The 56519-nt window shown below is 49.7% G+C and overlaps 1 protein-coding gene across 2 annotated transcripts; it reads left to right on the top strand.

Moving 5' to 3' along the window:
- The first annotated feature begins 5290 nt into the window (after positions 1-5290).
- On the top strand, positions 5291-44457 carry RGS9 (regulator of G protein signaling 9). 2 transcript variants are annotated; one of them, XM_063352012.1, is made up of 19 exons: positions 5291-5453; positions 11939-12035; positions 14737-14787; positions 14959-15065; positions 15774-15825; positions 16970-17028; positions 17423-17499; positions 19282-19363; positions 19754-19816; positions 25528-25557; positions 26232-26293; positions 28585-28698; positions 29698-29813; positions 30288-30375; positions 30902-31040; positions 32090-32175; positions 33578-33695; positions 37000-37412; positions 38886-44457. In XM_063352012.1, the coding sequence occupies exons 1-19, from the start codon at positions 5391-5393 to the stop codon at positions 39040-39042; spliced, it is 1974 nt and encodes a 657-aa protein (XP_063208082.1). In that variant the 5' UTR covers positions 5291-5390; the 3' UTR covers positions 39043-44457. The 2 variants fall into 2 exon arrangements, with proteins under 2 accessions (XP_063208082.1, XP_063208081.1); XM_063352011.1 differs by having other exon boundaries at positions 19754-19825.
- The last annotated feature ends 12062 nt before the right edge of the window (positions 44458-56519 follow it).

Raw genomic sequence — 56519 nt, 5'->3', positions numbered from 1 at the left:
GAAACAATATTGGTTGCTTACTTTTTGAGCAGATAATTAACACCTGCCAGTGAAGTATAAGAAAAAAAAAATGCCATAAGCAGTAGAAGCAGATTAAGAAAATCATAGTCGTGCAGCAGAGGAGCGAACCAACAGCCAAGCTTGTGAACGGGTGGCAAAATGAGTCCTTGCCTTCCAGGCCAGCAGCAAGATGCACCTAAAACCTGGGCTGCAACAATAAAGGATGAATGAATGAAGGAAGAGGAAAAGCTGTTTTCTGATGTCTGCCAACAGCAGTATCACCTTCCTAATCCAAGGCATCCCTCACCAGCGGCCAGAACTGCTTCAGGACAGGCAGGTGTCTCCTGGTGCTACCTGGGCTTCCTTTCAAGGCAGCTTCCATCTCTCATTGGTCCTCCCTGGTAGTCTCAGTTTTGCCCTTTTCCTTCCTCTTTTTCCTCCTTTCATTTCGCTTTCTCCCATGAACTCGCCTACCCGGTGACTTTGCTAAAGCCTCCCTTTGCTCTGGCCTCTCCCTCCAGCTGCCGCGCGCCACCATCATGCTCCAGGTGTCTGCTGCCTGCTGTCCCTCCTGGCACAGGTCCCTGCCACTCCTGCCTGCTGCCATCCTGCTCTCTCAATTTTGTCACTTCATTCTCAGTTACTGTCATTCCACATTTCCAGCTGCCCAAATCAAGTAAGGGTTGGGTAGTCCGTGGCCTCCTCTTTCCCCTCCCCTTCACACTCCCAGCAGCTGGGGAGCCCTCCAAAACCTCTTAGGGACACCATTCCAAATCTCTGGGCACAGGAGCATGGCTTTCAGCGTGCTGCAGAGCGGGAAGGGCTATTTCTGCGCTGAGGATGACGGTGTTCCCTGGAGAGGACACTGGAGTGGGCTCAGCATCATCCAGCTCAGCCGGGGAAGCCAAATAGCTCAGTCCTGGGTCAGGTGTTAACCCAGCTGCATCCTCTTGCCCCAGCAGCCAGGCTTCATCTCTAAGGCAGGGTGCGTAAGGTCTTTCTCTGTTTTGCTTTTTTCCTTCCTCTTTGCCACTTCTTTCCTTAGCTTTCCTGTCCCTGGAAAGTCCAGGAGTGATGGGAAGCAAATACTGCCCATTCGTGCTCACAGCTTTTCCCATGTGGCTGCTAAGGAAGCTTCTCATTTTGAGTGCTCGTGCCCTACCAGACAGGACAATGGACTCTGGAGATATTGCTTTAACTATTGCCTTGCTGGGAGACCTAAGATTAAGTCATGTGTCTCTCTACTGCTTTGAAATCTTCTTGGAAGGAACTGCGTACTGAAATTCAGCCTCCGCTTGCCACGCTTGCAGTACCATTCTTGTTGCTTCACTTACGTTACCCCTTCCTTCCCTTCAGGGCCGTCCCCAGTTTCCTTAGATAGAAAGGTAGTTTACTCACCACATGCCTTTTGTGTTGCATGATTCAACTTCTGATGTGTGAAAAAGGGGCAACCACGTAGGAAATGTGATCTTTAAAAAAAGGGGGGATTCCCTCTGCAGTGCTTTCCACCAGAGAAAGTGTCAAGAGTTGTGAGCGGGTCTGTTGAGAATGATCACAGTTTACGGGGTCTTTACAAGGAGAACAGAGGGACAAAATTCAGCTCTCACCAGACCTTTCCCCCGCCAGGACACACTCTGTGGCCTCGGGTGCAGGCTGAGAGGGATCTGCAGGCTCTGGAGAGCACATGGGCGTGCACCATTGCCCTGTGATGCATTGACCACGAGTGTATTTTCACTATAGCATCATGTTCCTCCTATGTGGGGTATGAACGTCCACGTAAACTTGCAGTTACATAAATAGCACTGCATTCATTGTAGAAAGCAGGCACTGAGAAGTAAAGTGGACTTCCCAGGAAATGTCTGTCTTCATTATCTGCCATGCAGAAAGGCCAGGACTAACTTGTGGAGCCAGAAATCAGCAGGGAGGCTGCATAGCTGCTGCTGGTGCTTTCTGCTACTCCTCCCCACTATTCAAGTCCCTTGATTTCTTGACCGACACATTCACACATAGAAGAGCCAGACTGAGTCAGGGAACGTAGAACTGTTTGCTTTCCACAAGTGAGGCTTTCGTGATTAGAGGCCCAGGAGTGTCTGCCCTTTCCAAGCTTGTATAATCTGATTTAAATGCCTCGTGCTTCACGTGGCAGACCTGCCATAGCACATTAGCTGCTGGGGTAGTTCACCTGGGCAGCAGGTGAAATGCAGTTCATTTCTGATTTTGTGTTTGGTGGTTTGGGTCATTACAGATGTTAACAGAGCTGATTTTACATTGGACATCTTCTATAGCAAAGTAGCTTTGTAGTGGAGAGAGAGATACCCATAGGCTTTATTTCAGCTTGTCAGAGAAGACTAGAAACAGAAAAAAATCCACACCTGATCTATGAGGGGGTGTCTGTGGTAGATCAGCAGGATTTAAAATTTCCTGGAGCTTTGGAGCTCAGCGAGGTTGAACAGCTCATACCTCAGCTTGAGCTCTTCAGAGCTATTTCTACTGGATCTCTTACAAGGAAATTTTGTTATTTCTGAATTCATTTGTAGACCCAGTTTTCAAATGTTTCTAATTAATAAGACACCAATATCCCTCTGTGGAACTGTTAAAGTCAGTATTTTGGGGTGAAATGACAATTTTTGCTCCTCTAATATGTGGGGCACATACAGTTGTTGGTGATTGATCCTTTACTTAGGCCAGTGTACTTCTGAGCCCTTCCACCACCCAGGAGGGGGAAGGAAAATAGCTGTTCAGAGTTAGCCTACCAAACCAAGAAACTGAGGTACATCTTTTTGTGTGCTGTTTACCCTGATATTATGTCCAAAAGAATCACTTACACGTGTAGAGATCCCATTCTCCTGCCCGTATCTGTCTCTCTCAGAGATGGTATCACTGCTGTTAGCTAGCATCATCAAAATGCCTGCCCGCCTTTACTGTCCTTTCGCTTGCTTCCTCTGACTCCACTCTGAATTCCCTCTCTCCTGCTGTTTGCCTCCAGGACTGGCCGTGCTACTGGAGTTTCTGTCACATTTGCAGTTTCAGAGGGCCACCATGATCTGAGCTGATTTCAAAGAATCAAGCAGCACCTCAACACTTGAAGATGAGACACTGCAAATGTGTGAAGAACTCTCCTCCTTCTCCTTTCGGCCATCAGGTGATGCCTCGAAGCATGAGGTATGATAACTTTTATACTAGCGTGTGGAATGACAGAGGTTACTCATAATCATTAAATCACATAGCAGCACAGAGCCGGGAATGGTGGAAAAGCCATCTGGAAAGTAAGGAGTGTCTGATCCAGCGGTTGCTGTGACTCACGGGGGGATTTCACATGGGAATGACTCTGAGCAGACACAGGAGAAAGGCCTTCCAAAGCACAGGCTTGCACAGATACTATGAAAGAGCAGAAATAAAGATAAAACACTTCCATGAGGGCAGCAAAGCAACTGGGAAAGCAGCCTGTGCCTTCAGGGTATTCCTATGAATGGAAAAAGCGCTCTGCTCTGAGCTCAGAGCCAACATGCTTTCCTCAAGTGTTTGAGCCACAGACCGTAATGTCAGAACAGTCACAAACACTGTGGCGGGGAAGGCACTGCCCCGAGAAACAGTAATACATGTGTGTGGGAAGCATGGGTGCTCCCTGTGTGACTTGGGAACATGGATGGGTGGTGTGCAATGTGCACACGGATGGGGGGGTATAAATGTGCCTGTATGACCCATGCCGGTATGACCGTGGGACACGTGGGAGCATTCCGGCAGCATGGTGAGTGTGGTGTGAGTGTCTGCTCAGCCGTGCACAGCGAGGTGTGAGCGCACACTCCTGTGGATGCTTATTCTGTGTGTGGTGCGCAGGGAGGCAGGCACACAGCATGTGTAGGTGCGCGACATGCAAAAGGCAACATGCCCACACGGCTGGCAGGAATTCCTGGGAATGCCTCATACGAGCCTTGGCACAGCCAGTTTCCGCATGAGTGAGGACCCAGCCCTCTCCTCCTGCCTGGCTGCGCTGGCAGGCCAAGCCCTCAGCAGCAGGGGGGAATCCCACTGTTTTCTGAAGACACCAGAAAAATGGAGCTCTTGGTTTCCAGTGCTGCAAGTCAGGTACTGTTCCCCCACCCACTGGCATGAGACAATCCATCGTGAGGAAGCACTTTGTAGCCCAGTGGTCTTCCTCTGGTCACTGTTGGTCACAATTTCCCCACACGGCAAAGCCACTGACTCCCAAAAAGCCACCCGTCTGGCTCCTGCATCCGCAGCTGAGGCAAGCTGAGCTGACCAAGGCTGGTGGCACCCAAGGAGCAGATGCCTGAAGCACTGCATACCTCTTGCACATGGGTGATGCTTAGTCACAATGGCTTGGTCTTAGGTGCTCTTGTTTTAGAATCATAGACTGGTTTGGGCTGGAAGGGACCTTTAAAGGTCATCTAGTCCAACTCCCCTGCAGTGAGCAGGGACATCTTCAACTCGATCAGGTTGCTCAGAGCTCCGTTCAGCCTGGCCTGGGATGTTTTCAGGGATGGGGCATCCACCACCTCCCTGGGCAACCTGGGCCAGTGTCTCACCACCCTTATAACTTCCTTGTATCTACTCTAAATCTACCCTCTTTCAGTTTAAAACCATTACCCCTTGTCCTATCGCACCAGGCACTGTTCCAGAGTCCCTCCCCAGCTTTCCTGGAGCCTTTAGGGACTGGAAGGGGCTCTAAGGTCTCCCCGGAGCCTTCTCTTCTCCAGGCTGAACCCCCCCCAGCTCTCTCAGCCTGTCCCCACAGCAGAGTGGCTCCAGCCCTTGGATCATCTCTGTGGCCTCCTCTGGCCCCGGTCCAGCAGGTCCATGTCCTTCTGCTTTTGCTGCCCCCGGAACTGGAGGCAGCAGTGCAGGGGCATCTCCCCAGAGCGGAACAATGGGGCAGTTTTACCTTCACTCCACACTGCCAGAGTTTTGGGGAAGGAGTCTCTTCTCACCAGAGCAACCAGCAATGCCTGGGGACTTTGTCTGCTCCTGTCTCCTCCAACCTCTGCACGACCCCGACCCCGACCCCGACCCCGACCCCGACCACGACCCCGACCACGACCCCGACCCCGACCCCGACCACGACCACGACCACGACCACGACCACGACCACGACCACGACCACGACCACGACCACGACCACGACCACGACCACGACGCGAGCCGAGCGCGTTCCCACTAGCGCCCCGAGGCGGCGGCCGCGCTGCCCCACGCCTTCATGTAAATAAGCGTGTGGCGGCGGCTGCTGATTGGCTGCGGCGCGCCGCGCTGGCGCCGCCCTCGGCAGGGAGAGGAGGCGGTGGCGGGCGGCGGGTGGCCGCAGCCAGGTGCGCCCGGCCGGGGCCGCCGCTCCGCCACCCCGCTCCGCCCGCCGCCCTGCCCTGCCCGCCACCATGACCGTCACACGGCTCGACCAGGGCCAGCGCCACCGGCCGCGGATGGCCTTCCTGAAAAAGGTGAGGGCTGAGCGGGGGTCAGCCGCACCCCTCTGGGCACCAGCACCAGCGGGCGGTGCGGTGCCTGGGGCAGCGCTGACCCGTGCTCCGGGCGGGGGGACCCGTGTTCGCAGCATCCTGCCCGGCCACGGCTCTGCGGGGTCCCTCTGGGGTTGCGGGGTCCGAGGGGTGACAGCCCCATCTCTGGGGGCTTGGGGCTGAGACCTGTTGCAGCGCCCTGTGGGTCCCAGCTGGCTCTGGGGTTCAGGCTGTGGGGCAACGTGTGCTGGAGTCATGGAGAAAATAAAACTGTAATTTTGGGGTTTTTTTATAGCTTAGCCTCAGCTGAATTATTCTCCTGATGTGTTTTCTCTGTCTCCCATCTTTTTCCCCAAAGACCCTCAAAACTGTGTCATTTCCCAGGGGAAAAACCATCATCTGCAGCACCAGGCCACTCAGTTCAGCTCTGGGCCGTGGTTGGTCCAGCACACGCGTTCCCAGTACTTCCACCTTATGTCTGCTTTGGGAGGATGTATCAATGTATCATGGCCAACTATCTGCTCTCTGCCTCTTTCTACTTTTTCAGAAGCAAGCGTATTTGTGACCAGAAACAGTTGAAAGAGTGGGAAGATGTATGCCTACGCTTTTGGATGTGATGCGTAATTTTGTAAAACATTAGGTGGTTTTTTTTTCCTGTAGCATTCATTCAAAAGTGTAGCCAGTTTCCGTTTAATTTGTATCTGCAGATTTTAAAAAGCAGAGTGTTAAGCTAGCTTTTCTCCCACCCACCTTTCCTGCTTGTGGCTTATCCTGTTGAGTGGAATTAGCTGAATTTCCAGTGACAAGTACAGCCAGCCAGTTGCTGTTCAAGTCGCAGTTAGCTCTCCTGCAACACCCACGACCTGAGGAGGGTTCCAGGGGGAGAAGGGAGGAAATTTGGGGCTGTTCAGTGCTAAGGCATGAGCCTGGCAATACAAGCACTGTACTTTTTAGGCTAGAGGAAGTAAAGATGGTATTTTCTTTGGTGCTGTCTTTCAAGGTAAATTTAGCTGGGGAGCCCTGCCAAAGGAAATACTCTCGGACAAATTCTGCACTGAGTAATATTCTGTGGAGTTGCATGTAGGGTGCAAAGGACAAGCTGTGTGCTTTGAGAAAACAACCTCCAGCAGCTGTGCTTTAGCTGCTCTGTAGGAGCATAGCAGTCTTTGCAAAGTGCTCTGAGTTCCTCAGGTGGGAAGACTTGTTAAAATGTAGTCAACTGCTGTTACGGACTGTGCGCCACTCACACTGTGAGCAATGAGAGGATTTGGGTAGTTCTAGTGCTTTGCAAGTCTAAGACCTGTTAGCATGAGGAAAGGAAGCTCCCAGATGGTCAGCAGAAAGGTTTTGGCTCTCATCTCTGCTTTCGTTCCTCCTCTGTTTTTTTTCAGACCTCAGGGAAGTCACGGATGGAGCCTTGGCTGTTACATGGCAGTATGGCCTGTATGCTGAGGGCCGTGTCCTCAGAGCTCCCCTGAAATACCAAGCACCTTTACTGCTTGCCTGTGGTGGGAGCTGAGGATGCTTAGCAGGCATCCAGTGAGTGCCTTGCAGGCTTAGATCCTCAAGGAGCTAAAATCCTAGAGAGAAGCTTTGTTAATTGCTTAAATCTGTGCTCAAGCTTTGCCACCAGCTGGCACATAGGCTGTAACTGTGGGTTTGCGCCAGCCGCACGGAGGGATTCCTGCCATGTTGTCAGGCTGCTGCCCCTGTTGCACCTTTGCAGCTGCGATGTGTCTCTGTGTGCTGGTTCTCCTCAGCTTGTGACCACAGCAATCCTGCCACCGGACAGGGGAGAGGAAAGGGGGTTACTTTGGGGGTGATGGGCAGTGCCATGTAGTTGCTGTGAGGTTGCTCTGCACGACTTGGGCTGGGCGTAGAGCTTGGTCTTCATGGCCAAACCATGGGGGAATTGGGGAGCCCCTTCTAAGGCTTTGCAATGCCTGCTAGTCCATGAAATACCCATGACTAATGCTTAGGTTTTATTCTATTATTTTCCCCTCCTAAACTGTCTTGGTAGGAAGAATATTGGCACAAAAGTCTGTCGGGGCAAGGAGGAAGCCTGTGAAATGCATTTTGGCTGTATGCACTTGGCCAGATGCTGGGAGAGCTTGAATCAGCCCAAGCTTTTGGTGCCTGTGCCCGCCCCAGCAGCCAGGATCTGGCCTCTGTTGGGCATCAGCTGGCAAAGCAGGAGGCAGTGCCAGGCAGGGTTGTGCTCTCCAGCGGCTGCTGGGCTGTGTATTTTTTCTTGCTGTGCTACATGAGCTGCATTGTGACTCATACCTTGTGGGTAGGGCTGATGGATGCTGCTCGCCTTTTTCCTCTGCCCCCTCCATATTCTAGTCCCTGGTGGCTCCTCCCAAGGTAGCACTGCAACTGGGGAGGGACTGGCCTGGGGTCCGCAGCGTGGCCAGGGGCTTCTCCGGCCTAGCTTCAATTCTCTGGGCTTAGACTCTCCAGCAGCTGCTGTCCCTCCTCTGCCTCGTTTTTCAAGATGTGTGAGCATCTGAATTGTGGTTTTGCTGGAAGGAGCTATCCATTGGACTCCTGCTCTCTAAGTGAGTCTTTAGGCCAAGCTCAGCCTCATCCCATCCTCCCTTTCCCTATTCCAGATGGGGAGGTGCTGCCACTATGCATTTCTGCGGAGCATTGCACCGAGCGTGATGTGCTCCGAGCAGCCCTGGTGAGAGGCGGTGTGCTCGGCCAGGTGGGACTGTGCTTAGGTTTGGTTTTGCTGCTGTGTAGGTTTAAGTAGGAGGCTCGGCTGGAGAGGTGACGGTGGGTCAGTGTGGGAAGAGGGAGCACGTGGAAAGAGCCATCTAAAGCCCTGCCCGCCCCAGTCACGGATTTACTTCCTTTGGGTGTGGGATCACTGTGCACTGGGTGGGAACAGGCCTCCTCCTCTCAGCTTTAATTAAGAAAAAGCAGGAAGTTTTAGGTGGTTAGCAATTTATTTTCTTTCATTTCTTCTTTTTTTCTGATCATCCATGAATGTGCAAAGCAGGATTGTTAGTTGTAGATCTAGAGAACAATTGAATTACTCTTCTGAGGCTGGAGTTAACGATGGAGGACAGTATTGCTATCTTGGAGATCAGAGCAGGGAGGGATGATCTTTGCAAACAGTACTGGGCAGTGAGGGGGGCTAGAACTGGGCAAATACTCACGATAGAGAAAGAATCAGATGTTTAATTATAGTACCAGGAGTGGGCACTCAGCTGCGAGCTGGAGCGTGCTGGGACAATTTGTCTGTCTTACATCTGAAGCAAAGATGCCTCTGTCTGGGCTGACACTGAGAGGGGCTGAACGCCTCACCTCGGAAGTGTTCTGCTGTTGCGTGTCAGAGTCTCGGCACCTGGAGCCTGACACTTCTGTGGTGCAGATGTCTGGACCATGGGGAGCTGGCGGGTGCCCAAAGGGTAAAGCTCAGAGAAACAAGGATGGGAAACCCACCCAGGGTAACTCACCCAAGCAATCCATCAGTGATCATCTGCCCCGAGTGCTCTCTCCTGTGGGAGAGCATCCATGCTGGACCCATCCTCCTCCAGAACTATGGGCACCTCATCAATCACTGATCATTTGTGGAGAGGACCCTCACCCTCCCCAGGGCTTCCCATGTGCTCCTGAAATGTAGTGATGCTTTTTCTTATCATTTGCGAGTTTGAGTTTTGCTTTGCACTCAGTGAACCCGGTGACATCTTGCAATCAGATGGGGGACAGACAGTTTTCCTGTTGTCTCCTCTGTGGCTTTCAGGATGAGGTCACTCTGTGCAGACATTCTGGTTGATCTGAAGGGAGACCATGGTGGGGCTCATGCCCAGCGGTGGTTCTATGCTTGCTGTAAGTTCACCATGGAGCCTGGCTAGTTCAGCAATCCTCCTACTGATATTTACCTCAGTGCACATCTCCACCCATCAACGAGCATCAGGAAGTGGCTTCTGGCTCTACAAAATTCAAACCAGGCAGCACTTCCCTGACTGAAAGCGTGAAAAATGTGCTAGGGCCCTTAGCAGTGCAAGCAAACATTCCCACTGTATTTTAGCAAGCGCTCCTGGCCTCCCGCTGGCATGCTGGTGCTGATAGCAACTCCTGATCACCAGCAACCCATAATCAGCAGTGATCCCTTAGGAGCAGAGGAAGAGAGGGCGAGTTTTGATCAGCAAAGTGCATGGTTTGCAGCCACAGCAGCAGGCACCCCCCCAACAGCAGCTCCTTGGCTCATCTCACTTGTTTCTTTTTAATGTATATTATTTCTCCAGCAGCAAGAGGGAGCCCAGCGGGGTATGAACACGACAAGAGTCTGGAGCTCTTTGCTCGTTGAAGAAAGGGAACATGCTGTGCTGAGAGGCTGTGTGCGTTTCTGAGCCAATTCCTCGCTCTCGGATGGTAAAGACCCATCTCTCGAGCCCACTGGGGAGCAAACAGCAGCTCCATGCTGGGGCAGGGTGTGCTGTGCTAGCAAGGAACAAGTCCTCCTCAAGCCTGGTGGGACCTGCCTGCTGGTCACGGCACTGGGGTATGGTGGTGATAAGCCGTGCTGCGTTTGCCCCCAGTATCCCTGAGTGCTGACGAGGTGCTGTCCGCAGAGCGGACACGTGGTTATGGAGAGAGTAAGCGACTTCCCCAAGATCACCCACGTTTGCTGAGAGGGAACTGAATCTGAGTTTCCTAAATTAGTGCCCTGCCTGCTGGACTGTCTGGCCTTGCCTCGTCTTGCACAGCTACATGAGCTTCTCTCCACGCCCAATCTTGAACTTGCTGAGGCCGAAATTGGGGGTTCAGTTAAAAGGACTAAAAAAGCCTTCACGTTCCTTTGCTTTGGAACTGGTTTTGCTATTTTAAAATATTTTATATAAGTATTTATACGAATATTTGCATGAAATTTTACCAGGCTTCTCCATTTTAGTATTAATTTGACACCGGCTTTAAAAACAGTTGAAAATCCATTTTTACTGTCAAGCCTGGAGTGCATCCTGTCACTACAGGCTTAAATCCTCACTGAACTTGGCAAGACGTAGGACCAAAGTCACTGTGGTGCCTGTGAAGACAATACCCTTCATTATGCATGGGTGTCATCAAGTGACATTCATTAAATCCTCTAATCCTAGTTAAAAAGCTACAGCCTCGCCTGAAATGAATGTGCAGAGAGACCAAATTGGTCCTGTTGGACCAGTTTTGATTTAATATCTCTGGAAGCAGAAGACAAAAAGAAGAGCATCTTCCACAAAGCCAATGTTCTCACAGCACTTGGGTAATATAAAACGAGGAGATGAAGAGCATGCCCAACCCCACATGTGTGAGCAGAGGATCCTGAGTGCAAGCAGGGGGCTCTTGCACGTTTAGGATGGTGCTAGCAAGAAGTCAAATATAAGAGGAGGAAAATACCTTTGAAAATCTTCATCTTTAAAAAAAAAAAAAAACGATAATTGGGAACCAGAAATAAAAGAAGTCTGACCCTGAGGGTGGCACTCATCCTCCGTAACATGATCTGTTAAAAACTCAGGCAGTGAGTCTATAAACGAGTCATCAGCATCCCTCAGGAATCAAAAGCGGGAGATGCTGCCAGATGGGAGGGTGCATTGCTCTGGATGGTGGGTCTCTGTCCCATCCCCAGAGGGACTGAGCTTTGCTGCCCACAGGCAGGGCTAAGACCCCAGGTGGGTGAGTGCAGTCATCCCCAGGAACAGCTGGAGAGTCCCTTGGACACCTCCTTCTTACAAGCTGGGCTCTATTTCTGTGTTTGCAGTCTGCTTTCCCACATGTAAATTCTGGTCCCTGCTGTAATCGGTCCTTGGCCAGGTTTTCAAAGCCTTGGCTTGGGTGGTGGCTGTGCTTTCTCAAAGGACGGGCCGTTCTCATCTCCCCCGGGCTTGAGCTTCTTGCTCGGCCCTGGAGCAAAGTGGTGTGCATTTGCTGTTGCTCTTCTAAAGTCTTGTCTGGTTATTATCTGCAGACCAGAAACAGAACCTTTGCTGTTTGGTCTTCAGCCAAAATATTGCTTATTTGCTTGGTGCATGGTGCAATATCTACAAGTCTATGCACAGCTGGGGTATTTGTGCAATAGAAGCACAGATTTTATTTCCTCACCCTTTTTTCTTTCTTATTGCCCCAGCAAACAGCGCACTGAGCCAGAAAAGAACATTCATGGGTAGCAGAGGGGTTTTTTTTTATTTTTTTGGTTTTTTAGCCCAGCTCTCACGGAGTGGTTACATCCTGTCCCTGGTCTGCTAACCCCAGCTGTGCGTGTGTCTTCTGTAGGAGGGAGTGACACTGTGAGTCAGTGTGAGAGCTGACATGGCTCGGAGGTGGCATCTCTGATGGAAAAGAGGAGGTTTGCAGAGGACTGTGGTCATTGCATCCGTTCCTGTGGCACATACCCATCTGGGATGCTGCCCAGAGCTGCAGTGATCCTGGGGCACCCTCCTGTCCACTCCTGTAACGTGTCCCGTCCCTGCCCTGCTTTGCAGATTGAAGCGCTTATGATGGAGATGCAGAATCCAGATACAGGCATCAAGACGCAGACGCAGAGGGTGATGATCACAAACATCCCACATGCTGTGGCAGGTAAGAGCTGCACCAGGGGAAGGGACTGGGACAAGGAAGTTCATCAAAGAAAAGCGATGTGTTGACCCCGTGGCCACCCCAGGGTTACCACTGCCTGGCTGCATACTGGAGCCCATGTTCCCAATAAATACTTGCTGTGCATCCTTTGAGGCATACCTGCTCCCTCTGTCTCATTTTCACTCTTGTCTCATTTCACTCCTGGTTCTTTGAATCAGAGACACAAAGATTGATAATCGTGTGCTTTTAGCTGTCTCATGTGAGTTTAACTCAAGTGACCTTGCTTTCTCTTAGCGTCGAGGTGAGTAGGTGCTTCAGCCTCCTGACCTGTCATATTCCCCATGAGGCTGGGTCACAAATAAAGATACATATTAAAATATGATTAAAATAGGCATCCTGGAGTCAGACTGAAAGATGGTACTTCAGAAATGAGCAATAAACAATTAGTCTCCCTTTTAAGGTTTTCTGCTAGTAATAATTTTTCTTCAGTACGCAGGAAAAGAACAAAATATTCAACCCACTTCTCTGCCTCTAAATGACAGCTTTTCCTCCTTCAAGCGGGCTGAAGAAGAAACAGATGGGGAGCTGTGCTGTGCTGTGTCACGGATGGTATTACAGGCAGCTCTTATCGCAGTCTCCTTTGTGCCTGCTAGCTCCTTTCACAGGGCACTATCAGTACCTCTGCTTCCCTGTTCTCCAAGCCTCCACAAAAGCTCTTGTGAGGCATCTGCCACTATAAATATTCACACATACTGTACCAAAGTTTCCTTCTCCTGCTTTAGTCTTTCTGCAGCACTTTGAAATCCAGAACAAAAACTCCCACTGAAACCAGTGAGCTTGCTCCAGGCAACTCAGGAGACAACTTGGCTAAATAGATTAATTTTACCCCACTGTATTTGCAAAGCCCAGTAGACCCTGTGTGTTGTTTGCTCCAATTTTTTTTTCAAATGAGGAAGCAGAGGCATTGAGATGAAGTCACTTGCCCATGGGTACAGTCAGTCCGTGAAAGCGTAAGGAGAACTTGGATGACATCTGAAGCTTGTTTTCAGCAGCACCCTCCATGCATTACAGTACAAACCATATCCTGGCTTACACAGCTATTATGCAGCTGAATTTGGTGGAGTGCTTTGCATCTGCAAAGAAGCTGGCCTTGCCTCCCCTAGCTGTTAGTGGATAGTTAAGGCAGCACTGCAGAAAAGATTCCCCTGTACTGGAGATGACGTGCCCCCTAGATTAAGTGCAGGGGGAACAAGTACTTCTCTTGATGTCTGGCCAATGTAAAATATCACTTCCTAAAAGTCCACAGCTAAATAATGTGGAGGGAAGATGCCTGTTGATGCTCATCCTCTTTGCGTGCTGTCTGCTTTATTCTGGTTCCTTTACCAGAATTGCTACAAGTTCCCTCTTGCATAAGTCATAAATTCTAGTCAACTTCTGATAGGCAAGTGAGTTCCAGTCTCCTTGTGTGGCGGTCATCACTCTCTAAACTATGATATTTTTATTGCTGCACAAGTTGCATATATACCGATTGGCTTCTGGGTGTTGCAAAAGAGACTGATTCATGTTTAGTAAGGGAATGGTGAAGACATTAGAGCAGTGGGCACAGATCCACTGAAGACAGCTTAGTTCTCCACGTGCAGGAAGATAACTAGTTAAATTCAGTGTCAGTAAAATAGCTTACAACAGAAAAAGCAAATAAACCTTCATGTTAAATGCACACCTTTGGGGGAAAATGCTTTCAGAGAGAGCTGTCTAGAAATGAGTGATGAGATAATCCTTTAATTTCATCTATTTCAGGAAGCAGGCAGTAGGATAAGAGCTCTGAGCCCCTATTAGAAAGTTAAGTCATCACTGCAATGTCAAGAAAGGTCAACACCTCAATCTGCAGTCCTAGGGGACGTTTGGAGGAAAAGACCAACAATTGGTCAGGGAGTGAGTGCATTTTTGCACTGTTTAAATTGAAGGAGGTTCATGAAATATGCCCCCAGAACATAAACCTAAAACTGCTGAAGGCTTATGCTGACCATGGGTATGACTGGTCACACTCCAACAAAAGAACTGGGAGGGATTAAGTGTTTGTGAACACAGAAATCTTGTTTCCCTTTGATATGTCCTGTGACCACTACAAGCTGGGTCTGAGACTCAGACATCCCTTCTGTACTGAAAATTGTGTCTCTTAAAGGACTCAAGAGGACTGGTCACTGGCCTTTTACTAAAACTGAGGCAGGACTCTGCTCTGTGAATCTGGAGATACTTTGCAGTGAATCTTTCAAGATGAGATGGTGCAAAACACGCGGCACTTCACCTTCCCTGGGCGTGGAAGCTGTTGCATTGCTTAAGTCCTTTCTAAGCCAATGATGAGTGTTTAAGTGTGGCTCAGGCCACGTGTGCTTTCACACGCTCACGCTGTGCCATCCTGAGGTCACTGCCTGCCTCGGGCTCCCTCTCCCAGGGGCTGCTGCTTGCTTGGTCAGGAGAAAGCCTGAAGGACGGCATGGCCAGTGAGAGAGCGGCAGCGCATTTTATCTCCGCTTGGAGATCTCTCTTGCACGGAGCATTTGAAAGCATGTTTGCAAGAAGGGGTCTGTGCACTTGGTGAGATCCAGAGCACAGTGAGGGGTGAGGACTGGAGAAGGCTCGGTTTTGCCCATGGCTTTTGGCACACTCCCCATCTCAAGCACCTGACATTTTCTTTGCTTTACAGGTAATGATATATTGCAGTGGATTCACCAACGCTTGCAGATCACCGAGGAAGGTGGGTATTTGTATGTAAAAATTGAGGCTTTTCAGCTTTGAGTTGTAAAACTTTAAGGTCTCCATAGACAAAACCTCTTAGATGAATTCTTCTCTGCTGAGCAGCAGCTCACTTTTAAATTCCAGTGCGCTGTTTCTGTGCAATCAAAACATCTGTCTTCTCCATTTTCAGAGGCGCTCCACCTGGGTGACCTGTTTGTCAAATACGGGTACATCTACCCTCTTCAGGAGCCAAAGAATCTCACCCTTAAGACAGACGGCAGCCTGTACAGGTTTCAAGTGAGTTGCATCTTCTTTAAAGCCATTGAGAGGGAGTTCAGCACCAGTTTTAAAAACAGGCAGCTGGGGCAATTCCCCAGGAGCTGTAGTCGTGAGGCCATGCTGTGTAGCTGTGCTTATCATTCACTGTGCAGGAGGAAGGGATCCACACAGAAGCCTCAGGCCAGTTCCCTCAGTTCTGTGTGTCAGGTTACAATTTACAGGCAAACTGTGATACTTCCTTCAACTAAATTAGCATACTTGTTCAACTTCAAACTAGCTGTGCTTTCTTCCAAATGTGTGTTCCCTTCCAGGTCTTAAAGTAGCAAATGGAATCACTGGTTGAAAATAGAATGATCTGGGAACACTGAATAATGAATACACAAAAAGCACAGTAATAACAGGATGTTATCAAGGTTATTCCAGGAAAGTGGGGAATGGGAAATTAAGGTACCCTCATTCGTACTTTGAATGAGGAGTCTGGTTCCTACACGGTGCCAAATCAGGCTCCAGCATCCCAGTCTGAATGCTCAGGCAGCAGTGAGAGGCTGGCTATGACTGTGGATTTGATATTGGCAGTCTGCTGACCTCGAGTCTCCTGCTGTAGGATCTGAGGCTCTGAGTCTAGCAGAGGAGAACTTTCCTCTCCCTCCACTGTGAGTGGTGCTGTGCACCTCTTGGCATGAGTTCAAGGCTACTGTGCACTAAGAAAGGCTTGTTTTTCTGCAGACTCCCTATTTCTGGCCTGCACAGAGCTGGCCTGCTGATGACACAGACTATGGTAAGTGATAGCATTATACATGCTTAGGAGCTGTAGCGCAAGCCCTTGTGTTTGTGCACGCAGTCCTGCGCCGAGTTTGCTGTTCATCTTTTTGTGCTGTGTGTCCACATGCAATGACCAGCCCTTGCATTCTCTTTCATGCTATTTCGTGAATAATTCTCAGTAACGCTGAACTGAGGGAACGCTCTGGATGTGACCGCCTTGTGGTGGTCTTGATGAGAGAAAGTGCTTATGCTTCTCTTAGGTTCCACTAAGACCCATCTACTGGAACACATCTGAAATACTGTGATGGGCAGGGAGGCATTCAACACAAGGTTATATTTCCCTGAGTAGTTAAGTGTATTCCTGGATCTGAGCCCAAGACTGTCTTCCTGTCAATTTGGATCAAGCCCTGCATTCAGAGATAGTTCTTTCCTTATATAGTGCACAGTGGCTGCAAATATCTCTTGATGGCTCTTTCTGTATCAATCTTTTGTTGCCTTTATAATGCTTTTTATTATAGGGCTGGTTGTGAAAGTTGGGCGGATCAGCTTGGTTTGCTCCTGCTGGCTGTGCAGTTCAAAGACTGATTTGTTTATACCAAGATTGTCCTCTGTGGCTTTTATCTACATTACGCTGTAGACCTTCTGGAGAAATAAAAAAAAGCCCATTTTAGATTGGAATGTCTTTAATAGAACTTTGAACAAAACATTGGCCTGTGTTTGGAAAACTTGGAGGTCAAACTCTGAATCATAGGTTGGAAGGGGCCTTAAATATCATCTAGTTCCAACCTCCCTGTCCTGGGCAGGGACGCCTCTGAAGGCACTTCTGCAGAACCTCAACATCTTAAAGATTTGGTCCAGTATCGTTTGACCTGTGGAACCCTGCCTGAGTTCCCAAAGGAGTGACTGCTGGCAGGAGGCACACACTGCCCGTTCTGCGTGGCTGCTCCCAGCCTGGGCACTGGCTCCTGAAGCATCAGTGACAAAGTGAAAGCACCAAGTTCATTTTTTTTCAGTGATCTTTTGTGAGCTTGGAGCTCATGCCTGGGAAGATACTGTAGCAGACAAAGATTCCTGTGTTTGTCCTGTGGGTAAATTTTTAATTATTCTTGGATTTGTTGGTCTAAGTATAACTGACTGTTTAATTGCTTCTTCTTCCACAGCAATCTACCTAGCAAAGAAGAACATTAAGAGGAAAGGGATTTTAGAAGAATATGAAAAGGTAAGGAGATGTTGTACTTGTTCCATGGCAAGCCCTGTGTTTGCTGTAGCTTTAGCCCTTTGTTGCTAATGAACGTAGCGTGGCAAAAAATCACCTCTTCAATTGCATGAGGTGTTACTCCAGCAGCGTCAAAAGCCAAAATTCTGGCAGTGAAAAAGCGGCTAGTACAGGAAAATACTCTGAAGTCAATGATAACTTTAGAGGGGATAATTGCTCTCCTTGCAGTGGTATTTTTGAACTGTTGCAATTCATGTAATTACGTTCAGAACAATCCAGATTTCTTGGCTTGGTTGCCAGCCTGGCCTAGTTGAGCTATGGAGAGTCAAGAAAACCCTACCATGGGAGCGCCTTGTCCAGAATTTTCACACTAACTGCTTTTCTTTTTTTATTCCAGGAACATTACAACATGCTCAATCAAAAGATAAACTACAAGTGGGATTTTGTTATTATGCAGGCCAAAGAGCAGTATAAGTGAGTTGACTTGCATTCCCTTATTTGCATCACTGGGGAGGGTGTGAGGAGGCAGAGCTTCACTGTCTTGGTACACAGTTAAATTACAATTTAAAAACATAAACTGCAGCTTTAAAATAACTTGTAAGTGCCCCTTAAGATTGTGAAACAAACCTGCCTTTCATATCAGCTTGGGGTTCCTCCATTTAACAAGGAAACATTGTTCACTTTGCACTCACAAGTGAAGGATTTCAGTCGTTTTCAAATGACTGGATGCCCGCTTGTGAAGCTTCGCCCTTGCCCGCTGCACCTGCGTTTCTCTCCCCGCCTGGCATTTCTCTGCCGAAGACATGAATCGGTGTGGTTTGTGAGAGCGAGAGCAGAGGCGGGGGTGGGTGCCTTTCCTGCCGACACATGCACATGCCTCTTTGCAAATGGTTTTTGCACATGTGTAAGTGTGCAAGGGGAGGTTTAGATTTTGCACCTGATGTGACTCCCTGAAGAAGCCGAGGTCTGATGTTGCAGCGTGCAAGCCCTCGGTAGAGACAGCTTCTTTTAGCTCAGGGATGTCCATGAGCATTTGTGGATCAGACCACTGGACTTAGGACATGTTCTTGGTCTGGTTCAATTCTTGCTTGCACGTGTCTCACAGCTGAACTGAATGCCCTGAATCAAGAAGCAGTAAATGTTCCCAGCAGGGATTTCTGGAGAAAACTCTGAAATGCATACTTACGCACCCAGCCAAAATGTCTTAACTTTAGGAGCTGAATCCTTCAGATTCCCAGGAAAGTGAATGTGAGATGGGATTACTCCTTTAGAGATAGGATCTTTCCTACTTCTGTGTATTATTCCTTTTACCTTTTTTCACCTTCCAGCATGGCAGGCACTGCCTCCACTGTTCAGCAGTGTTTCTGTCTTCACTGGGATGGTAGCCAAGTCGTCAGAATACAGCTCATCAGATAACTGTCTCATTAAACACGAGACTGTTGTTCTTGTAAATTGAGGTCAGACTTGGGCTAAGAGATGCCAAATGCACTTTTAAAGTTAGATACCGAGACTGTGTCTGAACTAGTAGATTAAACACGTCTGAGGCTGTTTGATGGTGATGCTGGGGCAGACTGGTGCAGAACAGCCCGCATCCACCCTGCTAACCACAGCAGGGTGGCCACATGCAAACAGCCTTCTGGGAATGCTCTGTTGCCCATGCTAAGTCCCAAATTGTGCCCAGGAGTTGTCTGGGAAAGAATTAGTTGGTCCAAGACCAAACCATGCTGGTGCTTCTTCTATTTAATAGTAGAGGTGATTTGGTTTTTAGTGCCTGGGAACACTGCTTCGTACCATTTCCAAATAACTTTTGTGAGAAATGCCCCCCTTTACTGTGAGACGGGGATGAGACGTGGCAGGATATATCTCTGTGTGGCAGTCCTCAGATAGCACCCGGGGACATCAGAGATGGATAAACATGAGGCAGCAGGACTGACCACAAGTAGCGGGTTGTTAGCATAAAACTCTACCAAAGGGCTGTCTGTCTAATCAAAAGAGGATGTGTCTGCTCCCAGCTGAGCTCAGGAAGACGATGATTTCTCAAAAGCTACAGTCATGTGTGGCCGTGTGAACAGCGTGATCTGCAGACCAGAATTAGCTGGGGTGAGATGTGGTCAGGAGGCTGCATCAGAGCGTCACGCACTCAGACTGGGGCAGGGAGGGACTGGAGGTGTGCTCCCTTTCTCATCCCACTGGTTTTAGGAGAGCAAAATTCATGAATTCCCCTGGTAGAGTTAAATCCTATTCTTGGCTTTGCAGGGCGGGAAAGGAGCGGAAGAAAGCAGACAGGTATGCCCTGGACTGCCAGGAGAGAGCCTACTGGCTTGTGAACCGAACTCCCGTAAGTAGAGGATGATGGTGTGTGGCTTTAGTGCTTTGGTGGTGCCGTCCCGGCACCCACCTGGGACAAACTCCCGCATGCTATGGGCACAGCCGTGGGCATAGCCTCTGGGCTGTGCACCGTGTTGCTTCTCCTCAAGGAACGGGTCAGCCCAAGCCTGCCCCAAGTCTGCACCTTTCTCCTTGGTTGCTCTCCAAGGCACAAGGGATGGAGGTTCGGCAGTGGCACCCATGCTTGAAGGGAAGTGATCCCAGATTTGGGGGCAAAGCTCCCCCAGGGCACTGCTGGCCAGGAGCTGCTGGCACTGAAGCCCTTCGGGGCTCCGGGGTCTTCTCAAACTTCCTCAAACAAATGAGTTATAAAGCTATTGATGTTTCTTGTTCATAACAGCCCGGCATGCTAGATGTCCTAGAGTATGGAATAGACCGCGTAACGGATCCCAATGAAAATAAGGTAAACCAGGTGAGACAGGTTTTTGTTTCATACCTACTGAATTTGTTTGGGAGGACCCAGACAACATCCCTGGGACTGTGGGTTTTTGGGCACTGCAGACTGAGCGAGTCAGCTCAGGGTGACAGCCAAACAGGCCAGAAGTTGAAGCCGTCTCATTGTCCAGGGGGTGGAGCCCTCAAAATAGGCTTTGGCAGCATCTTTTGGCTTGAAAATGCTTTGTCAGCTTTCTTGCCACACCAGTAAGTGTGAGTGTTTAGCTACAGGACGTGTTTTCTCTGTTGGGGAAGCTGAATTAAGGAATCCTCTACCTCCAGATGCTTGTTGCTGCCTTTTTATTAGCGGTGAATGAGCTCTGCGTGGGGTTGGGCATCAGAAGAAAGATCCAGGTTTAAAATAAAATGACAGAATACCTCCAAAATGGTAATGTGTGGTAAGAAAGTGGAGAAGTTGGTGTGGTGGGTAGGAGACACAATCTGTTACCTAAGAATGCATGTTGTATAGCTGGACTGTAAAGAAACAGAATTAATGAACAGAGACCGTGGAGGCTGTAACTGGGTGGGACTGGTTCAGAGTCCACAATAAGACACATGCAGTCAATGGATGAGGAGCTGGAGCTGCGCTTCTTTCTCCATCAGTCCTTTTAAGCGGTTTTGGATTTGTGCACTTAATGGTGTTCATTTGGAAGTGAAGTCAAAATGTCTCTCAGCAATTAAATGCAAATGTTACTGTGATCACACTCACTGTATTCCCACAACTTCTCATTTTTGTAACAGCCTTTAAACATCTCAACAGCCAGAGGCAGGATAATTGCTTTGGCCAACTGTGTTCTGTTGCTATAGAGACTGAAAATGAGCAAAATGTAGGGTTCGGGTGCATTTTATTTTTTCTTGCTGTAAGTAGCAGCTGCTGAAAGCCTTTTTCTTTTTCTCTTTTTTTTAAGAGGAAAAAAGTGGAGGAAAGGCAGAGGGATAGAAAAGAGGAGTAAGCCAACTTCCCACCCACAGTTTTACAGCTGACATGGGAGGAGATTTTAAGTTTGCAAACGGTCTGAAAGCCCATAGCCATCTGCCAGCTGCTTGGTAGCACAGAGGAAGTGAGCTGAGGGATCTCCGTTCAGTTCCAGCCTGGACATAAGAGAGATGGTTGATTCCTCCCATCAGCAGAGACTCCAAGGAGGGCATGAGCCTAAAGACACCAGCTTTGGGGTGACCTCACTGCTTTTCTCCTTTAAGCTGATCTCTGAGCTATGCCTCCTCTCTGGAGCCTGAGCTGAAGGGGGAAGTGGTTCTTGCTCCTCTTTTTGCTTTGGAAAGACCAATTGACAACACAGGAGACAGCCAAAAGCTTGTCTCTCGTAGAGCCATCTTTGGACTAGCAGCTTTTTTTTCCTACTTCTGCAGGCTGCTGTCACAAACACCCGTGGCTCAACAGCCTTTGGTGAGCAGAAAGGATGTCCCAAGCTCTGCTGGTAAATGCTGAGCTGGACTGTGCTTTGTTGGCCATATCTTACCCCTGCTGAAGGTGGTGCAGAGTTTTATCGATGTTTTCTGTGGGCTCAGCCTCTGGCTCTGACATAGGTGAAACGATGAGAGCAGAAAATGAGTGCATGAATCCAGCACCCATTTAATTGATTTGTGTCTCTGTTCCTGCTCAGTCTAGCTTCACTTTGTTGGCCAATTAGTTTTCTTTTATCTTGGCAGCTGAGAAAGAAAATTTTCCCGGTGATAATTAATTTCTGACATCAGAATGATTTCTTTGAAGCTGATATTGGCATGAACATCTCTCTTTCACTTGCCTCAGACCCTTTGGTGGGCTGCTGCCTCCCTAATTGATAGAGTCCTCCGGGGATAAACAGGTGCTCAGCCAAACATCGCACTCCTTTGAAAGGGATTTTTATTACTGACCCATGGGCATCCCTCTCGGTTATAATGAGTTAGGAGTTGTAGTTGGGCAGGAGGAGTAAGGCAGAAGCAGCCGTCCATTGAACAGCTAATTAAGGGATGCTTTAGCCTTTTGTTACTCGGGTCTCGGGCTCCTGATCGAGCCTCGCTACTCAGTGAGTTACCAGGCAACTGCCAGAGCCCGCTGACTCCCTGCAGGTACACACTCAGCTTTTGCCTTCTGTAACCAGAGAATCTTTCTGAAAGGTGCTTTAGCTCAGCCAAAAATCACTGTGCTAGATTCAGGGGCTACTGACCGAAATGCCCTGGCTTGTTGTATGCAGCGAATCAGCCACGGATTATCATAGTCATTGCTGGCCTTTAGTTTCATAAGCCTCTGTCCGTTTGGCTGCCTGATAAACACATAACTTCTGCTCCATCCATCACATTTTTTGAAATAACAGGGTCAGAAGCAGATAAACAAGATAGGGGAAAACCGGCAATTTGAACAAAACTGGGCATGTGGACTGTTACAGATCTGATTTCCCGTTGTTGAGCTGGAAGCACGAGGACAGTGGAGATGCATGTTGAGATGATCTTACGCTAGACTCAGAATCTGCCTCTGTGCTTGTTCTTCACTCCAAGCTCCATCTGGGCATACACACAGAAGCTGTTGTCCAGCTGTTTATGGCCCCTGTAAACACTGAATGGTGGCCAGACAGACAAAAACATAATGACCATTATCTCCACAATGTGGTCAGAAAGACCCACACTGAGAGCAGAGGAGGTCCATGCGAATGGTTAGCTGGAAATTAGCAGATGGCCCAGCTGCTCTTGTAGGAGCTCGTGGCTTCAGCCGTGTGGATCGGCTCCAACACAGGGCTCTTGAGTAGGTCCTGGCTGGCTCCCAGCTGAGCTTTGCAGTTCGCGGGGAGCACTCGGCTGGTGGCAGCGGGGTGTGACGAGGCCGTGCAGGGTGTCCAAGTGCTGCTGTGTGTCCTGGGGAGGAGGATGTTTAGCAGCACGCGGCACTCGCCTGAGACAGACCAAGGTCTTTCACTAATTGCCATTTTGATTTGAAGCCTGCAGGGCTGGGGAGCTTATCCGCGGTAATTGCGATAAGTCACTCATTAAGGGCATTGCAAAATTAATCTCATTATAAGAAATTACTCTTTTGTTCCAAATATTATTTCCTTCCAAATGAGGGTGGCACAGGCACTTCAGCAATGGTGCTCTCAGGGGTAAGGATAGGTAGGATGGTGGGGATAACTAGCAGCGCTCAATGGGACACGGAGAGTATTCAGGGTCCCTTGTACCAGCAGCTAAGCTGGAAACTGGGGATGGGAACACTGTGGGAGAAAGGGAAATGAAATGATGTGCAGCTCTGGGGTGAAACAGCTGAGATCCTTCCCAGTTACTGTGGATTTGAGAACTGGAAAAGGCTGGGCACAGCCAGCACCTGCAGCCCTCAATAGGGTGTTCAGTGCTGGGCACCTCTTTGATTCCGCTCCAGTTCAGTGTGTGCCACTGGGCGGTGATGCTCAGCCCCCTTTTCTGTGCGAGCCTTGGCAAATCCCCTCCCCACCCTGGGGCACCCCATCAAAGGCCCTTGGCTTTCCCAGGACCAGCTGTCCAGAGCACTGACCTGCATGTGACAGGAGGGGGGATCCTTCGAGTAGGATGCACTTAAAAAAGTCTTTCCTTATTTGCAGACATGGCATTATCTTTGATTTTATTTGCCCACATATAATTTTTCTGTTGTGATGGCATTTTAATTCATGCCTTTCTTGCTCTATATAACATTTAGCTTACTGTTTTCTTTTACTCTTTTCCCCCAGCTGTTTGTCTCGTGTGTGTCGTGTGCTGCCTGCCTCTAAGACCCCTGTAGAAGATAACACAATCTTACTGCCACATGAGCTGCCTTCAAGCGATTATGCCAGCATCCACCTCTCCTCGCCCCACTGCACCAGGCCTGTCTGAGACACCCACTTGACAAAAGAGAGGAAGAAACGAGGGGCCTTTTAAAACCATCTAATGATTTTAACGTGTTGATTTTAAAGTCACACTAAAGTTCCATCAAATGGAGCAGTTCAGGTGGCATTTGTAAGTCTGATGGGGCCAGGTTTGTATCTCTGGTTCCCCAGGGAAATAATGATCTCCTATAGTGCAGGAAATACCTGGCCTGAAACAGAAACAAAGTTCTCTAAAGAGGACACTTCTAGGACAGTAGATGCAGCGAGTTTCTCTGCACAAGCAGGTGGGGTTTTTTTGCCCCACGTTTCTACAGTCTTTCTGAAACAATGATGACACTGTAGAAACAGAGGAAGAAATGGTGCCTACATGGAAGCTGGCCTGGCATCAGGGGTACAGCTACATGGTGAAAAGCTGTTCTTTAGTCCATGTGTCCTCCATCATTTATGTGATGTCCCAGGAGGCTTTGAATCAGCAAGGGAGGCTGTACAGCCCTGTGGGCACCGATCCTGTTGGCCAAGAGTTTTTTCCTCCCCTTGATGTGTCAGCCCTTACCCCTCGCACGCAGTTCCTTGTGTGTGGCCAGCAGAGCATCGCTGCTGGTGCAGCTACTGTTTGCGTTCCTTTTTGTCCCTGCTGAGGTTGTGCACTGCAGTCATTCAGAGCTGGTTGTGATATTTCCGGCAGAAAAAGCTTCATCCCTTTGCAATGCCACAGTGAGGATTTCTATTAGTACTGCGCTGGCCAGTCTGGGTTTGTGTTAGGATCAGATGGGCTGGCTTCATGGTAGTGCTGTACAGATTGGCTGATCTGCTGCATATCTGGCTCCTGCTGCTGAAATGGTGAGTGTGCCCTCTCAAAACCAACCAAGTTTCAGCAAAATGTGCGTATTTTTCTTCCATATAAAGAATAGTTTCTCCCTCCTGAGCAGGGCTAGTGTCAATGGTTAAAATGCAAAAGTAGATCTGCACCAGTGTCCTCATGATGGTCCCCTCACAAAGCAGCCCTGGGAGATCATCTTGCCTTTCCTAAGCTAGGGGCAGCTCAGGTTCTCTGGGGAGAAGATGGGAGAAGCAGGCTGCCTGTGCCATTCAATACTACGTGCTTCATCCCTCATGGTTCACAAACTGCACTTCACCAAGGCACTCTGCATGCCCGTGTCTGCCACAGGATTAGTTTGATAGAACAATTCTGGAATGCAGATTTTGTTGGCTAAAATGGGAGAGGAAGAACCAAAACACTGTATAAGCCTTTAAAGGCTTGCTGTGAGCATCCCTGACTTAGCCTGTCTTTCCTTCTCCCTCCTCAAGTTTATTTCACACGAAGTAACTGTGCTTCAAAGGAAGCTGTGTGAATAAACACCCTGCAGTTAATTTCTTGCCTTCAATTGCTTGCTCATTTGTGGATGACATGTAACATAGTTTGAGTTATTCAAATCACAACATAAGCACCCTTTGCACAGCAGATACTGCTTCTGAGGCTTTTAATTGTGGTGTTTATATTTTGCAATGTGTTGGTTCCTGTCTCCTTTAGCTAATATTGAATGATCTAATCTGTGTCTCGTAAACGAATCTATTTTAGCTCCATTAGAATAACCCCTTAATTGAAGGCATACAGGCAGACTGTGATGGAAGAAGCAAGGCTAAACAGTAAATACAGCTAATGGAACGATTTACCGTGTGTGGATGCTCTTAGCTTTGATGATACCCTGATTAGCTGAGCTGCTGTGTTTGATTTTAATTGTAATGAGAATTAATTGGAGAGCGCTGCACAGCGGCAGCCCTGCAACGGTGTTTTCGTGTCTCAGAAAAGTGAAAGCACCCATCCTAATTTAATGATTTTTGTTTCTTTGTTTTACAGAAAAAAACTATGGATGTTTATAGGAGAGAGGTAAGTGGCCCCCCCCTCACTTCTAGGTGTTCATCCCCTATGTATTGCTTATGTTGGTGTTGCATGGGGGCTTAAAGCCCCTTTTGCAGGGGACAAGCTGTTCTAAAAACACCTGGGTTTGGCTGGCAGAATCTCTGCCCCATGGAGCTTTTGGTCAATGTGCTTTTGGGACGTTTCCTGCCCCTGCACCTCCCACTGCAGGCAGCCAGCAGCTCTCCCAGTGACGGGAAGGCTCAAGCAAGGACAGACACCAGGGATAAAATCCAATAGATCAAAATTAGTGGTGGGGAAATCGTAGGAGATACATCCAGTGGCGCCAGTGTAGAGACAGCCAAGGATCAATGACAATTACATGCTAAATCATCCAGAGCATTTGTAGGTGCCTAGAATGGTAGCTATTATCCAATTTTTATATACCATGGGGAGCGCTTTTTAATTACTTGCACATTGCAAAATGCTCTTCTGACACTTGCAATAAGCTCAGTGAGAACAGCCATTTTACTAAGACAGTTTAGAGATTCTCTGATTCCTTGGACATCCAATAATCAGGGAAGAAGCGGTCCCTGTTGTAGTTAGCCTCACTACCTGGGAGAGGGCACGTTTGAGGTTCAGATAGACGGCCTTGTCTTCACATCTCCATGCTTCTAACCATGGACATGTCTGATCCCTCTCAGATCATGTACTATCAGCAGGCCATCATGAAGTCCAGAGTGAAATCTTCTGTCTCTCTCGGAGGGTAAGTCCTCATTTCCTTCTGTTCACACATTAATTAGTCTTCAGCACTCATCTCCTAATGAGATGATTAAGCTATCTGCTGTAGCAGCTGGTGACTCAGTCGGGGGAATCGATGTGGTGGTCACATGCAGTGTTGTTTGTGCTGTTTGGGCTGTGTGTTGCCTGGGCCAGGAGGCATAAGGCAGAGGAGGGTCAGGGTCCCATTCATGACAAAGTCTCCCTTGGAGCTACGGGGACTTTTGCTGTGAATGTCTGTAGAGGAGCACCAGCCTCTCAGTTGAGATTCCCTCGGAAATCAAGAGATGTTCAGACTGGTCAGGACTGGGCCGTGGCAACTGGGACCCAGCACAGCTCTGCAGTCTGGAAAAGCAGCTGCATGGATGCTGCCTTGCGAGGATGCTGCAGTGTGTCCATCCTGTGCCTGTTCCTTCACGGGACGAGTAAGCAGCAGAGACAGACTGACCCTCCTGTCCCTGGTCCCCAGCCTGCTGGGCTGAACTCAGCCCCAGTGAGTGTTCTTGCTTGTATGGTGATGCTCACCAGAAGACAGCAGAGCTGGGGAAGTCTCTGGTTATTCTGTATTATGAAGGAACACACTCCATGAGCGTCCAAGCAATTAGTTAGCAATTCCTCTTCTCAGTGGGAGTGTTTCCTGATCAGGTTCTTGATGAAGCCAATTAAGTGCAAAGTCCTAGCACTAGCCATTAGTGCATTTGCCACAGGCATTTCTTACCTGGAATTTTATGTGCTGGCCAGTTGCCTAGAGGTGCAGTCCACACCACCAGTCTGTTTTAGTCATTGCCACCCAGAGATTCATATCGAATCTAAGATAAACAAGGTGCTCAGGCCTGTTCCCTGGGAGAAGACAGTCATGGATGAATGAAGTGGGAGGAAGAGTCTGGGAAGCAGTGCTGTCTTCAGAGAGCCACAACTTCTACTCATTTCACCCATCACTGACTCCCAGGTCGCTTAAAACTCTCCTGCCTCAATTTTCAAAACTGTGAGCTGGAGCTGGGGACACCTGACTGCCTTCCAGGACTTTTGTGGTCCTTAACTGTTTGGCAATGGAGCTTTTCACACATTGGTCCTAGTCTTCTGATGGATAACGCCCATCGCCTAGAAGAAAAAATTTGGATTTCCATCTCAGATTGGGTCCAAATCAAATGATTATTGATGAGGATAAGAGCAGAAACTAGATAGTGTGCATGCATCAGAGCATTGCATTGATTTAGGAGGAGCTGCAAAGCACTAATCAGTAAAAGGACAGAGCAATGTTACCTGAGTTGACAGGTTTAGATTTGTAGCTTGATTAGAATATATGGATTGAAGTGAATAATGCAGGTGATGAATGCCTTGGCATTTCCAGTGAGAAGATAGGATCGAGCACTTCTGTGCCAAACCTGTGGTATGCTTTGTGCAGGCACATTGTATAATTGCAGGATCTGTGCCAAGGTGCCTGTTAGCAACGGGTCCTTGGACAGTGCACTCCCAGCTTTGAGCACATGAAAGCAGTTTGGCCTGGAAGGAATTTTAAACGCAGAAACCAGATGATTTTTTCAAGAATGAAAAAGGGAGGAGAAAGCTGAAATTCCAGGACATTATTAGCGAAATCGGTTGTAATTACAAGTCTGGCTGACTTAGAAGGTAGGAGAAGTGTTTGTCTGGTTCCTGCTAGGATAGAGACATTTTTGCTTTGTGCCAAGCCCTCTGAGTCATTTGCAGAGGAATGAGCCATGCGGTAGGTGAGCGGAGGAAAGGAGAAGCTGGGATGTGCCCTCAGCACTCTCCCACCTCTCCCGGGGCTCCCTGGGCTCTCCCACGCCCCATGGGAAGGCTGCAGACAACCCACCCTGAGCAAATACAGCACTTGCTTTCCTCCTCTCTGGCACTTTCCTCTCTGTAATGTGTGGCAAAACCAGCGCAGCATCAGGCCTTTTCCAGTTGGCTGGAGAAGGAGCCAGAAGCTGTTTGAGGGCTTAGTCCCATTTCCTTGAAATGAAGAGGCAAAAGGAGGCGATGGAAGAGAGTCTTGTATCTCCCTGCGCTTGAACTGACAAAATCACTGCTTTGAAAGACAACCAGAAGATTACTGTTTGGGAAAAGGAAAAGATTAACTGAGCTGATGAATCAATTTTTCTAGCAAGGCAGGGGCCACATTCCAGATCCTCGTGCTGATAGGGCTGCACCTCTGAAGACATCTATAGTCTGTGCAGCCATTTCTTTGGTTGTAATGGAGGTGGCTGCAATTCTTCCTGCAAATTACTGTTTTGATTTTGTTGGATTTGCCCGCAGGCTTGTGAAGTACTCAGAGCAGTTCCTCTCCAATGACCCTATCCTGTCTGGATGTCTCCCCAGCAACCCCTGGATAACAGATGACCCTGAGTTCTGGGATCTCAATGCAAAGCTGTATGTATTGTATTTGTGTTCTTTTGCCAGCTTGTGGTTTACACTGACCTTTATGCTGATAGAAATCAGAAAAGGGAACCGCTGATTTCGTCATGGTATCTGGTCTCTGATCATGAGCAGGGAAGCATTCCCTTTCTGACATAGTCTGGCCATGCTAAAGAAACTGCCTCTTGGGTATACTCCATGCTGAACTTCCAGTATTATCTTCTTCAAGTGGAGCCTTCCTTAACATTACAGAAATTCCTAAACTGATGATGGGAGCATGCACTCAGCCCCTGCTGAGTGGGTCTAATCCTCCCCTTGGATGAGTGAAGTCCACTTTTACTAGCACAGGAATGGAATATGTCCAGTTACGCTCAGGTATAGCACTTGGTTTAGCGTTAACCTTGCTAAATTAGGTGCTGCCAATGGTGTAGCAATTCAGGGTTCAACCCCTGGCCCTTGGTGTGCACACCTCAGGCTGCTTTCTTAGGAGAAAATTTGGGTTGGAGGCACATACTGGCTGTCCATCCCTTCTCTGAGGTCTCCCTTGCTTTTCCATTTGGATAGTATTTGCTAATTATACAGTGGCATCTCTGTGCTTGAGGCACACAGCATATTACTGGTTCTCATTTGAGACCAGAAATCCTGTTAGAATGATAACATCCCATTAGACAGCCCCAAAGGATACCTTCACAGAATGCCTTTATGAGAAGAAAGGTTTGGGCCACAAGCAGTGCCTCCGCCAGAATGGGACTGAGTAAAACCTCTGGCAAAGCTGGGCCGTCATTGTGAGAGCAGCATAAATCCAAGATAAATCCTCATCCCACTGTGTACCAAGTTGTTTAATTACAGCTTACTTAGTGGGCTGACTTCAGGAGCTCATTACAGCATTCTGGAAAACAGAGAGTGCTGAGAAGTCTCTTGGCATTCCAGCAAAGGGCATTTTGGTTTTAATTAATCTGCCAATTAGATGGGCCACATGAAACTGGCAGTGCTGTTTGTTTTCAACGTGTGCAGAGTGGAAGTCCCCACCAGAATGCGCGTGGAGCGATGGGCCTTCAATTTCAGTGAGCTGATACGAGACCCGAAAGGTCGGCAGAACTTCCAGCTCTTCCTGAAGAAGGAGTTCAGCGGTGGGTCTGTTGCGTCTCTTTCTTTGCCCTTGCCTAGGCCACCCAGCAGGACAGAGCAGTGGTGGAAATCCATGCCTTCGCAGTAGGTGCTGTGAGCTGAGGCAATGACGAAGTCGCAAAGTAAAGGCAGTAGAAGTGACTTCGGAGGCGATGGCTGTGCAGCCAGTGCATGCAATACCATCTAGTGGCACAGGACACAAAATACAGCCCAGGGCACTCCCTGTGCCGGGGGACTGCTCCCAGGCAAGCTGGAACTGGCTGGATTCACAAGCTCTTCCAGGTGACGTTTGTCCCTGAGCAGAGAACAGGGGAAAGTTGTTTTCCTCCTTCAGTCCCAGGGGGATTTTCAAGGTGGCAGTAAGAATTGGGGAGACTGAATTGGGCCAAGACATACTAAGTCAAGTTTAGGAGTTAATAAATGGCATTGCATTTTCCTCAGTCTTGCTCTCTGCTGACTGCATCCTTGTTATGCAGGAGAGAACCTGAGTTTCTGGGAAGCCTGTGAGGATCTCAAGTATGGAGACCAATCCAAGGTCAAAGAAAAAGCAGAAGAAATTTACAAGTGAGTGTGGTAATTCTGTATTCTTAATCTCTTTGTACATGAGTCCTATCACTGCCTTCTACGCATTATCATTCTCCAAATGATTTATTCCTGAGACTTTTCTTTGTAAGCTGTCATCAAATGTGGCAGTCCGATGTCCCAGGTAGGAAAGGAGCTTTTGAAGATGAAAGCATAAATATTGTTTTGTTATATAGTTACTTTTCCTCTCTGTTCTCCACTATTACATTTAGGTCTTAGCATGTAATGTAAATAGAGGTGTGGAATAGCAAAGACCTTGGGGCTGCCACAAGGAGAGTGGAGAGACCCTTTTTGCTTCCAGTGGGATAAAATTTGGTTTATATTGTGTGTTAACAGTGCAAGAGGAAGTGACTGCATGTCAAACTGTTGAAGAGGAGATTGACCGCCCAAGATCAGGACAGCAAATTGTAGTGGGGAGCTGAAGGGACTTTTCCTTTCATGCATAGACAGAGGAATCTCTGGGAATTCTCCAGCTGATAACTGCACTGTTGATTCCTCCTCCTTGCAGGCTCTTCCTGGCTCCAGGAGCAAGGCGCTGGATTAACATTGATGGCACAACAATGGGCATCACAGTCAAAGGCCTCAAGCACCCTCATCGTTATGTTTTAGATGCTGCTCAGACCCACATTTATATGCTGATGAAAAAGGTTTGTTATTTGTTTCCAAAGCCTCAGGGGGATTCCAGTTCTCTGGGCCTTTCCATGCCTTTGTGTGCTATCAGCTGTCACTTTCAAGTGGCCTTTGTTTGAAAATCCCTCAGATTTGCTGACTTAAGCAAGCACTGGTTCAGGCTTTTGTATTTTGCTGCTTCTTCTTCCCTCTAAGGCAGCATGTCCCCAGGGTGATGGAGGTTAGGTGTCTGCTGGAAGCCCCACTTTCTAATACCAGCTTGGTCACTAACTCATTCAAAGCTTGAACAAATCTTTTAACTTTATTCCGTTAGTACCACTGTGTGTGTCACATGAGGTATCCCTATGGTGGGATGCTTGTATCCAACTGGATTTCAGCAGTGGATGGGAAAGGTAGTAGCAATTGTGATATAAATGCGTGAGTTTTGTACCAAGAGCATAAGCAGACATGGCCCATTTCAAGTTTTACTGAGTTTTTTCACACGTTTTTCTGCGGTTATGTTGATAGACACCCTTCTAGGTCTGACTGATGCAGCAGACTACGGGCTAATGTCAGTGTACTGACACAGTGATGTCATGGCTTTCATTAGATCATGGTGACCACAAGTAACCCGTAATTCCTCCTTATGAGCAATACAAAATACGCTTAGCAGGAAGGAGCATTATGGGCCGGAGTAGCAGCTAATGCACATTGACACTGAAAGCAGCAGAACTATGCAGATTTTCACCAGTTGCTGGAAAGTTTGGCTCCTGAAACATGATCACCTCACCTTTCAATGACTGTGAGACACCACTGGCCTGGGCTAAGCTCAGTTCAGACCTTTTGGTCTGGATCTTACCTGGGAAGCTTTATTGTGAGGTGGAAAATCCTGGGAATTTTACACCAAGATGAAAGGGTATTGGGTTAAATAGCTACATTTGCCTGAAAGATGCAAAGTCCCTTGGGCTGCTGGGGGAGATTATCTAGTTCCCAGCCTCCCTGGCTCCTGAGCAGCTGTATTTGGTGGTGATTTTAATAAGGGTGTTTGCAGCCCATAACTACCAGTTTCTCTTTTTTCTCCTAGTAGGACTCCTATGGCCGCTATTTAAAGTCTCCAATATACAAGGAAATGCTGGCCAAGGCTGTTGTGCCACAAGAGACTGTCAAAAAAAGGCAAGTGAAACTGGATGTAATTGTGGGGTTTGTTTTTCTTGTTGTAGCAAGGGTAGAAAAAGCCTGAGTTGCAGCAAAATTACTATGATTTAGATGTTCGCTTAATTAAATAAAATTTTTTTGCTAAAAAGATGCTTTGCTTTGAGACTGATTATGCCGTTTATTGGTGAGCCCTTTGGAAGTGGCTTGTGTGCAGTCAGAATCAAACTGACGATTGCTCGGCTGCCTTGTCTGTTGGGTCTGTTTAGAAAGGCTGTGATTGTTGAATTAACCATGGCTCCTTTCCTGGAAGGAGAGAGCATTGTACAGGGCATGGGAAAACTCCCACCCACGAACCATTGGCTGCCAGAGGAGACACAGAGCCACCACAGGGTCCTCCATGGGTTCTGCTCAGCTCTGCCTGGGCAGAGCCGCTTACGCCTGCGAAGTGAAGGTGACAGGCAGCCACATGGGAGCAAACAGCGTCTTACCTGAGAGTGACTGCTGGCACAAGGTAGACAGACTTAGAAGGGGCAGGCTTGAAATGGCTTTTTCCTGACCAAGATGAAGGTTGTATAGCAAATTTAGGCCATTTGAACTGCAGCTGCTTCTTAAAGCTGAGCACGCAATGTCAGAGCCAGACTGGGTGGTGTGCTTTCTCTGTTCCTCTTCCACTCACCAACCTAGCAAGCAAGAAAGAGGAATCACGGACTGTCACACTATTGTTTCATCTGAAGCCTATTTCAAGTCAGTGGAAACAAAACCTCCTGCTGTCTTGCCTGGGATTTGGTTAGTTTTTCCCTGAGCCACACATCACAAGGTCGCTGGCAGGTGCTGGTTGACCCGTGGTGATTACATTTGTGTTTGTCAGTACTCATTCTGGACACACGACACTCAGCATCCTGGGTGAGCTAAAAAGCTAATAGCTTATCCAGAGGTGTTTTAACACTTGTTTCCACTGCTGCTGGTAATGGCTTTGCTGAAGCAGGTAGCAGGTGTTTTTTTGGGGTATCACAGACACCACAAACACCCATGCTGGTCCCTATCTTGATCTTACTGAGGGCACTAGGAAAAATTCCACTGATGACAGTTGTTTTGGCTTCACACTGAGTGTTAGTGATGTGCAAACACTTATAAGAAAAGGAGTAATGTACTGGCCATCTGCTGGCCCTGGAGTCCCTCGACCAGGAGCAGGACTGCCTTTACGCTTTCAGCAGTTCTGATGTAGCTGATGTGTGGCACTGAGTCCTGCTTTAAACCACCTCGTCCGCGTTTGCACTACTTTGTTGTTGTGGGGGTGAGAGTGACACCTCCATCCGTGTCTGAGCTTGCCCTCCTGGTAAGTTTTCTTACCAGGGGTGAGTTTTTGGTGCCCTTCTACTTCTCAGTAACGCCCTGCATCTTTCTCTCACTCTCTGCCCAGCTCCACTTTCTCATTCGGACGCCGCCACCTCCGCTCCAGCCCCAGCCCCGTCATCCTGAGGCAGCAGGAGGAAGAGGCCAAAGCCAAAGAAGCGGCCACAACCGTGGACATCACGCAGGTCATGAGCAAGCTGGATCGCAGGAGCCAGCTCAAGAAGGAACCTCCCAAGTAGGCTCTGAGCCCCGCAGGGCACAGAGCAGGGAAAAGACAAGCCGAGGCCGGTGTTGTGCTTCGTCTCCCCTTCCTGAAGGTGTCAGTACTGCCTTAGGTTTCCCAGAGCGGCTCTGCCAGCAGCCTGCTTCCTGCACGTTGCCATGGCTTCTGGAGCAGCAGATGTCACTTCCCAGGCACGTCAGGCATGGGAGTGCTGCCGGAGCCAGGCCGCTGGCTCTGCCGGACTTGGGGTGCAGGAGCCCGGCTCCCTCCCCGCACACCTCGGAGGGGGGTTGCCTTCTGGCTGCCCTGAGCTCCCCCAGGAGGCTGGGCAGCTGGGATGTCTCTGCCAGCCTCCTGCTCCTCCAGGAGCCGGGATGGCACAAGGCAGATTAAAGCTTTGCTGTCCGTCCCCGTCCTTTGGGTTCACTGGGAGCAGAGGTGGTACATGTCGTAGTGCATCTGCGCTGGCATCCATCCTCTTGGGGGATGTGCACCCTTCCGAGGGGTGCACCCCAGGCACCCCCTGAGAGGAGCACACCCCTCACTTCAAGTATCCTGCACCTCCTAACCAGTGCAAAGGAGCCACAGGCAGTAGAGCAGGGTGGACTTCTTGTGAGAACAGTAGGATGACTGTTTCTGAAGGTTTCGGTGACACTTTGAATTTTAATGACATTCCCAAGTGCCCCCTGGCATGTTGGGGATGATCAGTGGAAAGCTCTGCTCCCCCCCGTGACTCCCCCGCACAATGAGCTAGATGTGCAGGCACAGAGAGCCTTCTCGCAAGAGCCTGCAGGAGGGCTTGAGAGATGCAGCCGCAGCTTTGTGTTTCTTTTATCAAATCCTTCCTGCCTCTTGTCTTGTCTTTTTCCTGCTCTTCTATTTTCTGTTGTTAAAAAAACCTAACAGGAGGTAGTTCTAGTTGTCACTGGCTTGTAGTCCAGGGGCAAGGAAGAAGCAGGGCAGAGGTGTTAGGAGCTGACTTCAACTTTAAGTAGTGTTTTTTTCATTTGCTCTGTCTCTTTTGCTCTTTAGAATGAGGCAACCTAAAACAACTGTGTTAGTGTTAAAGAGCTCAGGGAGATTCCAGGCTTTGCTGGGAAACCCCAGAGCGTCTGGACCAGGCCAATGATTATCAGAAGTGGGAAGATTCCTGCAAAGCCCAGTAAAGGGAATTGGGGGGAACAGAAAAGCTTCCTTGTTTCTTAGAATTTAGAGGAAGCAGAGGGAGTGGGTGGGAAGGACTGAGGTCCGGGAAGCTTCTTCACTCCTGTTTTATTGTTCACCCATTTTTACTACTGGTGTGATTTTACAGGAAATGGGAGATGGAGGAAGCTGGATGTGAGTGGGAGCCCTCAGGTACTGGGGTGCATGCAGACCAACCTCGCGCAAACAGGGAGATAGTCAGAGCTGTGTCTGAACAGCTTTGAACAGCGACTCTTGCCCTCCCTGTGCCTGTTATCAGAGGCAGAATCAGGGCTACACGGTCTGGTCTGGTACCACTGCAGAACTAGCCTCCTTCCCTGTGCAGCTGAGATAGGGAGATTTTCATGACGTCTGTTAGCCTAACGGTGATAAACCTTGGAGGAATTGAAACCAAGTTGCGTGAGTCTTGTGCTCTGATGTCAAGGTCTGCTTGCGAAGCCTCTGCTCTTATTCCCAGTGGAAGCAATGGCAAATTTTCCAATATTGTGAAGGCGAGCAGGCTCAGACCATAAACTTTTTAATTCTGCTTAAAATCACAAGGCTTTTTTAGGTGAGGTACTGAGCACCATCAACCTACTTTGACATAAGAGCACTGAAGGATAGTCAAGAGCTTGACAGGGTCGGTCCAAAGCTACTTGGATGTGATGGGCTCTGCAGTCTCTCCAGAGTTTGTATAACATGGAGCACTGAGCATGTTGGGATTGCCAGTATGTAGTACCATGTGGAACATGAAGTCAGGGTATAAATAATAAATAACAAATCTGTGTGTTCCAGTCAGTCCCTCTGATTCTACTTCTGTTTTGTTCAGCTTTGCTTTTTATGTTCTCTCTATCTATTCCTTTCTCTGATTTTTCATCATCTCAGCTTTGCATTGCTGACATGGGTTAATGCTGCATGCTCTGGAGTCACTGTGCTTGGGAAACGCCAGTCCTACACTTGCAGGCAGAAGCTGGCTCTCTTCTGCTTATGGGCTCAATAAGCTGGCATGACCCGGTGTCCCGCTCCTTGGTCCCTTGCTGTTCAGTCCCTGAAGAGGAAGGTTGCCTGGTACAAAGTGTGACCGTGGTACAAACTGAACTGCACTTTGTGCCAGCCAAGAAATTGTTTGTTTCCATTGGAAATCAGAGCAATATGTTGTTTCATTTCTTGGCCGTCACTTCCATGCATTCATCTGTCTAATAAAAATAAATGTAGAAAATGAAAAAAGAACGGAGTTCATCCTTCTCTGTCTTGTCTCAGTGTGTTCATCCTTCACTGTGGCATCTCTCAGCCATGCGTGCATGCACCTTCTGTATGTGCCTCTGCTCTCATCACTTCTCTTTGGACACTTGAGCTGCGTTGCATTTCTGCTGGGACTGAGTCCTTGGGAAGCGGCAGGGGGGACCCCAGCATGCAGCATGTCCTCTGCTGATCAGCCTGCACCCGGGCTCGTCCTGAGGGCTGAATTGGTGGAGCTGGAGACTTCCCAGCCCCAGCCAGGTATGCTGGGGGCTTCAGCACAAGACGTGGCTTCTTGTATTATTGGTCATCAGGGTTTGGAGCTCAGTGTTCTATTTCTTGGCCAGCACGCTGATGCTTTGGGTGTGACATGGTTATGCCGTTCATGACCAAGATCGCATTCTTGGGATAACCGACTCCTCCGTGCTTGGAGCTAATTGTTGTAAGGAATGAGACAAGCTGGTGTCTCCTACAGCATCCCAGGGGCTGTGGGGCCGGATCTGTCAGCACCCGCCGAGGCCAGTAGCCACGACCCTGTTACTTTCCATGGGCAAATCGTGACGCCTCCACTCTCCCGCTGTGGGAGGGCAAGGAGAGGGCCAAAGCTGCAGGAATAGGGGGCACCACCCCAGGCTTGGCTGGGGGGGCTGCCGGCTGCCTCCCAGCTGAGCCCTGTCTCTCCCGACAGCATCGGCCGCACCTGGCCCTTCTCCTCCAAAGGCGGCACTCTGGTGGCCTCCAAAGGCGGAGAAGGTTTCTCCTCCTGAGGAAGCCTGGGGAGGCCAGCCACCGGCGTGCGGCCCCCCCAGGGCCTGACTGAGCCTCTCTCCTTTTCCTCCCCACAGCCATGCCACCTTGCCTCCCCGGCCCCTCACCTGGCTGTCTACGCTGGCACCGGCACCCTGCCATGGCCGCCTGCCTGCCTGCCCCCCGGCCCCAGCAGCCTGTCTCCTGCCTCCCCCGGCCCCCCGGCCCTGCCCCACAGCACCGCCTGCCCCTCGCCCATCAGCGTGGCCCTAGACAGCATGGCAGGCGTTGAGAGGGACCCTGAGGGGACTGGCCCCAGCCCCTTCCCCTCCAGCAGCGGGAAGTCGCGTGCGGCCACCCTGTCCTTCGGCCGGTTCCTGAAGAGGGGCTGCTGGACCTCGCCCGTCCTGGCCACGCTCTCGCCCAAGTGCCCGGCCGTGCCCCACGGGAAGGTGCAGCCGCTGGGCGAGCGGGAGCAGCGGCTCCGGCCAGACACCAAGGCGGTGAGCAGGTAAGCACCGCGCGGGCACCTGGATGCCCTCATGAAGGGCCCGCCTCTGAGACCAATTCAGTTTGTAATTAGGTTGAGATAGTGTCAGCTGAGCCCATTTAAGTGGGGCTTGTGCTTCATATTCCAGTCAGCTGTCGCCACCTCAGCCCCATGTCTGCCTGCTGTGAGGCTGCCTGTGATGGCGGCTGCCAGGAGCGGGCACCGTCGCCCCTCCTCCCTGGCGTCAGGTGAGAAAATGGAGGTGCTGTACCTTCCTGCTGGCCCCAGGGAGCAGCGGACCATGAGGCTGCTGGGGTACAGGTATGTGGCCTCTGCTCCCCCTTGGGGACACTGGGCCCTACCTGTCCCCTCCTGCCCCACATCCTGAGCCCCCTCACGCCGGAGCAGGCCAGGGGAGATGGCGGCCCCCTTGCACGAGACAGACGCAGCTCAGCCCGAAGAGACATTTGTGTTTGCCCCCACATCAAGAGGCTTCATAGGCCGTGGGGCCTTGCTGCCCTTTGTATGTCAGCAGAAGTTGTTATTTATCCGATGTGGTTATTTTGGTGGCTTTGGAGATGAGCGCGAGGCCTTTGCCCCAGCAGAGACGGTGAGGCGCTCAGGTACTCCGGGCAGGGACCCCGTATGTCCCTGCGAATCCTCCCTGCCAGGCTGCGCGGGGCTGCGAGCCCGGCTGACAGTGGCCTCTCCTTAAATTAAATTGCATCTAAAACCCACCATGGCATTTGCGCTGCCTGCCGCACGTCCCGGCCAGGCCTCCAAAAGCCTCTCTTCCCCTCGGCTCCGTGCGCTTGCTTTCTGTTCCGGAAAAGCGGGCAAGAGTCCGTGCTGGCCAGTCCCCTCTGCTGCGCTTATGCCTCCTGTTCGTGGCGTGAAGTCCCCAGGTTTTACTTTTGATCCCTGAATTTTGAAAACCGCTCGTATATTCATGTTTGTTCTCAAGCGCTGGCTCAGGTTTGGTTTAATGATTTGAAAGTCAGAGGAGACCCAGAAGTAACAAGGGAGGAGAAATCTTGAGGGAAAGTCACAAAGCATTTGTCATTCCGGAGCAGCATGTGTAAGAATGGAGATTTTTTTGCCTGGGGAGGTTGTCACTGTTGAAACCAATCCTGGCCATGTCCCTCACGATGAGTAACGTGCCCTCAACCTCTGTTAATCCACCTCTGCTGCTGACCGAGTGGATGAGTCCACATTAGAAATTCAGAAGCACAAATCTGAGGGCTCCTTCTCCACCTGGCTCTGCGCTCTGGCTGTGCCGGAGCCGTGTCACACGGCAGTTTTGCTTCAAAGGGGTGGGAGCGCACATTTCCTTCATTTTCCATCTCTGCGGGCTTGTGCCTGGGAGTTTTGCTTTGGGATTTGGGGTTTGAACCGCGGAAAACTCAAAGCCAGACTCCGTGCTGCGTGTCCGCCCTCTCAGAGAGCACATCAAAAAGTGCCATATGCGTGATGAGTTTTTATTTCACAACACAGCTTCTTCCAAATAAAAATGGATGCTCCTTCGGAGAGCCGAATCCACCCCATAGACTCTGCGGAGGGAGAGGACAACCGCCACCAAGCTCGTAAGGACTCTGCAAAGGAGGTGATCTGCCCTTGGGAGAGCCCCGTGGAAGAGGGAAGAGCTGGGTAACGAGCAGCCCAGACACGGACCCTCTTTCCGGGCCCGAGACCACGAGGTTTGCCATGTGGTACAGTACATGGGCCACGCTGTGGAAGAAGTGCATCAGAGCCGTCCTTCAGCATCGAGGAAATTCAGAGTACCACACCTATGAATAACTGAATGCCCATCTGTTTGTAATTCAAGAATTTGAAGCATTTCTGGGCTGGTTTTCTTCCCTATCTTTGGTATCTTCAGATCTACTCATTACAAACTCCTTGATAAATGAACCTCGTTTCTTGCCTTAGAGCAGATGGAGAATTTATGTGTATATTTATATGCTGGGAAATGGTGTCTTATCTGAGTTACTTCCTCGGCCATGAGGTGTCAGCACACTGTACCCAGCACAGCTGGAGCAGAGCTTGCAGGCGTTTTTCAGTGTAGGACTCAGACTCCAATGCCACAGATTGGGGCATGTTTATGTCCCCAGCTTGGGTCCATCTCTTATTATTAATGAGGATTTCTTAATTTTAAAGCAAGTTGATTAAGAGACAGCTGATTGCTGGGGAAAAGAAAGTAAACCCCTCCTGAGAAGCTGTGTACTGTATGGCATAGCATCGTTCCTTAATCCAAACCAAGAATCACCCCAAAGAGCACGCAGTGCAGGAGAAGAGCAAAGGCTCCGCAGCGCAGCTGCACTAGCTCCAGTCTCCCTTTTGTGGCCCCTCAGTGCTGGGATGGACTTTGAAACTGTGACTTGAACTGCTCCCCAGCAACACCTGGGAAGATCCAAACTAAATCTGTGTTTTAGGCCTCTCCAAGCTCAGATCGATGCATTGCCACAGTCTTTAACTGTGTTGTTATCAAAAGTGTTAGAATGTCGCTTTCCTTATGTCGTGTCAGTGTTTGAAGATGGTTTTTTGTTCAAGTGCGGAGGGGGTTCCTAGGTGTGTGTGACGTGGATCGTTATTCCGTAATTTGGCCGTGTAGCCTGTGATGTCGCTATTTTGTATTTCTAATTGTAAATGGAGCTTTGCCTGTGTGGCTGACGTGGTGCATCATGCTGACTTCTACTGTGGGATTTATACTCTCTTCTCACACACGCTCGGTGGTCCCCATTTCCCCCAAGTCCGGGATGACGCTTGTAATCACAGGGCAGTTTGGGAAAATCAAGGAGCTGTTTCTGTTTCCAAAGACTCTTCCCCAGAGGAGCAGAAAGATGCGCTGCCCCAAAGCAAAGGTGGGTGCTGCCTCACGCTGCCCACGGCGCTTCTCTTGTGCGAATGAATGTTTCCTTTTGCTGGCTTTGCTTTGTCGGGAGGATCTGGTTCTGCTCTGGCAGTCAGTAGCGGTGGCCACCTATTACTCATGAGAGACAAACGTGGTCTCTTTTGTGATTGTTTTCGTTAATTATTTTGTTAAGTATTGTTACTCAGCAGCTCCTGACCGGATACTGGTAACGTACAATCCAGGAAACACAATGGCAGGAAGACATTGTGATGTCTGAGAGTTAGTGATATTATATTTAATATTATGTACATATTATAAGAGTTATCCTACTGCTAATATTTCTGTCATTGATTTGGGGTTCCTCTTGTGCACCTCTTTCTCCACGTTCCACTCCCGCAGCCACGGATCAGCAGCGTGTGTCTGGGGCTGGGACGCGAGTCACGCTGTGTGGAGACAGTGAATGCCATCACGTGGAACCCGGTCATCTGTGGTTTCCTCCTCTTCAGCACTGCCGGCATGCACAGAGCCGGGGTGGGCACTCAACACCCGCTCCCCGGCCCGGTTTCCTCCCCACCTCGGCTCCACGTGCCCTCGGCTTGCTGAGGAAGACACGCGTCTTGTCCCAGTTTAGCAAGCTGACAAATGCATGCGTTCTCCACGACGAACTCGGGCACTTGGGGCTGTGCTGGCTCTCCGGTGGTGCACATACGGGTGATGGAAAGCTCATGCTCTCTGGTGACCTGTTCTGCTCCTTAGGGGACAGAATGTGAAGGTCTCCCCTTTTTGCCAAGGAATTAAATAGCGCAATGGCATCATGCTCATCCTCTAAGCCAGAGGAAGGACTTCAGCATCCCGAACTGGCTGCTCTGTCAGGGCTTGGACACCCTGATGCAATTACATCCAGACAGACAGGTACATACGTGTCCCAGAGGCCAGCACTGGGGTTTCCCAACATTTATCCCTTCAGGGCACTGCCTTTTTGCCCCAATATCTTTCAACCTGAGGACTCCCTGGGGGGGACAGACCCCTGCATCCTGCATCTCAAGCCTGTGCCTTGCTTTCCTTCCTTCCTCCCTTCACCCGCAGACCTCCCAGGTGCCTGCTGACTGCGGGTTGCAAACTGCTGCTCCAGAGGCCCCGAATCCCTCCTGCCACCGCACTGCGCTCGCATGGTGACATCTGACGATCTCGCCCCCGCTGGAGGCCTGGCGTGCTGGAGTCGGGAGCGCTTTCAGCTCTCGCAGTTCAAATCCCCTCGCTGTGCAGGAGCCCATTTAACGCTGCCTGGAGTCACCTGGAGGAATTAGCTCACTGCAGCAACTTAGACATCCAAGGTATTCCGATAATGTGAGGGATGTGTAAGGTTAATGACTGGAAAAAGTGATCGCTCCCTGTGGGCAGTTTCTCAGAAAACTCCCCGCTGCTTGGCTGACAGAAGAAAGGAGACTCCAGCAGCAGCGAGGAAGCCCCGTGCCCTCGCCTCAGTGCCTCCGCTCTCCTGCCTCCCACGGCTGTGGGGGCTCACGGCTGGCACAGACTCACGGAGTGGCCACAGCTCCGCTCTGGCTCGTCGGTGCTGGAGGAGCTCCCCACACTCCAGCTCTGAGCTGATGTGCTGCAGGAGGGGCCGCAATGGTCAGACTTTGGATATTGATTGAATGAACCTGGAAGGAAGATGCTTAATTTGTCCTGTGGTTCTACAACGTGCTCCACTCCCACCTGTCAGGGTGGGCTCCGCCAACGTCCGTCCTTTGCTGGGGCTCAGGCTGACCCGCGGCTGCTGGGATTTGTTTGCATGCTCGCTCTGCAGCGGCGGGCCAGCCTGAAAAGCAAGAACAGCTTCTGGGGTTCCCCCAAGCCTCCATGAGGGCTCTTCCCAGGCTGCCTCAGCCACCGACCTCCAGGGGACACTGTTGGGATAGGATGGGAGCGAGTCCCATGCCGGGGAACCTCAGGCTCTTGCTGGAGCGCTGGGCAGGTGGTGGATCCTGCGGCGTGGGCTGCCAGCTTTGGGGCGAGCCCTGCTCCGGCTGCGTGGCCCAGCTGCGGCTGGGGCTGCTCCGCGGCTCTGCCCCGGGGCCGGGGTACACCCCACGCTGCACCTGCCCTGCAGGGTGGTAGGAAAGGTGTATGCCAGGGCATGACCAGCGCAGCGAACCTGATTAAAATGTCCAAATCAGAGATCTGTTTTCCAGGTGATCGGCATCTCTTGAACCTCCCTTCAAGTCTGACACGTCGCTCTCTCTTTTCCGGCTGGGACATACGGCCAAAGTGCCAGAAACACCGAGGGACTTTTTTTCTCTGAAGTCTTGGCCCGCGCATTGCTCAAGTCTCATTAATTTAAAAATGGAACAAAGAATGCTCAGCATCCAGCAGGATCAGGCCTCAGGAGCAGGAAGTACCAGCTGGCTCAGGAGAGGGATTGTTCCCATGAGATTCCCAGTGTGGTTTTGGCAGGCGGCATGGTTGGGATAGCTCTGTGAGCAGGCTCTTCCTGCCTGAAATGCCAGCCGTGGCAGAACAGCTGACTCAGAGCATGACAGCTCTTCACAGCATCCCCTGGTGAAAGGAGCCGTCAGAAACGCTCCTGACACCGCTGCCTTTACGTTTTGTGAGGGTGGCTTGAAAGCCGAGACGTAAGCCGAGCCCACGTCATGGTGCTCTTGGAAACGGTGCTCTGTGGGTGGAATTCACCTCTGTGCAGGGGCTGCATCGCGTTACATCCTACTTAGGTCCCAGAATATGGTGTCGGTCGACCTGAAGTGGTTCATGGTACATTCACCCCAACATCTGAATATCTGAATTATGATAAATATGTTATAAAAGAGTCACTGTGAATTGGCTTTTTGGGGTGCGGGAGCCTCAGGGATGCAGGAAGAGACCTGGTCACCCGGGGAATCTTCCTCTTGCCACAAAGCATATGTTTTATGCATTTTGCAGTACGCCTGGCCCAGAAGAAGAGGTGAGCACCTCACAGGATCCCTTTTAGAGTAGAGGTTCCCAAATCTGTTCCGCGCAACACTAAAGAGGAAAAGATAAGCTCTTGCAAGTCAGTTTACTTTTTAAAATTCATGTTGCCATAGCAGCTTAGCACACTGTCTCAAGTCCTCCTTCTTGCAAAACTTTGATCACCATGAAAACAGAATTATGTTGTTCTCCAACATGTTCTACATATAAATGTATCGAAGTTCCCATAGTTCATGCTTCAACATCTCTGCAAAGACCTCTTTTATTTCTCTCTCACAAAAATTTTCTCTGGCCAAAGGAGAGTATTTTAAATCCTCGAGCTGCGTGGGGCTCACTCTTGGTGTAAAGCCGGCTCCTCAGCATCTCCGTGGTCCTGCTGCTCATGTTCCCAGCTGAGGTTCTGGTTCCAGTGGTTTCTCACACACTCCGGTACACCACAGCACTGAAGCCCAGCCACCAACTTCTGTCCCCAAAATTGCAGGAGTATCCTCCTCCCTTGGCTCTGCTCTTTGGCCATCAGCCTAGTCTCTTCCCTGGAGTATTAAAAGAGCACAAATTCCCCTGAAACATCTGTCCCTTTGCTGTTATCCAGCAGAAGCACTGGGCTGCATTTTCCCCACTCACCTCGAGTCCCAGCACCCTGGGTTCCCTCTGTCCCCAGGGAAGGAGTTGGTCACCCCTCTTAGGATGGGATGAATCTACTTTGGAAATGGTTTATTTCCTCTGTAGGCTCCAGGGGACTAACTCAGGACTGGGCACAACTTTTGTATGAGCAGGATTTGGTGACAGCTTACATATGGGTGGGATTACCTGACACCAGTGGCTTTAATGAGAGTTAGTGCATCCAGCATGTTGTGTGTAGGCGCCTGCCGCAGCCCCTGGTACGGTGGTCTGACTCTTTGCAAGCTCTGCTCTTAGCCTTAGGAGACCTGCGTTTACTCTCGTTCTTACCCAAGTCGGGGCTGCCTCATTCTTGCTCCTAAGCTTTCCCTCTGATGCATGTGCTGGGACCAATGGAAAGAACTTTAATAAACACCAACACTTTAAATCCTGCTTAGAGCAATCCTTTTGTTTCCATCAGGTGTCCCATTTTTCCAGCTGCATTCATGCTCGCAATATTGGAAAAGACAAAAATAAAAAAAAAAGAAATTAGGCTAGACGTAGACAAATTTGCAGTAACAACCTACGCGGTCGTTTGGTTAAAGAGCACATTACCCCAAGCTACCCTGTTGCTGTTGTTGTTCACATGAATCCATCTCCTCACCCCAGAGAAGACCCTTCCAGACCAGGACTGGGAAAGGTTAGTGGGATTTTTATTAATGTTCACAGCCAGATTTCTTCCCATCAGCCTTTTTTTTTTTTTCCCAATCAACTGAAGGGGAAAAAAAAAAAAGAAGAAGAAAAAATTGGGGTAAAAGTTGAAGAACACTTTAATTTATAAGAAAAAGAACTAAATAATTGATGTAGTCATGGTGCCAAAGGTAATTTCTGCTGCTCCCTCTATCTCACAAAGACATTTAGCATTGATTGAGATCAAAGTATCAAAAACCCCTGCTGCTGAGCTGAAAGGCAAAACTTTCGGCTGCCTTTCTCTGCTCTAATAATATCGTCTTTATGTAGTTAATAAACTGCACACTTCAGTCAAACTATATCATTACAGAAGACTTAGGGAGCTAATAATTTAAAAGCAAAGAATTGCCTCTGTTCTTCGCTTTGAACTAAACAACATTCTGTTGAATGAGGGGGACATCAAAGCTTTGTTACTATTACCAATGTGGCTGGAGCATAGGGCCGCACAGAGTGTGTACTTCAGTCATCAAGAGAAAAAAAAAAAGATTAAAGATATTGGCTTATCAACCCACAGGCAGAACCAGGTGTTTTCTTTTCTGCTGTGCAAGCATCAGGTGGTTTGCTTATCAATGAGTTTTCTTGTTAAATAGATGTACATGACTTAGGTTGATCCCTCCAATCCTGTGGCCCTTTTATTTTCTGAGCAGTCTTTGAAAAAGTTGGGATGAGGGGCTGTTTGTTTGCGGGAGGATGGCTAACTGGGCCTTTTGTCGAGGGCCAGCTCCCGTTTTCGCTCTGCTGACGCTCTCCTGTTGTGCCGTGCTCTGCTGCAGCGGCGCCCCTCCCTGCTCCCCACCTTCCTCCTGCACGCGCGCCGTGGGGCAGCCTCCTAGCATGTGGGGCAGCCTCACGCTCTCACAGAACCATAGAAGGGTTTGCGTTGGATGGGATCCTTAAAGATCACCTAGTCCTTTTTAAAAATGGGTGCAATGTTTCCCTTTTGCCAGTCACCCGGCACTTCACTGCTGCGGCTGTTCAAGTATCACGGAGCGTGGCTTGGCCGCTACATCAGCCAATTCCCTCAGCACTCTGGGACGTGCCTTGTCAGGTCCCATAGACTTGTGTCTGTTGAGGTTCCTCAGGTAGTCATGAGCCTCATCTTCTCTTACAGTGGGAGGGACTTTGCACCCCCAGTCCCTGCCTTGCGGTCCATCCACTCGAGACGTGTGGGGAGAGGGGTTGCCAGTGAAGACAGGCAAAAAAGTTGTTGAGTACCTCAGCCTTCTCCTCGTCCCTTGTTACCAGTTAGCCACTCTTGCTCGTTGGGGGGGTACACTTTCTTTGACCTTCCTTTTCTGGCTGACATACCTGTAGAAACCCTTCTTATTCTTTGCATCCCTTGCCAAGTTCAGCTCCAGCTGTGCCTTGGCCTTCCTGACCCCATCCCTACACATCCTCTGCTGGATGTGCCTCTATCCCCCACTTGCCATCTCATCCCCGCGGCTCCAGTTCCTCCGCTCTCAGGGGAGCAGGCTCTGCTCTCCCAGGTCAGGAGAGGTGTGTCCCTGCAACCAGAGAAGATCCTGTGGCATGGCTGGCAGTGAAGGAGGCACCACACTGCTCCACTTCTCTACATGGGGAAGAAAGAGAGGACCTGCCGTCCTGATGTTGCCTTCTCCGGCTGCACCATAGCCAAGGACTGCTTCTTTCCCCTCTCACCCACCGCACAAAGGTTTGCAAAGATCTGGCCAGTGCCAGGAGTGGGTGGCCATGGAGGGCCTCAAGCATGAAGATCTTAAATTTGTTCAAAGGTGTGTGAATCACTCATGCTCGTGCCAGCGCTGCCTCCTTGCCAGATGTTTTTTCACTAAGTATGGCACTGTGGGACAGAAAGGCTGTCTTTCAGTAAAGGCTTTTTCTTTCCAGTAAAACACAGTTTTTCCTGGGACATTGGACAGGGACAGAATGAGCAAAAACAGCCCAAGAGGACCTCAGGAGCTCTCCTCCCATCCTTTCCCTGCCATGGCAACACCTGCCCGTGTTGCGTGTCTGGGTCTGACTCCAGGTTAGACCTTCCGCACTCTTTGGCTGGAGACGTTTGAACACGGGGCTGTGGTGTGAGCCACGAGGTCTCACCAGGAGGAACAAGGTGACTCATGAAGTCAGCACTTGAGAGGAGGGGGGTCTCTAAACCCTCCTGCTCTGATCTCCTGGGCTGGATGGACCCCAGGATGTTGCAGACAGGCCTGGGAGCTGGCAATTTGGTGTGAGCTCTATTATGGGATACTTGTACTTCTTAAATGCTGCTTTTCATTTGCATCAAAAACTCTCCTTGGTTCTTGGCGGTCTGGATCTCATCCCCTATTAAAGACTGGGATTTTAAAAAGCAGAAAATAATGGCTTATTTCAAAGTAACAATTCGACTGCTTTTTGAAATGCTGTCCTTATTCAAAACCACTTAAATTTATACATATTTCTAAGTCTTTATTATTCTCAGAGGCTGAACCAATTTGGATTTTGATTTCCACAAGTGTTCTCCTTGATTTCTGTGTCAGAAAGTTGAGAAGTAATGTGAACAGATTGGATGTTAACCATAGGTAACAAGTGGCTTCCTGGGAACTATTGCTTAAGTTATTCTTTAAAATACTTTGCAAAGCCTATTACTACAGGGAGAAAATTCATAGCAAGAAGACTTTCAGAAAGGGGTGATCTCCTGCTTTTCGTCCTGTCGAGCTGCAGGCTGGAGCGCGTGCCTGAGCACACGTGTGGGCACACGTCCACGTGTGTGCTTTTGTGGGCTTCGTTCTTTTTTTTCAGTGGAAGTGGCTTTACCACGCACCGAGAGTGATATTCTAGCCCCACCGAAGTGTTCTTTTTGCCTTTCATTTCGGTAAGACTAAAATTTTCATTTCTGAAATGGAAGAGGGTCTTCCAGCAGGTACACACACGGCTGACACGCACCTTACGACCAGAATAACGCAAACTGCCCCGGAAACAGCGAGAAACTCCCTTCTGCATCACTCCTCCTGCGGGTTAATGGGTGACCTGCAGATACCACGTGCTGGTGGTGTGTGTTCATTTTATTATTACTGTCCTCAAAGAAGAGGTGAGAAAAGGTCTTTTACTTGCTCTGGCTCAGACAGCATGTGATTCACAAACGCCGCCAAAGTTTTAAGGAATGTTTTCTGAAGCGTTGGTCTCAGGAAGGTTTTGAGTTTGCCTGAGCTCATCAGACAGCCGCTATCCTGGGAGGGTGAAGTGTGTCACAGTCAGGTCAACCTGATGGGCTGTCTCTCAGAGAGAACCATTGAGCCAAAGCAGACCCCGATGTACTCTGCTTCCCTTGTTTGGATTTTCACTGATGGGATCTGTTACACAATACCCAAGATTTGCACCCAGAAATCGGAACGCAGTGGGCAGTATTTAATACAACCTGTAGAGCAAAGTACCTAATGCAAATCCTAGAGTACAGTACCTGTCTGCCTGTCTGTCTGTCTATCTACCTTCGTACTACAGGCAGACGCATTCACAGAACGACTGTTTCTGCAGCATTTAGAAATGCTCCCATGTGCAAAACAGTGCTACGAGCCGGTGCGATGCTAAGAGAGGCTTTCTAGCTGGACAGAGATGCAGAACTAAAGGCTCTTGAGCCAACCTTTGCAAGACCTGGTAATACAAAGATAATAAAGTGACTCTGACGGGAGTGCAAGGCAGAGTGAAGCTGTCTTTAGCCTTTACCAAAACCACTGTCAGTGCCTTTGCCTTTTCATAGCACAGCTCTTCGCAAAGCTAATTGGGTTAGTGCCTTGCAGGGGGTTTTCAGTGTCTGCAGGAGATGGGCTGCTGCAAACACCTTCCCCTTCAAGGCACACAGCGTTGCCTTTTTCACACCACAGCTCTCTCCCTGGCTTCTGTTCTCGAAAAGCAAAAGTCCCAGGCTGTTCTTCAGTATCAGCCATTACAGTGTTTCAGTTCTTTCCTCCCAGCCATTTTCAAATGTTCAACTTAAAAGGAAAATGTTTCATTTTAGGCCAAATTCCCCCCTCCTCTCCCTTTCCCGTCTCTTCTCCTTCATCCCCCCCCCCCCCCCCCCTTTCTCTGGAAGAAGAACAAAGTCATTCAAATCAGGAAGCTGAGGAACTCCATGTATACTTTCCACTGGGACCTCGATCCCTACTGGTTTGGCTTGATTTGATTGAAGTGTAATTTAATCCTTCATCATTTGTCATAATGTCATTTATATATAAAACCAACACTGCATCCAAACTTCAGATCAGCACGGAGGAGCTCTCCAGGAGGCAGGGGAAGGCAGCGGAGGAGCGGGCTTTGCTGATTGCGAGGAGGGTGTGAAGCTGGCAGGCAGCGTGGCCGCCATCCTGCTCGCGGGGAAGGCACCAGGCTGAAGCGTGTCACGGTTAAGTCAGGTCGCATTACAGTAGTGAAGATGGGTCTGGCTTCACAGCTGAGTGAAGGGGTGATTGTGAGCACACGTATGGAAAATAATTCAGATAGTGTAGGTGAAGTACCCGGGAGGAGGAGAACAACCTGGATTTCAGCGTAGGCTAGAAAATGGAGTATACTTGCAGACACACCGGTAAGTGTAGTGATGGTAATGTCACTGCCCTCTGTTACCAGCTGGAGCAAGGTGGGGCTGGAGTCTGCATACCTCAGAGCACATCTGCCTTTGTAGTAGAGGAAAGGGAAGGGCCTTTCATGATAGGAAATGACTAGCTCTCCTCTGCCACCACATGCAGGTTTCCTCCATCCCCTCTTCTTCAGAGTGACCTCTCCGTTGTTGGTGCTCGCCTTTAAGAGTTGGGGTTGGGGCTGCAGTACTTTTTTGCCACTGAGTCCCTGTCATGAAGCCTGTAGGTGGGGTAGCAGGAGTCACCAGACACTCATCTCAAGGTGATAGGAAGCTGAATCTTCATCCTCTGCCTCCAGTGTCTCATGGGTAGCTCTGCACAGCTCAAATACTGAACAGCCGAGCTCTGGCATCTCTCTGCTCCTTCCTTCAAGCGGTATAAGGTGGGAGAGGACAGGCAGGGAGGGGAAGTCATCAGCTCTGCTGTGACTCCAGGAGGCTTGAAAGTGCGTTCGGCGGTTATGGACTCGGCTGCACTCAGGCAGTGAGATGGCACGTGGTCCAAACCCTGTGACCCTGGACTCCCCTGTGAAACCTCCTCTTGACTCCAGCTCTCAGTGTCCCCGTCTGTGAAATGGGAGCTCGTCGATCTGCGGTGAGGCTTGCGAAGAGGCAGTTACAAACATGTCCCTGTGTTACTGCTCCTGTTCTTCACTGGAGCCTCGTCAGTGTAAGAGCAGCTTCGGTAGCTTTGGTGCAGCACGATACAGACGTAAAACTAGGCCGGCAAAGGGTAACTGGGACGTGTTGGGAAAACTCTGCACTCAAGAGCCCCGAGGCTTTTGTTTTCACCTCTGTGCTCTGCTTGGGCAGGGTTTGCTCCCCGTGCTGCAATCTAACACGCAATCAGAGGCACCGGCCTGGCTCGGCACCCAGGCAAGGTTGCTTCTCGTCCTCTTTCAAGCCTGCTGGCTCACCGTTCTTCGCCTGAGCATTTTTGGCACGGACTGGCCTCGCAGCTAGGCCTGTCCTGGGATGCACCGCGGCACGTCCTGCGGAGAGCCACCACGGGACAGGAAGGTTACGGCTAATCTGCAAATGTCGTGTGAGGTGGTTTTACTCGAGGATTTTTTTCGAGAGAGATGACGAACATCTTCACTTTCCCCTGCCTATCTGTTTGCTGAACACCCTAAAAGGAAGTATGAGCGAGGGAAACAGATAAGCCTTATCCTTCAGAAAGAAAACATTCCTGCAGTCAGGGTATATAAGCCAGATACCGCCTGCCTTTCTTCAGCCCGAGCCGTGCGGGTGTCACAGCAGCCGGGGCCTGGCTCTCCGGTGGGGCTTAGGACAAGAGCCAGAGGTCGCAGGGCTGGTGGGTGGCAGCGCCCAGCACAGCCCTCCCTGAGGGACCAGGCTGCCGGGTCGCCTGCCGTCTGCTCTGGGGAGCCGGGAGGACCCGCTGTAAACCCCCCTGCCAGAAACGTAAGCAGAGAGGGTTGTGAGAGGGCCCCCGCGCACCCTCCCCGGAGCACTGCGGTCGGGGCTCTGCTCCGTCCCTTCCCTCCAACAGCAGAGCAGAGTATCTATTCACAGCACTTGTCAAAAATTAAAGCAGAACCTTCTTTCAAATGCTCCGTCTGTACTTGACTGCCAGAAAAGCGATTCTTCCTCCAAAAAAATTTGCATTTAAAATTCCAAATATGCACTTTTGCTCAGACGAAAGAATGTGTGTTCCCACTTTCAAGTCAGGTTCTCTGTGACCTCTAGGTTTTAATAATTTCAGCAAAGTGTCATTTGACAATTCAAATACAGTCGGTAAGCACAGGAAAGTAAATGTCCTTTAAGATAAGCACATATTATATTGAGAGTTGATGATGAGAAGATTTCACCTACAGCTAGAAGCTTCAGAGTAATATGCACGACACTTCTGCATATTAAAAAACTGCTTTGGTGAAATATTGGTATTTCCAGATTTCAGCTTTGCCAGCGCTAAAATGTTTCTGCTCTTTAATTCATAAGAAAATGTGATGGCCTTATATGTGGAGGTTTCACCGTTTAGCTTTTGCTTTCCAATTGAAAATAAATTAGTGTTCAAATCCTGCTTGCTGCTGATGTGAGGGGGCGAAGGACCACAATCTGGATGGCCAAGATCTGCTCTGCCAACCCACTCCCCTGCCACGGCGCCGTGCCGCGCGTGGTGCCGCAGCCGGGAGATGCTGCAGCGGGCCAAGGGTACTGCTCCTGGTCCAGGGATGCACCGGAGGCCGGGGCCGACCCCACCGTCTCTCAGCCCTCGGCCCCGGGTGGATGTGCTCGTTCAGCTTCGGGTTCCCTCCTCCTGCTCTGGTTTCCTCAGATCCTCTCGGCTTTATTGTGCTCTCCCAAACCCCTGGCGCAGAGAGGGCCGTTGTCGCACGTACGCCCACCCCTCCGCATGCAACTCGAGCCACCAGTCCGCAAGCAGATCAGCTTGTCACAATAATTAATAGGCCTCCCTGTGGTCCCTGGTAATCCATCCCAGGGCTGCACAGCACCGGCTCTGTTTTACTTAGGTATATGTAAGCCTTAGAACTGCCCCAAACAGAGCCTTTTTCATGAAACTGCTTCATTCAACACCTTATAAGGGCTGCGGGCGCAGGGAGGGGGCAAGTTTACACAGATGCTAGTGTCTCAGGACTTGCTAGCAGGTGTCTCCTAACTTTACACAGACCACCCTCACACTAAAGGGACTCTTTTGCTTTGAGCCTGTTTGAGTTACATGACTTTGGTCTTTGAGTTCCTGTTCAGCGGGCGATTTATGACTTTCCTTATTGATAATGCTCCCGTAAGCAGAGGGATGGATTGTTAGCCAGCGGTGTGGGTTTCACGGCGTCTTCGAATAGCTGAAGTTCCCTCACCGTGCAATTCCTCAGGCTTTCTAGGGAAAGGAAAACAACAACACCACCCGTACAGGCTGCGGGGTTTTTCATTTGTTTGTTTGTTTATTTAAAACAAGGAGGGGGCGGGGGGAGAGCTAATGATAGGTTTAAGCAAACAGTTTCCTCTGAATTTGGCCATTTTCTCTCGCTGAGGTCATATGACAGCTGAGATTACACGATTAGAAATGTTTTAAGGCATTCCTTCAGCCTCAAGAGGGGAGGAGGGGAAATATTTAGGGTTTGCTGTCTGTAATTCAGGGAACAAACATCTGAAGAGCTCTCCCGCGTCGGGGTGATGGCGGAGGGCGTCGCCTCTTCCTCAAGGGACGGAGCTGGGAGGCAGTGGTGAGCTCAAGCTGCCGTTCCTGACGGAGAATTCAAGGTCCCTCAGGCTTTGGGAAGTTTGGGTTGGGACAGGCTGTTACAAAATTTGTTTTTTTGCAGTTCTCTGAAACCTCTCCAATTCTCATTAGGAGTTAACGGGAAAGGAAGTGTTATTGGGGTGATGTAGTGCCCAGGAACCCCACAGCAAAGAGCTGATCCCTGCCTCAACTCTCTGTTTTCCACAAGCAACCTCTCCTTAGTCTGGTGCTACTGCTCCTTTTCATCCCCGCAGCCCTCACGGTCGTTCCCACACGCTGGGAGAGAGAGATCAGTCCGTAAGCGCCCCAAGGCCCTGTGCAAGGCAGGGTGGTAAACAGGGTTTCGATCTGGACCTGCTCTGCGATGGATCCGTTACCATTACAGCTGAACACTTTGGCCAAACTCTACCACCTTCCCTCTCTCCGAGTCACACTTTGACTCTGTTAAAAATCCCACTAAACTTAGCAAAATGTTCTCTTAGAGGGGTGAGAAACAGGTACATTACCCAGCCTTTGCGTGAGTTTCTGGAGATTATATAAAAATTGCTGGTTTGCTGCTGGCCAGGATTTCTTCCTACTTTTCTGTGCTAGCTCTGAACATGAAAATACCCCTGCAAAGCAAAGCGGAGAGCGTATTATTGCAGGTTGCAAGCCAATTGCTACCAGTTAAAGAACAAAAATATAATTGGTAACCTCTGAAGTGAGCTCACCTCTTGCAAATAGCTCTGCATAGCACGGTACAGTTCTGCTGAGCTCCCCTTGGCAGCACATCGCAAGCCCACACTGCTGAACAGTGGAACCCTGCCACGCAAGGGGGGGTCACGACGCTTCCAGATTGACTCGTGACGTCAATGAAAAAGTCCTGTTGGCTTCTCAGTCTGTACAGCTTCACCCCCACCTGAATTTAGCCACTGGATTTGTCATACTCACCTGGACCCACCTGTATTCCACAAGGGAACTAAGCATTAAAATATGCACTTACATCTCCCCGCAGTGTTTTTGGGAATTACTCCCTCGGGCACCATTTTGATCCTGGTGAAGGTTTCTTAATGACCAACAGCTGTTTCCACGGCATGACCATTCAGTGGGCTGCCCGAAATGACCTCTGAGTCTCAGCCCTTGCAGACAAATGTCCCCAGTCGAGTCCTGATGTCACAGCTGTGCCTCACCAGCTGGCTCAGAACCAACGGGAGGTGCTCAGTGATAGAAATGATTTCTAGTTCCAGTCCTTACCTGGTGCAATGAGGAGTAGCAAGAAGATTCATCTCCTCCTCCTGCTTTATCAGCTCCCACTAGAAAGGAAAGGGGGAAGGTCTCCTGCTGATCATAGGGAGGTTATTGGCTGAGTTTATTCTTGGCTACTTGATAACTTTATGCTTCAGCCCTCATCCCTCAGGTCATTTAATATTTTGCTGTAGAGGCACCAGTTGAAGCCCAGACTCTGTGTGTCGGATCTGGATGGTCTCTCAAAAGGCAGCTGGTGCTTTATAAAAGCTGTAAGGGGTTAGTTTGGATAGACACGATGAAAAAATAAATGACTTTGTTGTGCTTTTGGAACCAAATAATGCTTTAATAGCAGAATCCTTTTTCAAAGTTAGTAGTTAAGAGTAAGCAGTACTTTAGGCAATCCAGGCATCTGCTGCAGGGACTTTCCCTGGTAATTAGTTAATGAGCTTGATGTACTTTTCCCATCTAATTAAGATGCCATCTTTTTAGCCTTGTTAGGAAAGGTAAACTTTTGAGAGATAATAGAGACAGGTTCCCTACCTGGCCCTTCCATCCCCAAGTTGGGCTGCACAACTGGACTCAGGTCCAAACCAAACCTCCCAGGACTGGGACTCGCAGACCTTCAGGCAGGTGGAGTTCCAGACCCAATTCCCAGCTTAGACTCCACTTGAGGACCAAATATGTGTTCATCTTCATTCTGGGCATTATCCTTACCTTGATTCACAGGATAAGGGTGCACAAAAGGGCCCAAGTGCAGGGCAGGGAGGTAGGACAGACTCCTCCCAACTCCCTGCGTGCTAATGGGAGATTCGCTGATGCGTGAGTACGATCTCCATGAGCACAGGGAGTCACGCTTGTTCGAAGAGATACCTTGGATCCAAAGAGAAGCAGCAGATCTCACCAGAGCCAGTGGTTTCACCAAACTCAAAAGAAAGAGCTACTTTGAAAGACCTGGGAGAGCTGGGAAGCTGCAAGCCTGATGGTTGGTCAGAGCTGCGGGCTGAGAGTTTTCTCTGGCAGCAAATGAAAGCAGTGTCAGCTACAGTAGCTGGAAGCTGCCTGTGTGCTGGAGTGCCAAAATATAGGAGAGAGCACTGCGAGCATGAATCCAGAAGGAGAAGGGCTGGAGTGCTTGGCAGGGGGATTGCTGAGTGAGGAACCTGCCAGCTCTTGTGCTGGGTTTGCACGAGCATCGTGGCAGGCGGCGGGAGGGAGAGGCACCGACCGAGGCAGCTCGGGGGAACCACGGCCACCCTCGTTTGCTCTGCCCAGCGCAGAAGTCACTTTGGCTGACACAGGAAGGAACAGTCGCGGACCTACGCGACCTCCCATCACCGTTACAGCTCCACTCTGTTCTGTTACAAAGCACAGGGCTCTTGGGCATAAGCCTCCCCTGCTAATGGCAGGTGGGGAAGCAGCTCCTGCTCTTTCACGGAGCAGCTGGTGCACCGGATCCACATTAGGATGAAGCAGACTTGGTAGAAGAGAGTAACTTACTGCCTTTCAAAACCAGAAAGTGAACTGGTGGCCGCACTGGGGTTTCTGTCAGCCTCTTTTCCCAGCTGACCCCATTTTCATATGTTCCCCCTTCATAGCTGGGCTCCAAAGCCTGGATACATTTCCTCCTGGCCTGCCATCGTGCTGATGGGATTTAAATATGAAAAGCATTGCTCTCTGTGCAAGTTAAGCCTTTGGTTAAAAGTGCAGGATGTTAAGAGGTGCAGGATTTTTTTAGTCTCTTGTAAGGTCTTTTTCAGTGTCTCCTTATGAGACGGCGTTGAAAGTCTCTGTAATATAATGATCTCACAGACTGTATATGCAATATCTCTTCTCCCTTTATGTAGAGTTTTCCTAGCTAATTTCACCATATACTCCATTAAATCGCCATCCTTTTCCGTGAACTCTGAAGGTTCTTGCTGCCACATGGTACACGTGGCTGCTGCTTGTGTATCTGCCTTGAATTAATGCGGACGGGCTTCATCTCCTGCAGGCTTTTTGCAAAGATCAATGGGCTTAATCCGTGGCCTCCAGAATCAGGCCCCAGAGCCACACAAGTCCCCTCCAGTGAGCTGTCTCTTCCTCTTACCCTGTGGTCCAACTTTTTCTCAGCAGCCTTTGAGCAGAAGTTTGACCTCCTCCAGTTTGGGAAATGCAAAATTCTAGGAACTCGAGACGAATGAACCAGGAGGTGTCCCTCAGCCAGCTTAGGATCCTCTCCCTGAACCACAGCCTGCTCGGGTCGGTGAGACTGGCATCGCTCACGAGTAGCTGCAATTAGCAATTATCCCACACCTTTGCCACTGCTCAACCGTGCCCAGGTTTGGAGGCCTGAGATTGCAGAAAGCTCCCTTCTCCCCTGCAGAAGCTTCAGAATAAGCATAAAAAGAAAGACGAAGAGAGCAGTCATGGATTCGGGACTGCCAGCAGCACTTTTACAACTCAGATAATTGTCTTCTCCAACCCTTCACTTATATTTTCCCAAATCGATCAGCCCAAGGCTTCATCCACAACCCAGTTCTGTCAGTGGTGTTCTTCCCATTGTCTTCAGTGGGCCATAAATCCAGCTCCCTGAAGGTGACCCTCAGCTGCTCCCCGCCTCCGTGCCAGGCACCCCACCACGTCCCCTGGGATGGCATTTCTTGGCGTAGGAGCCCCAGCTATAAGGCAAAGACAAAGAGGGGACCAGACTGTAGGTCAGGCTGCAGACTTTTACATTTGCATGGCTTCCTCTTGCCCAGCCAAAAAAACAAAAAAGCAAGGATGAGAAGACGAAGAAAGAACAATGAGGACAGGAAAACAACAGGAGGAGAAGGCTATGGCTATAAAACACACTTTAGCGTAAGCTTCTCCTATTAACTGCAGATACAATGCGCTGGGGTGAACAAGGAGGCAAATTATCTTCTTTCTCCCCAAACCATGCACACCTCG

The sequence above is a fragment of the Chroicocephalus ridibundus genome, chromosome 14, assembly GCF_963924245.1.
Source record: "Chroicocephalus ridibundus chromosome 14, bChrRid1.1, whole genome shotgun sequence".
Taxonomy (NCBI): Eukaryota; Metazoa; Chordata; class Aves; order Charadriiformes; family Laridae; genus Chroicocephalus; species Chroicocephalus ridibundus.
The sequence above is the reverse complement of the archived record's forward strand: the minus strand, read 5'-3'. Positions and strand labels throughout refer to the sequence as shown.

What these genes read in the sequence shown, in the direction of transcription:
- RGS9 (XM_063352011.1), top strand. Translation starts at nt 5,391, where the DNA reads ATGACCGTCACACGGCTCGACCAGGGCCAGCGCCACCGGCCGCGGATG. An exon ending in GCAGCCTGTACAGGTTTCAA is followed by an intron (nt 15,066 to 15,773) that starts GTGAGTTGCATC and finishes GTTTTTCTGCAG; the next exon opens with ACTCCCTATTTCTGGCCTGC. An exon ending in TGGGATCTCAATGCAAAGCT is followed by an intron (nt 28,699 to 29,697) that starts GTATGTATTGTA and finishes CAACGTGTGCAG; the next exon opens with AGTGGAAGTCCCCACCAGAA.